This window comes from Pongo pygmaeus, chromosome Y, assembly GCF_028885625.2.
Source record: "Pongo pygmaeus isolate AG05252 chromosome Y, NHGRI_mPonPyg2-v2.0_pri, whole genome shotgun sequence".
NCBI lineage: Eukaryota > Metazoa > Chordata > Mammalia > Primates > Hominidae > Pongo > Pongo pygmaeus.
This window is the reverse complement of record NC_072397.2, coordinates 13233209-13305297: the sequence shown is the minus strand read 5'-3', so window position 1 is coordinate 13305297 and position 72089 is coordinate 13233209. Positions and strand designations below refer to the sequence as shown.

Genomic DNA, 72089 nt, shown 5'->3' with positions numbered 1-72089 from the left:
TACAGAACAGTGCCAGCGAGAGGTGAGTGATGTATCTGTGCACATACAAACCCAGTACCTCACACAAAGGAATATCAGAGACAAATATATTATCAAGGGATCAAGACAGAAGTAGTCTCAGGAACGATTCATGCATGATATTTGTGAAAAGACCAAAAAGTAAAACAGAGCTCATGAGGTAATAAACAACAAGAACGGAAAGAAAAGCAGGCAAAATTGTACAGTCCAGAGTATTTACCTTTCCTTTATAAGATTCTGAAAATCCTTTCCAGAATCCTTTTTCCAATATCTTCCATTCATGGATTCATTCAAGAAATATGTATTGAGCTAGTATGGTTTAAGAATTGGGCAGATGGCATCATATGCACTGTTAGTACTTCTATCACTGATAGAAAGAATGTTTCTTTTTTTCTTACAATGTTTTTCTCCCAAACATTCTTCTTACAGATTGGTATCTTTACAGATGCAGTCATTTGTTCCTGCCCTAAGAAGTTTCCCCCAGCCCCTGTAAACCCAGTTAAGCACTTCCTTCCTCTCCAAATAAGTTCTTAAATTGTATGTATTGTAACACATGTCAGAGTACATTGCAATTATTGCTCTTCTCTTCATTCTGCAATTAAACTATGAATATTTTGAAGGAAAAGTCTATAAACACAATAGGTTGACATTTGTCAATATTTGTTGTATAAAAGGTTATTAGATATTTATATATAATAGTCTAACATATTTATCCTAATTTTTGGAAAACAATATAAACAGTGTTAATTGCCCATTCCCCATGAACTGCTCAACTTTAAACAATGTTTATGCTTTTGGAGCAATTATACAAACTTCCAAAAGACATCTGAAAGAGTTTTTATTTTAATTTTTTGTTGCTGATATATTGAATTAGCTTGTAGAGACAAAGCTTGCCCCGTGGCCCACGCTGAAGCACAGTGTGTGATCACAGCTCACTACAACCTTGAACTCCTGAGTAAACAGGACAACAGACGTGTGCCATCATGCCCAATTTAATTAATTAATTAATTAAATTTGTAGAGACAGGTCTTGCTATGTTGTCTGTGCTGGTCTTGAACTCTGGGCTTGAAGCAATCCTCCCTTCTCAGCCTCCCAAAGAGCTGTGATTCCAGGCATGAACCACCAGACCTCAATGAAAAAAATTTAGATTTTAGAATATTGCAATATGGTAGACTTAATTTCTTCTTTCAATTTTGCATTTTCAGTGGCACTTGAGAATAATTATTTCTTACAGGGAGAGTGTGACTTCTCATATTTGGTCCAAATTTTGAAATCTTTATCCTGTTTACTTAAACCCTAATAACTGGTAGTCAAGTCAGTTGACAGTCAAGTACGTGGGTGTTTTTGTGTTGAGGTTATGAAGACAAATGTAGAGAGATATTAAGAACCAAAGACATTTATTTTTATATATGCTAAAGCTTTACCTCACAGGTGAGGCATCATACATGGCACAGATAGTTTTATAAAATACCCTGAAATACATACTTTAGTAACCAGTTCAGCAATTGCAATTTCCCAACTTTGTTTTCATCAGGAGTTAATGATGTATGGCACTTCAGGTAGGTAAATGAATGTTTGAATTGCTGTGAATTATTTTAGTGATTGCTCAGCTAACCATTTAAGTTATCAAAGATATTTACTTGTACAGTATCATAAATGCTGGACATTAAAAATTAATCAACAGGATTAGCTGCCATCTAATATGATATTTTTCAGTAAAATAACTGCTGTAATTATGCCAAAAGATAGTCATTCCTGTAGTTTTAGCCATTATAGCAGTTTCCACCTGAGGATTTCACAAAGCCCAGATCTGGGCAACAGTGATTAACATAATGGTTATTAATAAGAAGATATTTTTGATACATCTAGGTGTGTTTACATGTCAGTGCCTGGAAGGGATGGGTTTTGCATATTAATAAGAAAGAGTGCATTGGACTGGATACTGAGAAATGTATGGAATTGTTTTTTTTTTTTTTTTTTTTGTCCTTTATAACATGAAAGGTCAATTCAAGATATAGAAACAATGGAACATTTCACAGCAAGGCCTGACATTTCACCGCACTTTTTTTAACTATGTATAAAGTTCATTAAATATGCAAAGGTAGGACTGTTATAAGACGAAAGTGTTGGAGTCAGAGGTCACAATCCACAGCAAGGTGATAGTCTCTTGTGGATGGCACCCTGAGTGATGAATTAGAGTGAGAATCACCTTTTGGGCTGCCAGCAGTGGACAAGGAGAATGAAGCTATCAGCAGTTAACATTATTGGATTAATTGAAATGAATGTTGACAGAGATTTTTTTGGATGTACATCAAATTGAGTGTAGTACTTCAAATTGAGTATTTGATAAGGGTTAACTCTTACCACATTCCCCACATGTAAAATTGAGGATTAATTAGAAGATTACATAACCCATACATTAAGAGTATCTCATATAAATTTATATACACATGTGCAAACTTACAGTGTGCAAATATTTGTCTATATCTAAATATATCCAAATCCATTGATGAACAGTTAGAAATTTTGAAATTATTCTCCCATTTTACCATTCCTTTTCCTAGAATTTTGTCATAAATATAATTTTTCCATCTGTTTGAAGCCTACTTTCTGGAGGCATGTGATGTATGGATACAGTAAAGCAGTGAGATATTACAGGATTTGTATCAGAAAAAACAATAAAACTGGTGTTATAAAAGATCCACTGTGAGGAGAAATTTATACTTCACATGACTACAAATACGGAAGTGTCATTTCATTGAAAGCTGATATCAGTCAATACAATTTGTTTTTAAGTTTTATTTTAAATATTTAATCTCAAAAGGATTGCTTGAGAAGAATAATGTTATTGATAATAAATAATGATTAAGAATTTCCTTTAAATTGTTGATTATTTAAAATTTAAGTAAAATACTAAAAAGTAGTGTATAATGTAGTTTCATGAAGCATTCCCTATGGTTTTTGTAAAATTAATAGTCTCAATGGAATTTTTCACAGATAAATTTCCTTATATCATTTTATCATTGTACTTTTACTTTATTACTTGCTTGCATGTCATAACTCATAGAAATAAAAATATTTTATTTATACATATATAAACATGGATTTTTGTTTATGTTTTCTGGGGAGAGAAAGTCACCAATAATTTTATCTATATAAGAAAATTTGGACAAGCCCAAAGTTCTTAACTTTCTTTTCTTTGGAAGTTTCAGACTTAAGTCTAGGTATGAGATGGAATTGGCTGTGATCATTTTTTGATTTCACTATGACTACTGAGTTTCTGATATAGTGTTACAAGTGTATAGACTTAAAAGCTTGCTTTATTCTTCTTCTTCTCCTTTTGGACCTGTACATGTGATACCTGCAGTAATGTGCACCGTTATCTGAAATGAGGTTGCTGAAACATACGAGCATAAATGGAATTCTTTATTTCTGTGAACCTTTAGGAACAGACAAGTAAAACGATAATTATATGATTAATTTAAGTCTGTAGTTTCTCACAGAAGTACAGTAAGGGTGAAAACACATTTATAAATACTTGACTAATCCAAAACATGTGGTAGGGAAATGAAAAATTTAATTTGACATAAGGAACAGTTTAAAAGTTATGATTATTTATGGTGACAGCAAGTCCCACTAAAAATCCTATTTTCCCTGTTTTAATACATGAAACTATTAATGTATCTTTGTGCTCCAAAAAGAGTTAACTCTAACTTAAGCAACAACTTTATGGCCATTTCAAACAGTGGGTGCATCATCTTAGAATTTCTCCAGGAATCTTTTGGGAGAAATCTAATCTAATCTAGCTGTATAAACAATTGAATTAATAAAATTATTATGACTGTAGCCTCACAATTTCATTGTCCTTCTCTTTTCAGTTTTTACATATTATTTTTAAAATTCAAAAGCCCCTAGGAAGCATATGATAAATAACAATGACTGAAACAGCTGAAAAATAAAAACTGAGCAGCAGACACATTTCAAGATTTCCTTTATGAGAATGCTACATTAACCATGTGATATACACATTAACCATGTGATATACACAGTATAAATCACCATGAGAAAATAATATTTGGGTAGCACTTGACAGTTTATCCAGTAACAGCAAATATTCTCATTTGACCTTCAAAAGATTTTTAAACTTCGTGTTTCATAAATGATGAAAATGTGATTGAGTAATACAAATCAGAGCTGTTACATCTCTTTAGGAACATGTCAGCCAATAAAGCAGAGGCATGAGTTTTCTTCTGGAGGGAGGAAGAAGGCAGCATTTATTAATATAATAAGTCTCATTTTTTTTTACATTTCATCATTTATCAATGTTTTGTTTATCAAAATCATTGCCCTTATTTCCAGTTATATTTCCTTTATTTGCCTGTTACAGCAGTTACAACACTTATTATTCATTTATTGCTGTGCCTGTTACTACTGCACACTCAGAAAAGCAAGGACCATATTTTTCTGAGCTTCTTGCAGACTGCCAGGCTCATTGTGGCATTTAGACACTATCTGATGAATGTTTGTGACATTTTCATTTAAGTTACATTGTAGGCCACTTGATACTAATTTTCTATTTAGTATTTGGGTTTGGAGAGCTATTTTTCCTTTTAAGTTTTTTTTTCTTTTTTTTGTTTTATTATACTTTTAAGTTCTAGGGTACATATGCACAACGTGCAGGTTTGTAACATAGGGATACATGTGCCATGTTGGTTTGCTGCTGCCATCAATTCGTCATTGACATTAGGTATTTCTCCTAATGTTATCCCTCCCCCAAACCCCCACCACACTACTGGCCCCAGTGTGATGTTCCCCACCCTGTGTCCATGTGTTCAACTCCCACCTATGAACAAGAACATGTGGTGTTTGGTTTTCTGTCCTTGTGATAATTTACTTAGTATGGTTTCCTGCTTCATCCATGACCCTGCAACTGCAATGAGATACCATCTCATCCAGTTAGAATGGTGATCATTAAAATGTCAAGAAACAACAGATGTTGGAGAGGATGTGGAGAAATAGGAACGCTTTTAAGTTTTTTTGGTATATTTAAGGATATACATATGTGAACGTGGAATGGACAGTGAAAATCGTGGTCAATGGGACCTCCAAAAGAGGCGCCCTGTTCAAATTGGAGGCTCCTGCAGTAGAAGCCAGCCAGGGCAAGCAGCGCGGAGGCGCCCTTGTGGGAGGAGAAGATGCTGGTGGTGGATGACATCACGGCGGTGGTCCACGTCGTGGTCAAGGAGAAGGCAGACATGGAGAGGCAGGAGGAGGACCAGCAGACACAGCCTCTCCCTGGCCCTATCACGCCCTAGCCAGCGACAGACTCGCTGGAGGTCCTTCACTTGGAGCTGGGCTCCATGAATGCCCCAGGGCACATGGCCTGCCTGCAGCTGAGGCGGAAGCTTTGGAAGAGGCGCCTGCCCAGCCTGGAAGGCACAGGGGCCATCAGCCAGGGCATCTCCGGCTTCTGGGCCATAACCATATCCTTGCAGCTGCCCATTTGGGATGACTGGCAGCAGGGGGGGGCACGACAGGCTTCTGGGGACGAGGAATAGGGGATCCAGTCCAGGGGCACACGGGGTCACCCAGAAGGCAGGGCATGGGGGACAGCGAGGGGAGCAGAGGCCAGGCTCCTGCAGATAGGAGGACAGCCTGCTTGCAGCTGCCCTGAGAGCATGTGGCAGGGACTGGGAGCCAAGTTCAGCACTCACAAGAGAGAAAAGTGGCGCCAAGGACCCTTCATGCACAACCGCAAGTTGAAGGGTACGTTTCCCTGGGAAAGTCCTTGGAGGAAGGGGAGGCTACATGGCCATACCAGCCATTGAACCACTCCCACTCCCCATTTCGGTGTCCAGAAACCTCACCCCAGAAACACAAGGTGCTCAAGACCGGGGTTCACGGTGCATGTGGCTGCTGTCCTCTGCAAGGCAGCCACCAGCTCTCCAGATAGGCTTTCTTCCCTCTACCTGCGTTGCACCCAAAGAGCTGTAGGCCCTAAGCATATATAACCTCCATTGCACAGAAGCCTTCATTGCATACACGTGAGCCCCATGGCGAACGCCAGGCACAACACTGCAGTCCCTTCTACCCACAGCCCTTCCCTCAAGTGGACATGCCCACCCATCAGGGAGACCAGGAAAAAAGGGGACAGCACACCTAGATACCTTCAGCAGAGCCTGTCCAGCAACTGGAATGCAAGAGCCATGTGCAGCTCAGGAACTCTGAAGAAACAGACGCCTCACACCACAGCACCCCATACCAAAATCCCCTGCCTACTTGTGCTCCGGGCTTGTTGTTGGCAGAGGCTTTCTGGGCCACCATCCACTCGCCCACAAGACCACCACACCCACTACCATGTCCCCCACACCGGTCAGAGACAGGACCACCAGTGCAGGGTACCAGACCAAAGGTCTGGGGGAAAGCCCTACCTAACACTCCCAGCTCTTGAAAAGTAGCAGGGTGTTTCCTGGCATGCCCACCCAATCATCTGGAGGCTCCTTGACCAGAGGCAGATAGTGCCGCACACCCAGATGTCAGCCGGTTTCAGAAACCATGAGGAAGTCCTGCTAAGTAAGCTATAGTATGGATTTGCAAATCAGGCTGGGGAGCCTGGGTCTGAGGTAAGGGTCAAAGGTCCTGGTCAGTTTGAGGTCCTCCTGGGGCCCCCGGGGGTGTTTCAGTAGGAGAGCTACAAAGGGGAAATGAATTCTTCACCCAAGCCAGCAGGCCCTAAGCCTAGCTAGATGAAATGGTCCCTTTGAATCTGTTCTCTTCTTCTTGGCCTGGCAGGTGGAAGAACTCAGCTATCCCTGGTATCAGCAGCAGGATGAAGTTTTCCTTTCCTCACAACCATTATTTCTGCAATAAATGATCACTAAGGGGATCGTGTTGGCATCCTTGGTAAGGAGTGCCTCCCAGCATGATAGAGGGGGTGGGAGGCTAAGCCTTGGCATGAGCCTTCTAGACTCATCTTGCCCCAGGATACATAGCTTCTGGCTTTACTGTAGTCCAGTGGTTTTAGAGTTATGCAGGAGAAGCCCCAGCTTCAGGCAGGACACAGCCTAACTGAGCTTCTTCGGCGGGTTGACTGACCATGACCACTCAGGGTCAGCCAGGATTGCTGAGGTGTGGGCTGCTGTGGAGCATCATGGGAAAGGCCATTTCTGGTCTTTCCTTGATGTCTGGGGAACTGGCTTTGAACCATGACCTGGCCAATCACAGACCCCTTTCCCCAGCCCCCCACATCATCAGTCAGGGCCTCTGTCTCAATCCCTGCAGCACTACCAGAAGGATTTAGGCCCTCAGAGAAGAAACAGAGAGGAAACCAGTTAAGCAGCCCAGGGCTGGGGGCTCAGAGGCCTGTGGGTCCTGGAGCTGGGACACACATGGAGAACTCAAGGTTCAGGGAGGAGCATGCAGTGAGAAATCTCAGGCCATCCCTGGGCTGGGGTATAAAGACCCATCAGGGAACTCTAACACTCATATTTCAGAATTGGGGAACCTGAAGTTGCCTAAGAGGCAGAAGTGGCGAAGATCAATGGGTTAGAAGCAAGGCTCAGTGGATAGCTGCCTCATCATCCTTCTCTGGGTCCCTTCTGTGCCTTGAGGCCTGCTACCACCTGGGGCTGAGTTTGGGCTCAACTAGGGCCCTCTTATCCTCCACAGAGAGGTGCACATGAGGCGCGCCTAAATCTATGTCCTTCTAGAATGGCCAGCCCTATCATCATCTGTTTCAATGACCTCAGGCTCCCCTGACATTCTTTCTCCCCTCTGCCATCCTCACTCATGCTGCCCCAGCCCTGAGACATTGCCTATGACATTAAAAAAAAAGACATATTCCTAGGTATTTTATTCTCTTTGAAGCAGTTGTGAATGGGAGTTCACTCATGATTTGGCTCTCTGTTTGTCTGTTATTGGTGTATAAGAATGCTTGTGATTTTTTGTACATTGATTTTGTATCCTGAGACTTTGCTGAAGTTGCTTATCAGCTTAAGGAGATTTTGCACTGAGACAATGGAGTTTTCTAGATATACAATCATGTCATCTGCAGACAGGGACAATTTGACTTCCTCTTTTCCTAATTGAATACCCTTGATTTCCTTCTCCTGCCTAATTGCCCTGGCCAGAACTTCCAACACTATGTTGAATAGGAGTGGTGAGAGAGGGCATCCCTGTCTTCTGCCAGTTTTCAAAGGGAATGCTTCCAGTTTTTGCCCATTCAGTATGATATTGGCTGTGGGTTTGTCATAGATAGCTCTTATTATTTTGAGATACGTCCCATCAATACCTAATTTGTTGAAAGTTTTTAGCATGAAGCATTGTTGAATTTTCAAAGGCCTTTTCTGCATCTATTGAGATAATCATGTGGTTTTTGTCTTTGGTTCTGTTTATATGCTAGATTACATTTATTGATTTGCGTATATTGAACCAGCCTTGCATCCCAGGGATGAAGCCCACTTGATCATGGTGGATAAGCTTTTTGATGTGCTGCTGGATTTGGTTTGCCAGTATTTTATTGAGGATTTTTGCATCAATGTTCATCAAGGATATTGGTCTAAAATTCTCTTTTTTGGTTGTGTCTCTGCCCGGCTTTGGTATCAGGATGATGCTGGCCTCATAAAATGAGTTAGGGAGGATTCCCTCTTTTTCTATTGATTGGAATAGTTTCAGAAGGAATGGTACCAGTTCCTCCTTGTACCTCTGGTAGAATTCAGCTGTGAATCCATCTGGTCCTGGACTCTTTTTGGTTGGTAAGCTATTGATTATTGCCACAATTTCAGCTCCTGTGATTGGTGTATTCAGAGATTCAACTTCTTCCTGGTTTAGTCTTGGGAGAGTGTATGTGTCGAGGAATTTATCCATTTCTTCTAGATTTTCTAGTTTATTTGCGTAGAGGTGTTTGTAGTATTATCTGATGGTAGTTGGTGTTTCTGTGGGATTGGCGGTGATATCCCCTTTATCATTTTTTATTGCATCTATTTGATTCTTCTCTGTTTTTTTCTTTCACAGACAATTCTCAAAAGAAGACATTTATGCAGCCAAAAAACACATGAAAAAATGCTAATCATCACTGGCCATCAGAGAAATGCAAATCAAAACCACAATGATATACCATCTCACACCAGTTAGAATGGCAATCATTAAAAAGTCAGGAAACAACAGGTGCTGGAGAGGATGTGGAGAAATAGGAACACTTTTACACTGTTGGTGGGACCGTAAACTAGTTCAACCTTTGTGGAAGTCAGTGTGGCGATTCCTCAGGGATCTAGAACTAGAAATACCATTTGACCCAGCCATCCCATTACTGGGTATATACCCAAAGGACTATAAATCATGCTGCTATAAAGACACATGCACACGTATGTTTATTGTGGCATTATTCACAATAGCAAAGACTTGGAACCAACCCAAATGTCCAACAATGATAGAGTGGAATAAGAAAATGTAGCACATATACACCATGGAATACTATGCAGCCATAAAAAATGATGAGTTCATGTCCTTTGTAGGGACATGGATGAAATTGGAAATCATCATTCTCAGTAAACTATCGCAAGGACAAAAAACCAAACACCGCATATTCTCACTCATAGGTGGGAATTGAACCATGAGAACACATGGACACAGGAAGGGGAACATCACACTCTGGGGACTGTTGTGGGGTGAGGGGAGGTGGGAGGGATAGCATTAGGAGATATACCTAATGCTAGATGAAGAGTTAGTGGGTGCAGCGCACCAACACGGCACATGTATACATATGTAACTAACTTGCACATTATGCACATGTACCCTAAAACCTAAAGTATAATAATAATAAATAAAATAAATAAATAAAGACATAAAATATTTAAAATGCCTTAATAGTATAGATGCAGATAAAGTATTTTATTATAAAAAATGCTCTTCCTCCTTACTTGTATCAAAGTCTTTTTCATGATGGGGGAAGAAAGCAACATACTTTGATAAGTTAGAAAAGTATAAAAGTAAAAATAAATCCCACTGTAGATGATCAATTAAATGGCATGGGAACTTGTGTGTGTGTCCGGTGAGGGAATGTGGCTGAGCATTAAGGCTCACCTGAGTATTGGTGTAGAGACCCAGTTTCCCTCATGCCAATGTGAGTGTAGGCACATTCCAACCTGTGTGTTTGAGCTGGTGCACGCATGTGCACACCTGTGCCTGTGTACCTTTGTGTACCTTGGTTTTTGGGGGGGCCCACACTCCCGCCCACAGGTGTTATCTCAAACTCAGCTTTTGAGCTGGCAAGCAGAGTTTGGCAATCCAGCTTCAGGATTATGAAGCCTGCATGCTAGGGAAATGTGAAGAGTCCTCATCGTTCTCAAAAATGGCAGAGGAAGGAGGGAAAGGTTGGTTGGTGCAAGCTACCTAGAGGAGATATCATGGACCTGAAATGACACCCAGAGGGAAATAAAACCTAGAAGCTCCTTGTGTCTCCCTGTGTGTTTGGTCGGGGAAGGCGGGCATTCAGGGAAGAAGCAATGGAACCTGTGGGGCTTAGGGATTGGCTGTCCAGGAATCCCTGTGCACCAGAGAGTGTCCAGCCCATGAGACAAGAGGACAGCATGTGAGTCCATAAGGGCCTCTTCAGAGAGGCTGGCATTCTCCCCAAGAGAGCGCGGGTCAGTAGGTGAAGGAGAAACCCAGGCTGCAGGGTGAGGTAGATGAGACACTTATCACTTAGCCAGGTGGGAACTCAGGGGAAGGCCTGGTGAGCAGTGGCCTAACTGGCCGGTGACACCGTGTCCCAGTACTGCATGTGCGCACATGAGCTTCACCCCGCACATCCTCTCCAGGATGCCTCACCTGGGCAGACAGGAAGCAAGGCACACAAAATCCTAAGCTTATGGTCATGAGTCGTCCCAGAGTGGGTTCCCCAGGATCACCGGTCTCAGGAGAGGCTGGCATGCAGGGTCTCTTCAGGACAGAAATAAAAATGCATAAGCCCAGCTCTCCACCCAGTGGGTGTCTTGCCCTGATGATGTCAATCATGGCAGATACAGCTCTTCCATGTAGATTGCAGATCCACAGGCTTACAACTTCCCCCTGGCATTCTTCAGGATGGGTCCCTGGACTCTGGACCAGCCAGTGCCCCATGGGTGTTTCTTCCCAGCCTCCAAGTTCACAGAAGGCTCATTGATGACTCTCCTCCTAGTACATGGACACCCACAGGAACTTTCAAGAACTCAGGACTGTTGTACATTGCAGGGTCCTGCCACCTTACCCAGCAGTGGGATAATGGGAAGAGAAAGAGCTGGAATAGATAGAGCAGAGGCCACAAGCCTCACCCTCCCTCATGGCAAGGGAATGGGAGTATCCTTCCCAGCCCAGGGAACTGCTTCCCAAACATCCCTGGAAGCCCAGCACAAGCTGAGGGATTCACTCAGCCACAGCTGGGCATGGGGGATTTCAATGTGTGCCAGAGACCTGGATCCTAGTCGCCCTGCCAGGTGTACTTCTCCTCCAGGTCACATTATGCTGAAACCCTCCTTAACCCAGATGGACTCCTCATCCTCACCATATGGTGTTGGCTGGAAAGGTTATTCCTGGTGGCCGAGCTGCTGTTTCAAGGTACAGAGAGTGACCGTCAGTCCCCTGATTCCTTGTCCTCCTGTCCAAGTAATATCCACAGAAATACTAAAAGAGTGGCACATTAGACCTCATGACTTTTTGTTTTTTTTTTTTTTTTGAGATGGAGTCTCGCTCTGTCTCGCTTAGTCTCGCGCTGTCGCCCAGGCTGGAGTGCAGTGGTGCAATCTGGGCTCACTGCAAGCTCCGCCTCCTGGGTTCATGCCATTCTCCTGCCTCAGCCTCCTGAGTAGCTGGGACTACAGGCACCTGTCACCGCGCCTGGCTAATTTTTTGTATTTTTAGTAGAGACGGGGTTTCACTGTGTTAGCCAGGATGGTCTTGATCTCCTGACCTCGTGATCCACCCTCCTTGGCCTCCCAAAGTGTTAGGATTATAGGCGTGAGCCACTGCGCCCGGCGACCTCATGACATTTTTAAGGTTGACCTCTTTATAAGCATTTCATCCAGATATTTATGAGTTTATCTCATTTAATTTATTTATTTATGGCTCTCATTTCAAAATCTATTTTTGCTTGAGAGTTATTTCAACATATAACGAAATGCTGAGTGCTATGATACATAGGTTTCAAGCTTAAAAGTCTGTATCTGCTATTATGTTGGGTAAAATCCATCCAGCACTTACAAAAATAAGTAATTATTACGCATGGCCACTGTAGTGGTCTAAAACACACTTTGAAATTCTCCGCAAACCCATTCGAAAACATTCCTGATGTGACTGAATACAGTACTTGCTTCTAATGAATAGAAAACAGTGCAAGCATTTTTTGGATACTGGTCCACTTCTGGCTTAGGTTAGAATAGGTGACATAGCTCTGCCTAAGTCTCCTGCTCTCAGGGGGACAAACCCCTCAGGAGCCCCCGACCAGTACATCACGAAGTCTAACACGGTGATAACACTATGCAGAAGGGACATCCCATGAAGAGACTCACAGAAATAGGAGATGCCTGAGGATCTCAGCAGTCCAGCCCCCACGATTTGAGTTATGCTAGTTATGACACCAGGGAGATGAGAAGACACCTGTCAATGTCCCCATCCTTGGCCATCACTAGATTGCATGCTCATGAGTGCCCCTGAACCACAATCATTTGGCTGAGAGACTGTGGGAGATTGCAGAGACTGACAGTTAGTAAATTATAATTATAGTTTTAAGCCACTAAGTTTTAGATAATTTTAAAAAGCACTTTCAACTCCTAGAAAAACTGAGTTTTCTACTGATTTGAGTAACTGTGGAGAACTTTAAAGGCCAACATCATAAATGCTAATAATCTGGAAAAGTCAAACCATCAAGGCTCTTCTAAATACAACAGATCTTTAATGTCCCTTTGCTGCACCTGGAGAATAATCTAACATGTATCTGAGAGAGTATTTTGAAGGCCTCTGTTCACATCTCTTGGCTGGGTATGGGTCAACTCTGGTCTGCTTTAATTCTAGACAACTGCAGCAACTTATCTTTCATTTTAGGTCCTGGCCTACACTGATCTTTTGATCACTAACTGTGTCTGTGTCTGTGTGTGTATGTTTTGTGTGCTACCATATTTTATCCGAAGGCACTAAATAATAGTACTATAGTTGTTTTGTAAACAAAAAGCATTCCAGGAAGACAATATTGCTTATCAACTGAGCTTTAACACAGATATGAGGCAGGTCAGGGAGGTTCACACCTGCACTCCCAGAAGTTTGGCAGGCTGAGGTTGGCAGATCTCTTCATGTCAGGAGTTTGAGACGAGCCTGGCCAACCTGGCAAGATCCCATGTCTAATATCATACCCAAGCTAGCCAGGCTTGGTGGCCCATGGATGTAACCCCAGCTACTTAAGAGGCTGATGCAGGAGAATCTATTGAACCCCGGGGATGGAGTTTGCAGTAAAGTGAGATCACACTTCTGTGCTCCAGCCAGGACACCAGAGTGAGACTCTGTCTCAAAAATAAAAATAAAATAAAATATTAAAATAGATAGGAGAGATTACTGAGGTGAGAAATGCATAAAACTGGGTGGGCATTGTGGTTCACACCTGGAATCCCAGCATTTTGAGAGGCTGAGGGCAGTGGATCACTTGAGGACAGGAATTCGAGCCCAGTCTGAGCAAACATTGTGAAACCCGGTCTCTAATAAAAATACAAAAAAAAAAAAAAAAGCCAGGATTGATGCCATATGCCTATAGTCACAGCTACTCAGGAGGTTGTGACTGGATAATTGCTTGAACCCGGCATGGGGAGGTTGCAGTGAGCCAAGATCATGCCACTGCACTCCACCCTAGATGACAGAGCAGGATTCTAAAAAAAATTGAAGAGAGAAACAGAGAGAGAGAAAAAAGAAAGGGGTGGGGGGAAGATAGAGAGAGGGAGGGGGGATGGAGGGGTGAGGGAGGGAGAGAGAGGGAGAGAAAATGGAAGAAAAGAAGGAAGGAAGGAAGGGGAGAAAAGATAATGAATGGCATAAAACCAAAAGGAAATGAATAAAAATAAAAACTTGCCATTTTGCCCCTTGTCCACATGAATTTTGAACTATGTTTAATAGTATTTAGGTCTTTAATGGGCTAACTGAAACTTTAAAATAAGCTGGGGTATATTGCCGAAATTACTCATGTAACTATGGTGTTAACTAAGATTCTTGTAGTTTTCAACAATGACATCTAATTGACATTTGTCATCAAATCACATACTACTAAGGGCAGGGTAGTCTGTGTTATGCTGCCTAAACTACTATAAGTTAAAAATGAAATCAAATCTGCAAGAGATTTTATAGTTACTATTACCAGTAAAGGCTCTTTTGTTTCCTGACTTGTGGAGGATTTTATTTCCACAGTTTTGATGGCTGTGGCAGAAAGCCTTCCTGGTCCAAACTCACCCCTTATCATCATAGTATGTATATGTTCAGGAATTAAGGGGAAAGAGCATCAAATCCCACTGCTTTCCTGCACTGGTTCCCATGTACAAGCAAATGTGCTGTGTTAGTGACTATCAAATATTCAAATATTTGATGAAGGAAATTTGTGTTTCCAAGCTATAAAACAAAAATATTACTATCAGTTGTGTTTTCACTATTTATTTACTTAGAGGCAGGGTCTTGCTCTGCCACCAGGCTGAATCACACATCACTGTAATCTCAGACTTTTGGGCTCATAGGATCCTCCAACATCAGCCTCCCAAAGTACTGAGATTACAGACTTGTGCCATTGTACCCAGCCTCAAGTTTAGTGATAAAGTCTAAGGAATATATTATAAACCATATAAATAAACATAATTGCAGGTTCTCTAGAGAGCTGTAAGAAACCACTGAAAAACTGCCATTGTGGACAAGGCTGCTGGCAACAATGTAATGCAAGCAAAGGAGTGGGTCCTTCCCCACTGAGCCTTCAGATAATACCAGAGGCCAACTTGGCATTTCCACTGTAGCTTTTTGAGAGAACATGAAACATAGATATGTGCAGTTTTTTTGGGGGGGGCTTGTTTTTGTTTTTTGTTTTGTGTGTGTGTGCATGTGTGTGTGCGTAAGCATGCATACATAACCAGTTGAACAAAACTAGGATCACCCACACAATGGAATATGATGCAGCTTTTTGTAGATCTTGTAGAATTCATCCTGAATCTATCAGTTCCTGTTTTTTTTTTGTTTTTGTTTTTTGCTGCTGGTTACTTATTACTAATAATTCCATTTCAGAAATTGAAATTGGACAGGCTGGAGCTGAGACTGGATCCACTTAGATCCTGTTGTGGAACAGAGAATGGCATGCTTGTAATTTTGGCTGTGATGGTTACTGGAAGGTCCCTGCACAGATGGGCTAGTTCTGTCTGCAGCAAGAGGGCCTGGGGCTGACAATCAGCTCCCTTGACATCTGCTCTTGAATAGATCATTTAGAGCCTGGTCTCTGCTAAGAAAGTTGCATATTGCCCAGAAAGTTTCTCAAAGATATGGTTCCTTGACTAAAGTGGAAGGGCCAGAACTGAGAGTGGGTCTTCCCCATAGTGGGCAGAGGCTGGACGGTCTAGATCCATTTTCTGCTAGACAGAACCTGGATAGACTACATTCATTGGCTCAGATAGGCATGTTCCCCAGCACCGTAGTTGCTTCCCAGCAGCACTGGGAGGGGCTGGAGATGAGATTGGGATTCTCTGTTTCTCAATAAAGTCGCATGCTCTAGAGATTCTAACGCCCCAGTGATTTCCATTAGATATATCAGAAGTGAACTTCTTTCCAGGTGTACCAAGGATTATTATATAAGCTACTTGCCCACTGGGTCTAGGTAGGGCCAGAAACTTCATCCTTAACCACTAAATTGCTTCTGCTAGTCAGCCTGGGGATGGGTGGAGCATACAGAGCTAGGATGGTCAAAAGTATGACCTAGGTTTGGGTGGGGTAACATGCCTCTTCTGTGTTTAATCACCAAGCTACCTCTTTGTCACAGCTTTGGAAGTTTTGCAGAGAAAACCAAGATGGGATTTGGCAGTTGGCCAGTGATTTGAGCCTGGCATACCCATCAACCATGGTTGGTTACTGCAGAATGATGCTGCTGCCTAGTTTCTCTGATGGTGCACTTCTGCTGGCTGGAATGCAAAGCTACAAGTAAGATCACTGTTACGGTTACTGTGAGCCCCAACCATGTACTTTGTTTCTAACTGACACCAGTTGTCTGATAACCCCAATATTTCCCACAGGGTAAGACTAGAGAGAACATCATGTGAAGAATTGCAAAATGGAAAAGAAAAGGCACCTTCAACTCTCTCCTCTGTGAAGAAACTCTGAGTCCAGGGAAATTTTTTGTATGCAACACTGTGCTTGTCTGGGGAGGAGAAAAAACATCAAATTAAAACTGTTTTTTTATCCTATGTGTGTGGTTATTCTCAGATCCACAGTTGAAAAATGTGTCATAGATCCAATCCCAAGTTATAGAATCATTCACTAAGGTGTCCTTATCTAACAATAGTTGAGTTGAGGTTTTTTTTTTTTTTTTTTTTTTTTTGTGGAGAGGGTGGGAATTGGCAGAATCACAGAATGCCTATTCTGGCACATTGACCCTAGAAACAGGCAAGTTAAAAGACTGGTATAGACCAAGCACAGTGGCTCACGCCTGTAACCCCAGCACTTTGGGAGGCCAAGGCAGGCATATCACGTGGTCAGGAGGTTAAGACCGTCCTGGCTAACACGGTGAAATCCCCTCTCTGCTAAACATACCCAAAAAAATAGTCGGGCCTGGTGGCAAGTGCCTGTAGTCCCAGCTACTTGGAAGGTTGAGGCAGGAGTATCTCCTGAACCTGGGAGATGGAAGTCAAAGTGAGCTGAGATCACGCCACTGCACACCAACCGGGGTGACAGAGTGAGACTCGATCTCAAAATATATATATATATACTGGTCCTAATGGAGGAGTTTAAAAGTTTAGAGTACGTCCCTGGAGAAGCTGAAAGCTAGAGCAAGCCAAGGGCTGGATTTAAGGAAGAGCTCACAGGACCATTGAAAACCACCTCTTTGTTCTCTATGGAATGCAGGAAATAGTGAATGCTGATCTCCACTGCTTAGTGATATAGGCAAGTTATCAGCCAGAGATACATGTCTTAGTCGGTTTGTGTTCCTATAAAAGAATATGAGGCTGGAAAATTTATAAAGAAAAGTGCTTTCATTGTCTTCTGGTTCTTCAGGCTGTAAAAGATATGTGGTGCCAGCATCCACATCTGGTGAGAGCCTTCCGAGGCTTCCACTCAGTACAGAAGGTAAAAGGAAAACAGGCATGTCACATGTAGAGAGAGCAAGAGAGAGAAGGGGAGAAGGTTATCAGGCTTTTTTCAATAACCTGTTTGGATGTAAGCTCCACTGTGGGAACCAATACAGTGGAAGACTCAATTCTTAACCCTGGCGAGGGCACCAAGCCATTTATGAGGGATCCAGCCCCATGACACAAACAAATACCTCCCACTATGTGCCATTTACAGTGTGGAGGACCACATTTAAACCTGACACTTGGAGGGACAAATGTCCAAACTATATCAATACGCTAGTTTAAAAATCATGCAGAGTTATTGTAAAATAATCATTTTTTTCTCTTTAGAATCCTGGGACTACAAAAAACTATGCTTCATTAGCTTCCAGAGATTGGCAAGTTAGTTTTCAAACTCTCAGGCCGCAACCTGAGAAGTCAGGGCCATAGTTGGGTAATTTTGGTACTACCAAAATTTGGTAATTTTACCTCTTGGAAGTAAAATTTAGAAGCTCAGTATATTGCTAGAGTGAGTTATGATGAAGACTGAAGAGAAATGCCTATGTGCATGCTCTCAGAGGACCTTTACAGATCCAAAAGTCAGGAGGATTAGAAGCAAGATACCTGGGCAGAAGCTATGAAAGTCAAGATATGGCCGGGTACAGTGGCTCAGGCCTGTAAACCCTGCACTTTGGGAGGCTGAGACAGATGGATCTCCTGAGGTCAGGAGCTCAAGACCAGCCTGACTAACATGGTGAAACCTTGTCTCTACTAAAAAATACAAAAGTTAGCCTGGTGTGGTGGCAGGTACCTGTAATCCCACCTGCTCAGGAGGCTGAGGCAGGGGAATCACTAGAGCCCCGGGAGACAGAGGTTGCAGTGAGCTGAGATCATGCCATTGCTCTCCAGCCTGGGTGACAGAGCAAGACTCTATCTTAAAAGAAAAAAAGAATAAAGAAGTCAAGGCGTTAGACGTACAATCTAAGTTCTTCGAGGTACAAAGTGGGAGCTGAGCTTTCTTGACTGCTTGAGATCAAGTAAGCCAGGAGGAAACAGTTTCAGAAGTGTTTGAATGTATATTTAAATCACTCTTTTATTTTGGAGGTCCTAGGAGAGTGATGAATGCCAATCTGTGTTAGAATCCAGAGACGGGCAAGTTAGGAATCATTTCATTGTGAAGCAGCTGTTAACAGATGGGGCATTACATATGTGGTTTAGTACTTCAGTCCTCTGAGAAAAGCTGTGAAATAACAGTTCCCTACTGATTCTAGGGCACTGGCTCAGACATAAACTCTAGAACAAGATCAGGATTCAGTTTTTCTTACCTCTTTTTAAGTGAATATTTTCATAATCCTATGTGCAAGAGTATCCCAACTTGTTTCTGAGTTTATCTCATAGGGAATTGATGTGGGTATGGCTTATTTGTTGCATTTGTGGATGAAAGAACAAATTATAGCCTCCTATTTTATCACCTTGTTGGAGACACCCTTTTTATTAATTTTTTACTTATTTTAAAAAAAATGTGTACATAACAATTGTAGATACTTTTGGCATACATGCTATATTTTGATACAAGTAATGTGGACTGGTAAGGAAGGGATCAAAGAGGGGTTGGGGTGGGTTAAATTATGGTTGCTTAGAAGGAATAAGATCTAGTATTCCATAGCACAGGATGAGAACACTTAGTGATGATTTATTATATATCTCAAAACAATTAAAAGAGCAAAAGTGGAATGTCGCTCACACCAAGAAATGACATGCCAGACTCAGAGGCTCACAGCTATAATCACAACACTTTGGGAGGTCAAGGAAGGAGGATTAGTTAAGCCTGGAAGTTTGAGACCAGCCTGAACAATATATCCAAAGCATTGTCCCTACCACATACATACAAACACAAAAGCTGGGCACAGTGGTGTGTGTTAGTAATTCCAGCTACTTGAGAGGCTGAAATGGAAGGCTTGTACATTTGAACCCAGGAGTTCAAGGCTGTAGTGAGCTACGATGGTGCCACTGCAGTCCAGGCTGGGCAACAGAGTGAGACCCTGTCTCTAAAAAAGAAAAAAGAAATGATAAGTGCTTGAACTGAAAAATACTCTAATTTATATATTTGTTGATTTATATAATTATTTTTGAGATGGAGTCTCCCTCTGTCACCCAGGCTAACGCGCATGCTGCAATATCGGCTCACTGCAGCCTCAGGTTCCCAAGTTCAAACGATTCTCCTGCCTAAGCCTCTCAATTAACTGTAACATACTACAGGCATGCACCACCACACCCAGCTATTTTTTGTATTTTTGGTAAAGATAGGGTTTCATGGTGTTGGTCAGCCTGGTTTTCAACTCCTGATCTAAAGTGATCTGCAAACCTCGGCCTCCCCAAGTGTTGGCATTAAAGACCTGAGCCATCACACCTGGACAGTAAGATACCCAAGACCAGGGAGTTTTATCTTTTCACTTCATCCTCACAATCCTATGTTACAGGTAAATGAAAACACAAGGTCATAAATAAGTAACTCACTTGAAAATCAAAGTTTGTAACTTTCCCTTTAAAATTATTTACATCGTTACCCTATAAAAAGTGATGATCTTGTCAAAATTTTCTCAAGAAAATACTCCTTCTTGTGGATTAGTCTGTTAATTATAAGAATTATAGACTGTGAAACTTCTGGAACTTCCTGTATTTCTGGAACTTCATGAAAATACATGAATTAACCAGGAAAATTAATTGGTTTAATTATTTAGGTCCAAATCTTTTTATTTTTATCATTCGATGATTTCTTATGCCTTTAAGCCATCCTATCTGAAACTTTATGCTGTTTTTTATGTTTTATACACTTCACTTTCCCAAAAGTATGAGTTTTAAGCGTTTCCATTCATATCAATTAAATCTGATAGGCTGAGAGTGGTGGCTCATGCCTGTAATCTTAGCACTTTGGGAGTCCAAGGACGTGGATCAGGATTTTAAGAACAGCCTGGCAAACATGGTGAAACACTGTCTGTACTAAAAATACACAAAATTAACCAGCTGTGGTTGCACACATATCTAATACCAGTTACTCAGGATGCTGAGGCAGGAGAATAGCTTAGACTTAGAAGGCAGAGGTTGCAGTAAGCCAAGATGGAGCCACTGCACCCCAGCTTGGGCAACAAAGCTACGCTCCATCTAAAAAAAAAAAAAAAATAGATAAAATCCCAACTATTCTAGATTTTTCCTATTTGTAAGAACTTATTACTAAACCATTACTTACAGCAACCATTGTCAAAACTTTCATGAAAAAATTAACATGAGTACCTCCCAAGACAAAACACTTACTTTCCACTATTTAAACTAGGAACATTTAATTTCATTATGCTATGCGCTTGAGAAACTTACCTGGTTCACTTTTGATTTAGGTAAAAAAGAATTTTCATTACCATTATCCCCCTTCAGTCACAGAATGCTTCAAGTAGAATGTTCCAGATGTCTTAAACTTTAGTATCAACCACATCTAATTATTTCCTTTCACCTATACTATTCCTCTAAAAAATAAAATGTTTAATTGTGAGGTAGATAGTTTTGTAGTCTTTCTGAAAACTTCTCAAACATATTAAGCTTGTAAATTTTTAAAGAGAAACAGCCTAATTAGAAAACTTATGCAGCTTGCAAGAAGACATAACATATGCCTAATTTTGTATTTATTTATGTTCAAAGAAACAAAGGAAAATGTTCAACACCACCATTTACTCTCCTACTGAATTTGTTTTTAAGCATGTACAGCTAAGCAATAACATCAGCCATTTTGCATTACACGTAACATTTCATTCTGAAAATTTTAATGTAGATATTACATCTAAACAGATAGTTTTCAAATAGCATTAACAAGTATGAAATTAATTTTTAAAAAATTCCTTTTCCTTTGAATACTTCAAAAAATTCATGGAGGAAGTTAGCATCTACCTCTCTCCACAAAACCAACATGTTTCTTTTAGTAATATTCAGGTAACAATGCAGAAATAACACGTCAATTTTTGATTTGCAAACAAGGTTTGGTATGCAATAACTATTATTTTGAATACTTGCTTTAACATCTGCTTCAGTCTCCTTTTTCAGATCGACTTTCCCCATCATCTCCTGTAGATGCCACATAACTTAAGCTACCATATGCTTCACGAGGAGCAGGGTGAACCCTGTCCAGAGAAGGTGGATTCCTTTGGTCTTGTCTGCCAACATGCTCATGACCACAAGAATAAAAATCACCACAGCTCCTTGAGTAACTCTCCTGACTTCTGCCATATCTATCTCATGTATTGTTATAATCATGGCAGCTGCTTCCACCATAAGACATCCGAGGCCCTCGTGCAGGTGGTGCACCATGAGAGGTCCCTGAAGGGTTGATAAAATAATATGTTGGACTACATTTAAACATTTTTACTGCTACCACTAAAGCATGAATTAGTTAAAGTACTATTTGGAAATATCTGCTTTCCTCTGCCTTTGTTGACAGGATATTAATTAAGCCTGCAATAGTAGGTTTTATTTAAAAGAAGTGTAAGCATAGTATTTTGAAGCTTGCCAAGTTTAATTCTAAAGTAAACGTTGAGTCACAGTTTCTGAACTTGAAGTCCTCACCTTCATATCGTCTCCTACGTTTTATATTGTTAACAATACTCAATATTTAAGCACATTATATTTATCCTTCATAACTTTCCTTAGAATTTCATTAAAATAACAATCTGGTCTATTAAATATAATTCTATAATTTACAAATCCATCCAGGATCCTTACCATACCTGTGAAATGCATCTCTATAAGAACTTCCACTTAGATGTTCAGAATGATCTCTACCATAGGCCTCACCGTAGCCACCACTATCACTAAACTGAAAAAAAAATTTTCTTAATGTCAGAATGAACAATTTAAGAAATCTATTTAATAAATCCAGATGACGTTATAGTACCTATATCCTCTAGAGCAATGTTCATCCTGACTAGAACGACCATAATCACGATATGCATAGTCTCTAAGTGGTGGAGCATAATCCCTGGTTTCTCAGGAACTTGGATGATTTCTGTGTGCATAAGTTTAAACAACGAATTTTAAACTTTCAGCTTCTAGTATCCAAAACGTCACTAAATTACAACTAAAACCCAATTAAAGGGCCAAACATCTAAATAAATTTTAGTCCAAATAAAATAGGCAAATGCCCAAAAATCACATGGAACAGATACTCATAATCAGTGATGCAGAAAATCCATTTCAAATCCAAAATGAGATACTGAGAGGTGACAGTGTGCTGACAGCCCTTGCAGCCCTCGCTCGCTCTCATTGCCTCCTCGGTCTTGGTGCCCACCCTGGCCACGCTTGAGGAGCCCTTAAGTTCGCCGGCGCACTGTGGGAGCCCCTTTCTGGGCTGGCCAAGGCTGGAGCCGGCTCCCTCAGCTTGCAGGGAGGTGTGGAGGGAGAGGCGCGGGCGGGAACCGGGGCTGCGCGAGGTGCTTGGGGGCCAGAGCGAGTTCCGGGTGGGCGTGGGCTCAGCGGACACCGCACTGGAGGGGCAGGATGGCCCGCAAGCCCTAGGCAGTGAGGGGCTTACCATCTGGGCCAGCAGCTGCTGTGCTCAATTTCTGGCGGGGCCTTAGCTGCCTCCCTGCAGGGTAGGGCTTGGGACCTGCAGCCCGCCATGCCTGAGCCCCCACCCCAGCTCTGCTCCCCTCCCCCCGCCACCCTCCCCCTGCCACCCCCGCCCTTCCCCCGCCACCCCCGCCCTTCCCCCGCCACCCCCGCCCTTCCCCCACCACCCCAGCCATCCTCCCGCCCTCACCCCGCCAGAGACCAGGAACCCACCAGAAGGAAGAAACTCCCAACACATCTGAACATCAGAAGGAACAAACTCCAGACACGCCGCCTTTAAGAACTGTGACACTCACCGCGACGGTTCGCCGCTGCGTTCTTGAAGTCAGTGAGACCAAGAACCTACCAATTCCGGACCCAATAGCATGCTTCACACACGCACCAGAATGGCAATAAATTTTAAAAAGCAGGAAATAGCAAGTGTATGAGAGGATGTAGATAAATTGGAGCCCTGATACAATGTTAGTTGGAATGAACAAGTTAAGAATTCTATTTGACAAATGTAGAAAAAGTTATAGTACCTATATACTCTAGAGGAATGTTCATCCCGACTAGAATGACCATAATCACTGTATGCATAGTCTCTAGGTGGTGGAGCATAATCCCTAGTGTCTCGGGATCTTGGATGATTTCTGTGCGCGTAAGTTTAAGCAACAAATTTTAAATTTTCACCTTCTAGTGTCCAAAACATAACTAACTTAAAATTTAAACAAAATTAAAAAGTCAAACATCTAAACAGATATTTCTCCAAAAAAATAGGCAAATGCCTAAAAAGCACATGGAACAGATACTCATAATGAGAGATTCAGAAAATGAGTCTTAAATCCAAAATGAGATACCATTCTTCATACACACACTGGAATGGCAATAAATTTTAAAAATAAGGAAATAACATGTGTTTGAGAGAATGTAGGTAAATTGCAACCCTGATACAATGCTAGTTGGAATGGAAAATGATACAGCTACTATGGAGAAATGTCGTGGTTTCTCAAGAAAACAAACAGAATTATCATAGGACCAAGCAATTCCACTTACATATACACCCAGAATTGAATAAGTGTACTCAAACAAATATTGGTGCATAGACACACTGTGGTGGAAACAACCCAAATAAAATAATGGGTTAATAGCTTGTGGAAGGAGTGAAGTGCTACAATGTAAATGAACCTTCAGAACATCATGCAAAAGGAAGGGAGACAGATATAAAAAGTGGTGTAATGTGTGAGCCCATTAACATTAAACATGCACAACAGGTAAGTTTAGAGGCAGAAAATAGATTGGTGTCTGTTAGCAGCTGAGGGAAGGGAGAAAATGAAAGGGACTACTTAACCGGTAGTTGGAGTTTTAGTTTGGAGTAAAGAAAATGTCTTGGAACTGGATGGAGGTAGTTGCTGCACAACACAGAATGTATTTAATGCCACTTAACTGTTTACCATGTAATATTTAATTTTGTTATGTGAATTTCATCACCACAACAAAAAAATCAACTTTTTTTTCATTCTTCCTTTACCTATCTTTAGTTGCATAACCATCATCTCTTGGTGACATATGGTTATTTCTCCAGGAAAAGATTGGCTGTCTGTTTGGAGGACCTCCATAATTCTGTCTCCCAAGTGATATGGGACCTTTAAAATTAAAATGATGGAACATTGTGTAAAGAATACCAAATCTGAAATACTATTTTGCTTCTCTCAAACAACTTTTTAAAATTAGTTCGTTTATAACTCAGTTCTTTGTTCCCTAAATTACTAGAAAGTCATGAGACTCTGAATATTTCTTATGGCTTTGGATAATCCCTTGGCTCCCACCAAGGCCAGTTCTTCTAACAAAGCTGAAGGCTGACATGAATTCTCAGGTAAAAGTTCATTTTTAATGCTTAATAATAACTTAGCTATTATTTTCCTTTTCATATGAATTACTGATGACTACTAATGACACAGGAAAAACATATAAAACCAACAAACTCTTCACCGATTTTAAAGTTTACATATGTTATTCTTTCTCAGCTGAAGAAGGTAAATTTTCATTTGTTGTTCGGTTCATCTCACACACACAAATACTGCTACCTTTGAACAACTGCATGCTAAGTTTTTACATAAAAGTTCTCCTTTATCTCTAAGTGGCTGGCTGTATCTTAAATGTTGACAAATTAAAATGTACTAGTGGAGATTTTCTAATGATTGCCAGGATTTACTTTTACTGCAATAAGCAGTACTTTTAAAGGTGTTGTTACAACATTGTTGCTATTTCAAAATAGTAAAGGTTCTCCTTTAGTATACTCTTCACCAGCTATTCCTTAGTGCTCAGTCTTTCACCTATAATATGTTCACTGGCTAATTTTCCAATGGAAATGTGTTGGCTTGTGTATCCTGAAGTCAATAAATACCTAATTTCACTGACACTCTACATATGAAATGTAAAATTAAAAATAGCAGTTTTCAATTTCTTCCATATTAGGATGGAGGACTAAGTAAGAATTTTAATTTATTCTGCTTAGACTTCTTTGTTAAGAAATTTTATTTATTGTCTTACTTTCTTCTTTCAGTCTGGAATCTTACAATTCTTCCTTCTCAAAAATACAACTTCTTTTCAATCCTACTGCTCACTTCATGGGGCTTAGTTCTAAATTCTGTCCTCAAATAATTTCAAATCCTACACTAAGGATTTTGTGTTAACGTTTAAACATCCTGATACAATTGTAATTATTGATTTATATCCCCTTATATTTCACAACTCTGCACTTCTGTGATATCTACTTAACTTAAGAATATTGGACTCCTTAATGTCTACTTTTCAAGCCTTAAATTTATTTTTAAATAATATTTAAGCCCAGTGATTCCTTTTCTGCTAAATGCTCTTGTAGTTCTCTTGGGTCTTCATATAAGCAATAAGAATGCCTTGCACATAAGCATTATTGACGTCTCAGAAGCTAGATGGCCAGGTTTAGCAGCTCACACTGTGAGCCAGTGTGGAAGGCTGAGGCAGCTGGACTGCTTGAGCCCTGGGATGTAATGTCAGTTTTTTTTTTAATTTTTATTTTATTTTATTATTATTATACTTTAAGTTTTAGGTACATGTGCACAATGTGCAGGTTAGTTACACACGTATACATGTGGCATGCTGGTGTGCTGCACTCATTAACTCGTCATTTAGCATTAGGTATATCTCCTAACGCTATCCCTCCCCCCTCCCCCCACCCCACAACAGTCCCCAGAGTGTGATGTTCCCCTTCCTGTGTTCATGTGTTCTCATTGTTCAATTCCCACCAGTGAGTGAGAACATGCGATGTTTGGTTTTTTTGTGCTTGTGATAGTTTACTGAAAATGATGATTTCCAATTTCATCTATGTCCCTACAAAGGACATGAACTCATCGTTTTTTATGGCTGCATAGTATTCCATGGTGTATATGTGCCACATTTTCTTAATCCAGTCTATCATTGTTGGACATTTGGGTTGGTTCCAAGTCCTTGCTATTGTGAATAGTGCAGCAATAAACATACGTGTGCATGTGTCTTTATAGCAGCATGATTTATAGTCTTAGGGTATATACCCAGTATTGGGATGGCTGGGTCAAATGGTATTTCTAGTTCTAGATCCCTGAGGAATCACCACACTGACTTCCACAGTGGTTGAACTAGTTTACAGTCTCACCAACAGTGTAAAAGTGTTCCTATTTCTCCACATCCTCTCCAGCATCTGTTGTTTCCTGACTTTTTAATGATTGCCATTCTAACTGGTGTGAGATGGTATCTCATTGTGGTTTTGATTTGCATTTCTCTGATGGCCAGTGATGGTGAGCGTACTTTCATGTGTTTTTTGGCTGCATAAATGTCTTCTTTTGTGAAGTGTCTGTTCATGTACTTTACCCACTTTTTGATGGGGTTGTTTGTTTTTTTCTTGTAAATTTGTTTGAGTTCATTGTAGATTCTGGATATTAGCCCTTTGTCAGATGAGTGGGTTGCAAAAATTTTCTCCCATTTTGTAGGTTGCCTGTTCAGTCTGATGGCAGTTTCTTTTGCTGTGCAGATGCTCTTTAGTTTAATTAGATCCCATTTGTCAATTTTGGCTTTTGTTGCCATTGCTTTTGGTGTTTTAGACATGAAGTCCTTGCCCATGCCTATGTCCTGAATGGTAATGCCTAGGTTTTCTTCTAGGGTTTTTATGGTTTTAGGTCTCACGTTTAAGTCTTTAATCCATCTTGAATTACTTTTGTATAAGGTGTAAGGAAGGGATCCAGTTTCAGCTTTCTACGTATGGCTAGCCAGTTTTCCCAGCACTGCTTATTAAATAGGGAATCCTTTACCCATTGCTTGTTTTTCTCAGGTTTGTCTAACATCAGATAGTTGTAAATATGCAGTGTTATTTCTGAAGGCTCTGTTCTGTTCCATTGATCTCTATCTTTGTTTTGGTACCAGTACCATGCTGTTTTGGTTACTGTAGCCTGGTAGTATAGTTTGAAATCAGGTAGCGTGATGCCTTCAGCTTTGTTCTTTTGGCTTAGGATTGACTTGGCTATGCGGGCTTTTTTTTTGGTTCCATATGAACTTTAAAGTAGTTTTTTCCAATTCTGTGAAGAAAGTCATTGGTAGCTTGATGGGGATGGCATTGAATCTATAAATTACCTTGGGCAGTATGGCCATTTTCACGATATTAATTCTTCCTACCCATGAGCATGGAATGTTCTTCCGTTTGTTTGTATCCTCTTTTATTTCATTGAGCAGTGGTTTGTAGTTCTCCTTGAAGAGGTCCTTCACGTCCCTTATAAGTTGGATTCCTAGGTATTTTATTCTCTTCGAAGCAATTGTCAGTGGGAGTTCACTCATGATTTGGCTCTCTGTATGTCTGTTATCGGTGTATAAGAATGCTTGTGATTTTTGTACATTGATTTTGTATCCTGAGACTTTGCTGAAGTTGCTTATCAGCTTAAGGAGATGTTGGGCTGAGACAATGGGGTTTTCTAGATATACAATCATGTCATCTGCAAACAGGGACAATTTGACTTCCTCTTTTCCTAATTGAATACCCATTATTTCTTTCTCCTGCCTAATTGCCCTGGCCAGAGCTTCCAACACTATGTTGAATAGGAGTTGTGAGAGAGGGCATCCCTGTCTTGTGCCAGTTTCAAAGGGAATGCTTCCAGTTTTTGCCCATTCAGTATGAAATTGACTATGGGTTTGTAATAAATAGCTCTTATTATTTTGAGATACATCCCATCAATACCTAATTTATTGAGAGTTTTTAGCATGAAGCATTGTTGAATTTTGTCAAAGGCCTTTTCTGCGTCTACTGAGATAATCATGTGGTTTTTGTCTTTGATTCTGTTTATATGCTGGATTACATTTATTGATTTGTGTATATTGAACCAGCCTTGCAACCCAGGGATGAAGCCCACTTTATCATGGTGGATAAGCTTTTTGATGTGCTGCTGGATTCGGTTTGCCAGTATTTTATTGAGGATTTTTGCATCAATGTTCATTAAGGATATTGGTCTAAAATTCTCTTTTTTGGTTGTGTCTCTGCCAGGCTTTGGTATCAGGATGATGCTGGCCTCATAAAATGAGTTAGGGAGGATTCCCTCTTTTTCTATTGATTGGAATAGTTTCAGAAGGAATGGTACCAGTTCCTCCTTGTACCTCTGGTAGAATTTGGCTGTGAATCCATCTGGTCCTGGACTCTTTTTGATTGGTAAGCTATTGATTATTGCCACAATTTCAGAGCCTGTTATTGGTCTATTCATATATTCAACTTCTTCCTGGTTTAGTCTTGGGAGGGTGTATGGCTGAAGGAATTTATCCATTTATTCTAGATTTTCTAGTTTATTTGCGTAGAGGTATTTGTGGTATTTTCTGATGGTAGTTTGTATTTCTGTGGGATCGGTGGTGATATCCCCTTTATCATTTTATATTGCGTCTATTTGATTCTTTTCTCTTTTCTTCTTTGTTAGTCTTGCTAGAGGTCTGTCAATTTTGTTGATCCTTTCAAAAAACCAGCTCCTGGATTCATTAATTTTTTGAAGGGTCTTTTGTGTTTCTATTTCCTTCAGTTCTGCTCTGATCTTAGTTATTTCTTGCTGTCTGCTAGCTTTTGAATGTGTTTGCACTTGCTTTTCTAGTTCTTTTAATTGTGATGTTATGGTGTCAATTTTGGATCTTTCATGCTTTCTTTTGTGGGCATTTATTGCTATAAATTTCCCTCTACACAGTGCTTTGAATGTGTCCCAGAGATTCTGGTATGTTGTGTCTTTGTTCCTATTGGTTTCAAAGAACATCTTTATTTCTGCCTTCGTTTCATTATGTACCCAGTAGTCATTCAGGAACAGGTTGTTCAGTTTCCATGTAGTTGAGCGGTTTTGAGTGAGTTTCTTCATCCTGAGTTCTAGTTTGATTGCACTGTAGCCTGAGAGACAGTTTGTTATAATTTCTGTTCTTTTACATTTGCTGAGGAGAGCTTTACTTCCAACTATGTGGTCAATTTTGGAATAGGTGTGGTGTGGTGCTGAAAAAAATGTATATTCTGTTGATTTGGGGTGGTGAGTTCTGTAGATGTCTATTAGGTCTGCTTGGTGCAGAGCTGAGTTCAATTCCTGGGTATCCTTGTTAACTTTCTGTCTCGTTGATCTGTCTGATGTTGACAGTGGGTGTTAAAGTTTCCCATTATTATTGTGTGGGAGTCTAAGTCTCTTTGTAGGTCACTCAGGACTTGTTTCTGAATCTCAGTGCTCCTGTATTGGGTGTATCTATATTTAGGATAGTTAGCTTCTCTGGTTGAATTGATCCCTTTACCATTATTTAATGGTCTTCTTTGTCTCTTTTGATCTTTGTTGGCTTAAAGTCTGTTTTATCAGAGACTAGGGTTGCAACTCCTGCTTTTTTTGTTTTCCATTTGCTTGATAGATCTTCCCCCATCCCTTTATTTTGAGCCTGTGTGTGTCTCTGCACGTGAGATGGGTTTCCTGAATACAGCACACTAACGGGTCTTGACTCTTTATCCAGTTTGCCAATCTGTGTCTTTTAATTGGAACATTTAGTCCATTTACATTTAAAGTTAATATTGTTATGTGTGAATTTAATCCTGTCATTATGATGTTAGCTAGTTATTTTGCTCATTAATTGATGCAGTTTCTTCCTAGCCTTGATGGTATTTACAATTTGTCATGATTTTGCAGTGGCTGGTACCGGTTTTTCCTTTCCATGTTTAGTGCTTCCTTCAGGAGCTCTTTTAGGACAGGGCTGGTGGCGACAATATCTCTCAGCATTTGCTTGTCTGTAAAGTATTTTATTTCTCCTTCACTTATGAAGCTTAGTTTCTTGGATATGAAATTCTGGGTTGAAATTTCTTTTCTTTAAGAATGTTGAATATTGGCCCCCACTCTCTTCTCTCTTTTAGAGTTTCTTCCAAGAGATCCGCTGTTAGTCTAATGGTCTTCCCTTTGTGGGTAACCCAACCTTTCTCTCTGGCTGCCCTTAACATTTTTTCCTTCATTTCAACTTTGGTGAATCTGACAAATATGTGTCTTGGAGTTGCTCTTCTCGAGGAATATCTTTGTGGCGTTCTCTGTATTTCCTGAATCTGAACGTTGGCCTGCCTTGCTAGATTAGGGATAATATCCTGCAGAGTGTTTTCCAACTTGGTTCCATTCTCCCCGTCGCTTTCAGGTATACCAATCAGACGTAGATTTGGTCTTTTCACATAGTCTCATATTTCTTGGAGGCTTTGTTCATTTCTTTTTATTCTTTTTTCTCTAAACTTCCCTTCTCACTTCATTTCATTCATTTCATCTTCCATCACTGATACCCTTTCTTCCAGTTGATCGCATCGGCTCCTGAGGCTTCTGCATTCTTCACGTAGTTCCCAAGCCTTGCCTTTCAGCTCCATCAGCTCCTTTAAGCACTTCTCTGTATTGGTTATTCTAGTTATACATTTGTCTAAATTTTTTTCAAAGTTTTTAACTTCTTTTCCTTTGGTTTGAATTTCCTCCTGTAGGTCAGAGTAGTTTGACCATCTGAAGCCTTCTTCTCTCAACTCGTCAAAGTCATTCTCCGTCCAGCTTTGTTCCATCGCTGGTGAGGAATTGCGTTCCTTTGGAGAAGGAGAAGCACGCTGCTTTTTAGAGTCTCCAGTTTTTCTTCTCTGTTTTTTCCCCATCTTTGTGGTTTTATCTACTCCAGGCTACAGCTGCCAGTATGAGTGACACAGAAGACAGGTGATTTCTGCATTTCCATATGAGGTACTGGGTTGATCTCACTAGGGAATGCCTGACAATGGGCGCAGGACAGTGGGTGCAGCGCACCGTGCGTGAGCCGAAGCAGGGTGAGGCATTGCCTCACTCTGGAAGTGCAAGGGGTCAGGGAGTTCCCTTTCCTAGTCAAAGAAAGGGGTGATGGAGGGCACCTGGAAAATCGGGTCACTCCCACCCTAATACCGCACTTTTCCAAGGGGCTTAAAAAACGGCACACCAGGAGATTATATCCCGCTCCTGGCTTGGAGTGTCCTACACCCACGGAGTCTTGCTGATTGCTAGCACAGCAGTCTGAGATCAAACTGCAAGGCAGCAGCAAGGCTGGGGGAGGGGCACCCACCATTGCCCAGGCTTGCTTAGGTAAACAAAGTAGCTGGGAAGTTCAAACTGGGTGGAGCCCACCACAGCTCAAGGAGGCCTGCCTGCCTCTGTAGGCTCCATCTCTGGGGGCAGGGCACAGACAAACAAAAAGACAGCAGTAACCTCTGCAGACTTAAATGTCCCTGTCTGACAGCTTTGAAGAGAGCAGTGGTTCTCTCAGCACACAGCTGGAGATCTGAGAACAGGCAGACTGCCTCCTCAAGTGGGTCCCTGATGCCTGACCCCTGAGCAGCCTAACTGGGAGGCACCCCCTAGTAGGGGCAGACTGACACCTCACACAGTCGGGTACTCCTCTGAGACAAAACTTCCAGAGGAACGACCAGACAGCACCATTCGTGGATCACAAAATTCCATGGTTCTGCCGCCGCCGCTGCCGATACCCAGGCAAACAAGGTCTGGTTGGACCACTAGCAAACTCCAACAGACCTGCAGCTGAGGGTCCTGTTTGTTAGAAGGAAAACTAACAAACAGAAAGAACATCCACACCAAAAACCCATCTAATGTCAATTTTGACAATGCAGTGAGATCCTCTCTCTACAAAAATATAGGAAAGAAAGAATTTAGCTAGGTATGGTGGTGCATGTCTATAGTTGCAGAAACTCAGGAAGCTGAAACAGGAGAATTGCTTGAGCCCGGGAATTTGAGGCTGTAGTAAGCCATCATCTCACCAATGCACTCTGACCTGGTAAGAGCAAGACTCCAACCCAACAAAGAAACTCAACAAGCAATTTTTAGCTTGGGACACCAGGGGAACATTACCAGGGAACCTAGGAAATGGAAGAATTCATTAGATGAAGAAGCCTACCATCAAAGAAAACTGCTAGGAACTTTTAGAAAAATTGAGGGGAATCTGCTAGCAACACAGGATGAAAAGGAATGTTGGCCTCACTCCAATCCCTTCTTTGATCTGCAGTGAGAAGCTGGAATATTTCTTCACCATAAATCTAAAATATACCCAGTGAGATAGAAACTATAATAAAAGCTATCGATCAGTAATTTTTCCAATGTATATGTCATTTTTATTTTGTTTGATGAACTTAAAGTTAAGCATCCAGTTAAAATAGCTCATTTTTAGTCATACAAAAAGTAAGTTCTTTCTATCAGGTAGCATTTACCTTGGCCTCCCACCCAACTATTCCTTCTTTCCACAGCAGAAGGAGCAGATTTTTTAGGAGGAGGACCTCCACTTCTTGAAGATGGACCTCTTTTAACTAGAATGGCTCCCCTAGAAGAACTCATGTTGAGATCAAGAGTGTATCCACCATCATCTGTATTTCAAACAATATTTTTTAGTTAACTAACATCACTGTTTCTTAAATGGCTAAGTTTTAGTTGTTTATAAAGACTTTCTACATAGTATAATCTTACAAATTCATATTTGTCTAAACTAATAAAACTAACATTTGTATATGAAATTAGTACAGTTCAAACAATAAAAGTCCATTTAGAAAATCTAGATAGAAATTCAAGAATCATAATATATTGGTGTGAGAGAGAGATGTGGGAAAAGTGAGGAGTGAACAGGGAGCAGATATCAATCAGTAAAATATCTAAGTATAATATACATTAAAATATTAAAAGAAAAATGATAAATGACTGTTTATATCATTCTGTTATGAGGAAACATTTTCAAAGCATATCATAAAGATAAACTAAATTCTATTCAAAGAAACTCAAATATTTACAATATCAAAAAGTGACACATCGCGAAAATACAGTATCTTCAAATTTGTTAACATAATGTAGAATTCTTACAATTCCTTTATGAAACACTAATTTTCAGATTACACTATGTTAAATTTTAATAATTTTCAGAATTGCATATTAATATAACAATATTTTTATATATCTACAAAAAATATAGATATATGCCAATTGCCAGGTGGTGTTACAGGTTAGAATCTTACATTAGAATATGCACATTCTCATACATGGCAGAGTGTTATTGAACCTCACTCTCAAGATCAATGGACACAAAATAGCCATGAAGCTATGCATCTTAAAATAGAGGAAACACTACAATTTCAACTTAAAAAAAAAAAACTCCAATTAATTACACATCTGGTTATTAAAACATCAAGTTAAATGTTATATTTTTGAAGGTTGGTTAATAGATAATACAAGTTAACTGGTAGATTTATTATTTATTTATTTATTTATTTATTGAGATGTACTTTTGCTCAGTCCCCCAGGCTGGAGTGCAATGGTGTGATCTCAGCTCACTGCAGCTTCTGCCTCCCAGATTCCAGTGATTCTCCTGCCACAGCCTCCTGAGTAGCTGGGATTACAGGTGTACACCACCACGCCTCGCTAATATTTTGTATCTTTAGGAGAGACAGTGTTTCACTATGTTGACCAGGCTGGTTTGGAACTCCTGACCTCGTGGTCCACCTGCCCTGTATTCTCCAAGGGCTGAGATGACAGGCATGAGCCACCTTGCCCAGCCCATCCAATAGTTTTTTTTTTTTTTTTTTAAATACATGGTTTGTTTTTCTTTGGTATGTAAAAATTGACCCCTCATTTCTATAGTGTAAATCACTAATAAATATCATTTTCAGTGACTCATCCTCCTGTAAATAAAGATACATACGTATCTGTGAATCAATGGTTTTTAGACCTTTCCAGAGTCACAAACTCTTTTCGGAAATTAAAGTTCTACATTTCTTAAATTGAAAATGCTTTATAGCAGGCCAATGTACAAACCCTCCATATCAAAATTACAAAATATATTTTCATAGATGTTTGCACATGTATACACAAAAAAACAAATATTACAAAATCAATCTTAAGTACTGAGTTACTTTTTTCCTGTTGGAAAGTTTTAAATATTCCATCATATCTTGATAGTACAACTAATATGAAGTTCTGGGCCCCAAATTAGAAAACTCTAAAGTATAATGAATATAAATCAGTTCTGCAGAATACCTGTTGAGTACAAACAGCATTCATAAACTCAATTCAGTTTTAAATTTGTGTTATTTTAATGCAAATTTATTATAACTTTAAAATGAATTTTAGATATTAATTCAATCATTCTCAAAATACACATTTAGTAGTTAGAGATAATTGTGCTTATTATCAATAATTTTCTGTTCATAAAGATAATAAATAAAATTGGGAAATTTCGATATCTTCAAATTTATTTTCTTTCAGTCCTATGGTTCCATCTTTATATTTAAAAACATTACCCAAGTGTCCTTCATCTGAAGGAAGCCACCCTTTTGTTCCTCCACTACTTCCTCTTGCAGATCTCAGACTTCCTGAAGGTCTTCTGTTTCGTGAAGAAGTTGGTGGTCTCCACCTACCACAATTTTGAAAAGATGGTTTCTTGGCTTGTTCTACTTTTATTGCTTTTCCATCCAAAGACTAAAAGTATTAAGGGTACTATCAATAACATTGGCAAATTTAAGCTAAGCACATTTTACAAACGTTTTTACATTAACTATAGCTCAATTCTAGATATTTTCTCCTAAAGCAAACTTTTTTTTCTCTTAAAACGAACACATCTTTCACAATGCCAGATTTGAGACATTTACTGAGCACATGCCTTTCATTAAGGGATCAAACACAAATTCTATTATTCAAAGTCCTTGAAAATATCTCCATTATTTACAAAAAAAAAAAAACCGTCAAATAACAACAACAACAAAAAGATTAACCCATCACTCATTCTATGGAAGAATGTGGCACATCTGTTTTTTACAATATATAACCCACTTCTTCTTTGTGTTCACATCACTGATTTAAAAGTTTCAGTGTCCCAACAAAACTTGTGTCATTTAAAAAAATGAGGTTACTTATTCAAAGTGATTAGTCACATTAGTTATTATGAGTTGTTTCTTGTTTGATCTGCTAGCACTTACATAAAATGTCCCCATATGATTTACAATTCTATATTTACTCTAGAAATGTTTCTGTAAATGTGATCCTTGTTTGATCTCATTAAGTTTTCTTGCCTTACTCATTTCTTATATTGCCTTAGACATGCCCCTAAGAAACAACTATTAATATAGTATTTCATGTAATTTCTCCGAAATGCTTAAATATCCTAATTAATTTCACAATAACACTTTTCAGGATAATCTTTTCTATAGGCCACAGCAATTTTTGAAAACAGTTCAGGTAATAAATTGATTTAAAAATTGCATGGCTTTTGTTATTTGGGGGAAAATCTTAAATCCCTTCCAAGACCTCTTGCAGGCACATTGCCAATTGTTCCTACCTTGAAACTTCTTTTGTTATTTCTGGGCCCAAAATATTTTCCATAGATTTGCACATGGCCGCTTCCTTCCAGTATTCCAAAGTCAGCCAAAATTCCTTAAACTCTTAATTCCCCCTGAAAACTCTGATAATTTATATGCACATATTTTTACATAATAAAATATGTGAGACGAAGTAATTTTTTTTTTTCATTTTCTTTTTTTTTTTTCTTTTATTGTAATTATTATTATTATTATTATTATTATTATACTTTAGGTTTTATGGTACATGTGCCCAATGTGCAGGTAAGTTACATATGTATACGTGTGCCATGCTGGTGCACTGCACCCACCAACTCGTCATCTAGCATTAGGTATATCTCCCAATGTTATCCCTCCCCCCTCCCCCCAACCCACAACAGTCCCTGAAGTGTGATGTTCCCCTTCCTGTGTCCATGTGTTCTCATTGTTCAGTTCCCACCTATGAGTGAGAATATGCGGTGTTTGGTTTTTTGTTCTTGCGATAGTTTACTGAGAATGATGATTTCCAATTTCATCCATGTCCCTACAAAGGACATGAACTCATCATTTCTTATGGCTGCATAGTATTCCATGGTGTAGATGTGCCACATTTTCTTAATCCAGTCTATCATTGTTGGACATTTGGGTTGGTTCCAAGTCTTTGCTATTGTGAATAATGCGGCAATAAACATACGCGTGCATGTGTCTTTATAGCAGCATGATTTATAGTCCTTTGGGTATATACCCAGTAATGGGATGGCTGGGTCAAATGGAATTTCTAGTTCTAGATCCCTGAGGAATCGCCACACTGACTTCCACAAGGGTTGAACTAGTTTACAGTCCCACCAACAGTGTAAAAGTGTTCCTATTTCTCCACATCCTCTCCAGCACCTGTTGTTTCCTGACTTTTTAATGATCGCCATTCTAACTGGTGTGAGATGGTATCTCATTGTGGTTTTGATTTGCATTTCTCTGATGGCCAGTGATGGTGAGCATTTTTTCATGTGTCTTTTGGCTGCATAAATGTCTTCTTTTGAGAAGTGTCTGTTCATGTCCTTCGCCCACTTTTTGATGGGGTTGTTTGTTTTTTTCTTGTAAATTTGTTGGAGTTCATTGTAGATTCTGGATATTAGCCCTTTGTCAGATGAGTAGGTTGCAAAAATTTTCTCTCATTTTGTAGGTTGCCTGTTCACTCTGATGGTAGTTTCCTTTGCTGTGCAGAAGCTCTTCAGTTTAATTAGATCCCATTTGTCAATTTTGGCTTTTGTTGCCATTGCTTTTGGTGTTTTAGACATGAAGTCCTTGCCCATGCCTATGTCCTGAATGGTAATGCCTAGGTTTTCTTCTAGGGTTTTTATGGTTTTACGTCTAACATTTAAGTCTTTAATCCATCTTGAATTGATTTTTGTATAAGGTGTAAGGAAGGGATCCAGTTTCAGCTTTCTACATATGGCTAGCCAGTTTTCCCAGCACCATTTATTAAATAGGGAATCCTTTCCCCATTTCTTGTTTTTCTCAGGTTTGTCAAAGATCAGATGGTTGTAGATATGTGGCATTATTTCTGACGGCTCTGTTCTGTTCCATTGATCTATATCTCTGTTTTGGTACCAGTACCATGCTGTTTTGGTTACTGTAGCCTTGTAGTATAGTTTGAAGTCAGGTAGCGTGATGCCTCCAGCTTTGTTCTTTTGGCTTAGGATTGACTTGGCGATGCGGGCTCTTTTTTGGTTCCATATGAACTTTAAAGTAGTTTTTTCCAATTCTGTGAAGAAAGTCATTGGTAGCTTGATGGGGATGGCATTGAATCTGTAAATTACCTTGGGAAGGATGGCCATTTTCATGATATTGATTCTTCCTACCCATGAGCATGGAATGTTCTTCCATTTGTTTGTATCCTCTTTTATTTCCTTGAGCAGTGGTTTGTAGTTCTCCTTGAAGAGGTCTTTCACATCCCTTGTAAGTTGGATTCCTAGGTATTTTATTCTCTTTGAAGCAATTGTGAATGGGAGTTCACTCATGATTTGGCTCTCTGTTTGTCTGTTATTGATGTATAAGAATGCTTGTGATTTTTGCTCATTGATTTTGTATCCTGAGACTTTGCTGAAGTTGCTTATCAGCTTAAGGAGATTTTGGGCTGAGACAATGGGGTTTTCTAGATATACTATCATGTCATCTGCAAACAGGGACAATTTGACTTCCTCTTTTCCTAATTGAATACCCTTGATTTCCTTCTTCTGCCTAATTGCCCTGGCCAGAACTTCCAACACTATGTTGAATAGAAGTGGCGAGAGAGGGCATCCCTGTCTTGTGCCAGTTTTCAAAGGGAATGCTTTCAGTTTTTGCCCATTCAGTATGATATTGGCTGTGGGTTTGTCATAAATAGCTCTTATTATTTTGAGATACGTCCCATCAATTCCTAATTTATTGAGAGTTTTTAGCATGAAGGGTTGTTGAATTTTGTCAAAGGCCTTTTCTGCATCTATTGAGATAATCATGTGGTTTTTGTCTTTGGTTCTGTTTATATGCTGGATTACATTTATTGATTTGCGTATATTGAACCAGCCTTGCATCCCGGGATGAAGCCCACTTGATCATGGTGGATAAGCTTTTTGATGTGCTGCTGGATTCTGTTTGCCAGTATTTTATTGAGGATTTTTGCATCAATGTTCATCAAGGATATTGGTCTAAAATTCTCTTTTTTGGTTGTGTCTCTGCCCGGCTTTGGTATCAGGATGATGCTGGCCTCATAAAATGAGTTAGGGAGGATTCCCTCTTTTTCTATTGATTGGAATAGTTTCAGAAGGAATGGTACCAGCTCCTCCTTGTACCTCTGGTAGAATTCGGCTGTGAACCCATCTGGTCCTGGACTTTTTTTGGTTGGTAAGCTATTGATTATTGCCATAATTTCAGCTCCTGTTATTGGTCTATTCAGAGATTGAACTTCTTCTTGGTTTAGTCTTGGGAGGGTGTATGTGTTGAGGAATTTATCCATTTCTTCTAGATTTTCTAGTTTATTTGCATAGAGGTGTTTGTAATATTCTCTGATGGTAGTTTGTATTTCTGTGGGATCGGTGGTGATATCCCCTTTATCATTTTTTATTGCATCTATTTGATTCTTCTCTCTTTTTTTCTTTATTAATCTTGCTAGCGGTCTATCAATTTTGTTGATCCTTTCAAAAAACCAGCTCCTGGATTCATTTATTTTTTGAAGGGTTTTTTGTGTCTCTATTTCCTTCAGTTCTGCTCTGATTTTAGTTATTTCTTGCCTTCTGCTAGCTTTTGAATGTGTTTGCTCTTGCTTTTCTAGTTCTTTTAATTGTGATGTTAGGGTGTCAATTTTGGATCTTTCCTGCTTTCTCTTGTGGGCATTTAGTGCTATAAATTTCCCTCTACACACTGCTTTGAATGCATCCCAGAGATTCTGGTATATTGTGTCTTGGTTCTCGTTGGTTTCAAAGAACATCTTTATTTCTGCCTTCATTTCGTTATGTACCCAGTAGTCATTCAGGAGCAGGTTGTTCAGTTTCCACGTAGTTGAGCGGTTTTGAGTGAGATTCTTAATCCTGAGTTCTAGCTTGATTGCACTGTGATCTGAGAGACAGTTTGTTACAATTTCTGTTCTTTTACATTTATTGAGGAGAGCTTTACTTCCAAGGATATGGTCAATTTTGGAATAGGTGTGGTGTGGTGCTGAAAAAAATGTATATTCTGTTGATTTGGGGTGGAGAGTTCTGTAGATGTCTATTAGGTCTGCTTGGTGCAGAGCTGAGTTCAATTCCTGGGTATCCTTGTTGACTTTCTGTCTCGTTGATCTGTCTAATGTTGACAGTGGGGTGTTAAAGTCTCCCATTATTAATGTGTGGGAGTCTAAGTCTCTTTGTAGGTCACTCAGGACTTGCTTTATGAATCTGGGTGCTCCTGTATTGGGTGCATATATATTTAGGATAGTTAGCTCTTCTTGTTGAATTAATCCCTTTACCATTATGTAATGGCCTTCTTTGTCTCTTTTGATCTTTGTTGGTTTAAAGTCTGTTTTATCAGAGACTAGGATTGCAACCCCTGCCTTTTTTTGTTTTCCATTTGCTTGGTAGATCTTCCTCCATCCTTTTATTTTGAACCTATGTGTGTCTCTGCACGTGAGATGGGTTTCCTGAATACAGCACACTGATGGGTCTTGAGTCTTTATCCAATTTGCCAGTCTGTGTCTTTTAATTGGACCATTTAGTCCATTTACATTTAAAGTTAATATTGTTATGTGTGAATTTGATCCTGTCATTATGATGTTAGCTCGATGTTTTGCTCGTTAGTTGATGCAGTCTCTTCCTAGTCTCAATGGTCTTTACATTTCGGTATGATTTTGCAGTGGCTGGTACCGGTTGTGCCTTTCCATGTTTAGCGCTTCCTTCAAGAGCTCTTTTAGGGCAGGCCTGGTGGTGACAAAATCTCTCAGCATTTGCTTGTCTGTAAAGTATTTTATTTCTCCTTCACTTATGAAGCTTAGTTTGGCAGGATATGAAATTCTGGGTTGAAAATTCTTTTCTTTAAGAATGTTGAATATTGGCCCCCACTCTCTTCTGGCTTGTAGGGTTTCTGCCGAGAGATCTGCTGTTAGTCTGATGGGCTTCCCTTTGATGGTAACCCGTCCTTTCTCTCTGGCTGCCCTTAACATTTTTTCCTTCATTTCAACTTTGGTGAATCTGACAATTATGTGTCTTGGAGTTGCTCTTCTCGAAGAGTATCTTTGTGGCGTTCTCTGTATTTCCTGAATCTGAATGTTGGCCTGCCTTGCTAGATTGGGGAAGTTCTCCTGGATAATATCCTGCAGAGTGTTTTCCAACTTGTTTCCATTCTTCCCATCACTTTCAGGTACACCAATCAGAAGTAGATTTGGTCTTTTCACATAGTCCCACATTTCTTGGAGGCTTTGCTCGTTTCTTTTTATTCTTTTTTCTCTAAACTTCCCTTCTCGCTTCATTTCATTCATTTCATCTTCCAGGGCTGATACCCTTTCTTCCATTTGATCGCATCGGCTCCTGAGGCTTCTGCATCCTTCACGTAGTTCTCGAGCCTTGGTTTTCAGCTCCATCAGCTCCTTTAAGCACTTCTCTGTATTGGTTATTCTAGTTATACATTCTTCTAAATTTTTTTCAAAGTTTTCAACTTCTTTGCCTTTGGATTGAATATCCTCCCGTAGCTCGGAGTAATTTGATCGTCTGAAGCGTTCTTCTCTCAGCTCTTCAAAGTCATTCTCCGTCCAGCTTTGTTCCGTTGCTGGTGAGGAACTGCGTTCCTTTGGAGGAGGAGAGGTACTCTGGTTTTTAGAGTTTCCAGTTTTTCTGCTCTGTTTTTTCCCCATCTTTGTGGTTTTATCTACTTTTTGTCTTTGATGATGGTGATGTACAGGTGGGTTTTTGGTGTGGATGTCCTTTCTGTTAGTTTTCCTTCTAACAGACAGAACCCTCAGCTGCAGGTCTGTTGGAGTACCTGGCCGGCCGTGTGAGGTGTCAGTCTGCCCCTGCTGGGGGTTGCCTCCCAGTTAGGCTGCTCGGGGGTCAGGGGTCAGGGACCCACTTGAGGAGGCAGTCAGCCCATTCTCAGATCTCCAGCTGCGTGCTGGGAGAACCACTGCTCTCCTCACAGCTGTCAGACAGGGACATTTAAGTCTGCAGAGGTTACTGCTGTCTTTTTGTTTGTCTGTGCCCTGCCCCCAGAGGTGGAGCCCACAGAGGCAGGCAGGCCTCCTTGAGCTGTGGTGGGCTCCACCCAGTTCAAGCTTCCAGGCTGCTTTGTTTACCTAAGCGAGCCTGGGCAATGGCGGGCGCCCCTCCCCCAGCCTCGCTGCCGACTTGCTGCTTGATCTCAGACTGCTGTGCTAGCGATCAGCGAGACTCCGTGGGCGTAGGACCCTCTGAGCCAGGTGCGGGCTATACTCTCCTGGGGCACCGTTTCCTAAGCCCCTCGGAAAAGCACAGTATTCGGGTGGGAGTGGCCCGATTTTCCAGGTGCAGTCTGTCACCTCTGGAAGGGGAACTCCCTGACCCCTTGCGCTTCCCGAGTGAGGCAATGCCTCGCCCCTGCTTCGGCTGGCGCGCGGTGCGCTCACCCACTGACCTGCGCCCACTGTCTGGCACTCCCTAGTGAGATGAACACGGTACCTCAGATGGAAATGCAGAAATCACCCGTCTTCTGCGTCGCTCGCGCTGGGAGCTGTAGACCGGAGCTGTTCCTATTCGGCCATCTTGGCTCCTCCCGAGACGAAGTAATTTAGAAATAACATTGGCTGCGCACGGTGGCTCACGCCTGTAATACCAACACTTTGGGAGGCCGAGGCAGGCAGATCACGACGTGAAGAGATAGAGACCATCATGACCAACAGGGTGAAAACCCGTCTCTTCTCAAAGTACAAAAATTAGCTGGACGTGGTGGTGTGTGCCTGTAGTCCCTGCTACTTGGAGGCTGAGGGAGAAGAATCGCTTGAACCCAGGAGGTAGAGGTTGCAGTGAGCCAAGATCGACCCACTGCAATCCAGCCTGGCGACACAGCGAGACTCTGTGTTAAAAAACAAATAAGCATACAAACAAGAACTCTACACATATTACCTGCTCTTTTGCTTGAAAACTAGAGAGAAACAAAGAAATTATCATAGATTACTATATATATAAGTCAAGATTATCTCCATACGTAGCACAAAGCCATGAACCAAAAGCTACTCTTAGTTTCTACCACAGCTTAAAATACTAATTTATAAGGGTGAATACAAATGTACTTTCTGCTATGTGCCAGGAAGTGTGCTAGATGTCACAGAAATAAAAGCAACTAGGAAGACTTAAATATGTACTATATACAATTTCACAATCAATAGATTAATACATGGTACAGTGAGTACAACATACCTACGATATGCAATGCAGAAGAAAATATGAAATCTAAGTTGTTTTTGAAGCATAAATTGTTATTTTTGGGACTTACACAGGGAGGGGCAATCCTCAAGAAGTCCAAAAAAGCATTATGGGGATAGCGTAAAGAGGAACAGGAGCTAAAAACAGATTGGGATAATGTTATTTATTATTATTTTTATTTATTATTTTTTTGAGATGGAGTCTTGCTCTGTTGCTAGCCTGAAGTGTCGTGTCATGATCTTGGCCACTGCAACCTCCGCCTCCCGGGTTCAATTTCACCATGTTGGACATGATGGTTTTGTTCTACTGAACTCATGGTCTGCCCGCCTCAGCCTTGCAAAGTGCTGGGATTACAGGTGTGAGCCACCACGCCCGGCCTGATTGGAATAATGTTACACAGCAAAAAAGCTCTAAAGGGCCCATAATGGAATGATCTTGACTACAATGTAAAGGAATTCAATAGATACTTGAATTACATGAAAGTTTAAAGCTTTAGTTAACACGCAATCCCAGATTTAAGACTCAATAGGACAAGAGACCATTGGCTGGATCAAACAAGTCCTTAAACACACTGGGGAAATGAGTAATTACGTATTCATATTACATAAATCACTCTAGTGACAGGAAAAAAAATGTCCTTAGGAGAAAAGAGCAAGGATGGGGCAAAAATGCCAGTTACTTCTTCTATTATCCAACTTCAAAGTTCTCACATTATTTTCTATTTTCAAGTACTTAACACTTCCTTAAATATAAAGGTCTTATTTAAATATACTTTCTTAAGAATGATTTTCAGAAAATGGGAGACAATCTTTCTTTCTTGTGAGTCTGTCTAGATATCTATCCACAGTTTGACTATACTATAGAAGTATTTCCATGAGTTGGAAGTAATTACATTAATAGCATTTAATAAATGTCGACTTATCTCTTTCATTTACATGAGGGCTCCTTATAAGTTTTAAAGCTCTTTGAAACCTGTAAAAATCTATTTACACTCATATTGAAATACAAACATAGAAAAAGATTACCATATATTAATTTATGTAATGTTAATTCCAATACCCTTCCAACTACACTTGCATGTATATAGCACAAAGAAGAGGATGGCTTCATATGGTATTCTACTATCTTCAAAAGTTAGTAATATTAAAAAGACCTAGAAATATTGTTAATTGAAGAACAGAGTTAGAATATTATTAATAAGCGACATTTAACCTTTCCTTTCATATCTATGGCAGCCTTCTTAGCATCTGCAGCATTCTCAAAAGGAACAAACGCAAAGCCTCTGGAGATTTGCTGCTTCAATCCTTCATCAAAAGAACTAAAATATATAAAAACATTTTAAATTCATATAATGGACTCACCAAGGTACTAACCATCTGAAAGTTACATGAAACCAAAAAATAATTGCATTTCACATCACTACTATGATTCTTAATACTAATTCACCCCTATAGTCAGCCTATTTTTTCCAGTTTGTTCTCTAACTCCATAACACATTTACTTTTACTCATTTTCCTTTCTAAGTAGTAGGTGATCTTTACCACATACCCTTCGCCTGCTGCTATAAGAATTTTCCAAAAATCAAATAGATACTTCAAAACAAGAATTTAAAATCGATAAGGCATTTTAATGTATGTATACAATGAACTTTGAAATATATATATTTTCAAAACATATATATATAACATACATATTTTAAATATACATATTGAAATATATATATGAAAATACACACACACACACACACACACACACACAGTTTTAAGAGTTACCATCTGATACCAGACCATGTTTCGCAAATACTGTTTTAAGCATCTTTTCATTGGTTTCTCTATTTAGGCCACCAGTGAAAAGCTTACCAGGATGATCTGCTTCTACCATTGTGGTGTAAAAGGTAAAAAAATTATCTATACTTAGATAAAAATAAATAAGCTAAAAAGATAAAATTTTATTACACACTGTGTTGAAAACTCAAGTAAAATTCTCTTCCAAAGGCTGACATCTTTTTAATATTTCTTAATTTCAATATGTAAAATTTGTAACACACAGAGCACAAGGAGCACTGACTTCGTGGACAAATGCTGCATTTTAATATGTACCTGACAAAATCTTGTTTCTAAAAATTAGATAATAAAAGCTATTATAATTTTCCTAAGTTACAATATGAATGATGCCCCCATTTAAACAATTTTATTTTAAAACTGTATATTTATGAGGTACAGTTTGATGTTTTGTGTATTTTCTTTCTTGAGATGTATATCTCCTATTGCCAAAGTGCACTGAGCACTGCAGCCTCCTCCACCCAGCCTCAACTGATCATCCCACGTCTCAGCTTCCCAAGTAGCTGGTACTACAGGGACTTTCTACCAGAGCTGGGCAATATTTTTGTGTTTTTTTAATAGACACAAGTTTCCTCATATTGCCCAAGCTGGTCACCAAATCCTGGGCTCAAGTGATCTGTCCGCTTGGGACTACCAAAGTGATGGTATTTCAAGGGTGAAACACCATGCCCAGCATAAGATTTTGATAAAAGATTAAATCAAGCTAATTAAAATATTATTGGGGAAGAACATTTTAAATATTTTACCATATTTTAGTGATCTGAAATATACAATAGGTCAAGGATCCCTAAACCCTGGCCTTCAACCTGTATCTATCTGTGGCCTGAATGTAATGTCTGAGGATGACCTGTAATACCTGTCTATGGATAATGTAATGTCTGAGGATGAGCTGAGTGGTACAGTTTTATCTGGAAACCATCCTCTCTATTCCCCTGCTGACCCACCCTGCCCCCATGGCAGCCCCGCTGCCCCACCTGTCCTCTGTCACACTGCTCCCACAGGAAGCCCCGCCCCACCACGTGCCCCTCTGGGCCCTGCAGCCAGCCCCCACTGCCAAACGTGTCCATCTCGACACCTTCTTCCCCTGCACAACCCTTGTCTAGGGAAAAATTGCCTTCCACTAAACCGGTCCCTGATGCGAAAATGGCAATAGATTAAAGGAGTCCATTATGTTACCCAGGCTGGTCTCCAACTCCTGAACTAAAGCCATCCTCCTACCTCCACTTCCCAAAATGCTAGAATTACAAGAGTAAGTCCGTGTGCCAGGTTAATGGATAGTTAAGCGCATCTATTTTGTTCCTGTTTTAGGCTAACTCCATTTATCTAGATTACGCCCACTTATTCAGTTTAAATTATTTACTGTGCCAGAGATACATGAATCTTGTTTCAAATACTGTCATACAAGGAAGGAGACAATTACAGGCTTTACAGAGGCAAATTTAAACTGAGATTATTTATGACCCCAGACTTCTATATACACTAAAGAAACACAATTCATGTCAAAATTTGATAATTCCTGACAAGCAAATCAGACATGTGACATGTACTGACTAAAAGTATAAGTTTTTAATCGCAGTGGTTAAGTTTATTGCCCGTATTTTGAATTATGACCACATTTACAGAGAAAAACTGCTTTAATAAAAAGTGCACATGAAAACAATGTTGCCTTAGCACCATCTCCCACAACTTGCCCACATATCGGACATGTCCGACAGTTAAAGGTAGAATCCTCAAGAAAAATCAATGAGTTTAACAAAAATGAGTTTCTTAATAGCACTTAGATGTTCTCTCCCCACTGTATCCTCCCATAATTCAACACCCATACATAGAAAACCCATCCCCTTTTATAGATAAAATCCCAAACCTTTGCTTTCTATTCTTGCCGAGAGCCAACCTGTCCAGAGAAACAGAAATTACAGGTTCTTTTCTGCAGGACAAAAAACCTCAGGGTCACCCGGCCCTCAGGTCGTATGCATCTGGCTTTGGGTCACCACAGGGCCAACTGCGGGAAGGACATCTGGAGCTGGCCTGAGCTGGAAGGACACCAGAAGCCATGCCCAGAAATCCCACCTACTTCCAGCGGCCAATCATTGCCAGGGCGGTGGGCTTCAGCCAGTTATTGCAAGAGTGGTAGGCACCTCCCGAGATGCCCCACCCCTGGCTGGCCTGCAGCTCCATCCTTCCGTGGTAATAAGTTGCAGCTTGTGCCGGGCGGCGGTGGATTCGGGCACACGCGGACTGTGAGACCTTTGGAAATGTGGGCATGGAAGACTTACACCCTAAACGGCATCCTGAATGTGGCACAACATTGACCCACACGGAACGCATGAAACATCTCACTTCGTTAGACAGGCTATGCCGATAGTACTGAATATTGCCGATCCAGAAGGGAGAAAGAGGGACCAGCGCTGCCTGCTTGGGCAAGGTGGCGATGGCTTGGAGGGAGTGGGGCAGGGCAGGTCCATGGGAAGAAAGTCGACTGGTACGTTGCTGGGGTGGAATTCCTCTGCACCAGAAGCTGAAACCCCACAACGACTCTTTCATGTCTAGGCAAATACAGACTCCGAGTTCCATGCTTCCTCCCTGAGGATGGCATACTCACAGAGGCATTCCAAAGGACCTCTTATCCTGTGCCCTGGGCACACGGGAATCCAGCCACCATGCTTGCTAATCCAATGACCGTTTGCAGTGCCTTGCTGATGCAGAGGGTCCCTCAAGCACAGCAGTAGCCTTGGTGCCTGCTAGCGGGGCTCTGGAAGCACAGAGCCTCAGCTTCCCACTCCAGGGCTACTGTGCACAGCCAATCCTGCTGGGTATCTGGGCCCCATGGTGAGTGTGTGGCAGGCTTGCAGGCCCTGCGGGGCTCCCCAGGAACCCTGCATTCACGTAGGTGTTCTCAGTAGCGCAAGCCCCGTGGGCCTCTCCGGGAGCTGACCCAAGAGTAGAGGGGTTCTGGGGGTGTGGGGTGGGTGGCACAGTCCTTGGTCTGTGGGAGCCTCGAGGAGAGCACCATGTTAAGGCGGAGGCTCTGCAGGAGAGGCCTGTGCGCAAAGCAGGGAGGCAACCCTAGGGGAAGAAGTATGCTACTGGGGGATGACATCAGAGATGGAGGTGGTGGCCAAGGAGGAGGCCAATGTGGAGCAGCAGCAGGAGGACCCGCAGGCACAGCCTGGCCCTGGCCCCAGTACGCCCTGGCTGGCAATGGACTTGCTGGACATCCTTCACTTGGAGCTGGGCTCCGTGAATGCCCCAGGCCATAGGGCATCCCCTGCTTCTGGGCCAGAGCCATATCCTTGAAGCTGCCAATTCGGGATGGCTGGCAGCAGTGGGTGGGCACCAAGCTCCCGGGAGCAGGGTTGAGGGAAACAAGCTGGTGAGTACCGGAAGTCAGCCAGGATTCAGGACATGAGGACAATGAGGGGAACAAAGGACAGGCTCATGCAGATAGAAGGGCAGCTTGATTGCAGGTGCCTTCAGGGCACATGGTAGGGACAGGAAGCCAAGCACAGCACACACAAAGGAGAAGAGCAGCGCAAAGGACTGTTCATAAACAGCAGAAAGTTGAAGGACACATTTCACTGGGAAAGTCCCTGGAGGAAAGGGAATCTGCATGCCCATGCCAGTCATGGAACTACCCCTGCACCCCGTGCCTGTGTCCAGCAGACTCACCCCAGAAACACAAGGTGCTCAAGACTCAGGTTCACAATGTACTGGGTTGCCATTTCTTCTGCAAGGCAGTCATCAGCTCCCCAGACATGATTTCTTCCCTATGCCGGCACTGTTCCCAAAGATGTTTAGGCCCTGAGCATACATAACCTCTGATGAAAACACTTGAGCTACATGGGGAGAGCCAGGCACAGCCCTGCAGCCACTTCTACATACAGCTGTTCCATCAGGTGGACATATCCATCCCTCAGGGAGACCAGGAGAAGGGCAGACCACACACCCAGACAGCAGAGCCTGTCCAGCACCCAGCACATGAGGGCCTCCTGCAGCTCAGGAGCCCTGAGAAAGTAGCCACCTCACCCCACAACACCCCACCTCTGACCCCCTGGCCACTTCTTCTGTTCCTGCCCCTGGTAACAGCAAGCTGTTTGGGCCTGCCTCCAGTTGCCGCCAAGACCACCACAGCCGTGACAGTGCCCCGCACACCAGACAGAGACAGAGGACCTGGAAGGGAAGGTGCCAGGCCAAAGTCCTGGGGAATACCCTGCCCCACACTCTCCATGCTCTTGCAAAGTTGCAGGGTGTTTCCTTACACACCCACCCAATCATCTGGTGGCTCCTTGACCAGATGCAGATTGTGCGGCACACCCAAGTTGTCTGTGATCACAAATGATGATGAAGTCCTGCTAAGCTACATGATGGATTTGCAGGTCAGGATAAGGAAACTGGGTCTGCAGGAGGGGTCCGATGTCTGGGTCATGTTGAGGTTCCCTTGGGGCCCAGAGGTGTCTCAGCAGGATTGCTGGGAAGGGGAAATGCATGCTTCACCCCAGCTAGCAGGTCACCTCAGCCCAGCTACATGAAATGATCCTTTAAGTCCATGCTTTTTCTCCTTCTTGGCCAGGTAGGGGAAGGAACTCAGCCATCCCGGGTACCAGCAGCAGGATGAAGTTTTCTTTTCATCACAACCTATATTTCCACAATGACGTGATCATTCAGGAGTTGGCATCCTTGGTAAGGAGTGTCCCCCAGCATGGTAGGGGAGGTTGTGTGTGGGAGGGTAGGTCTGGCATGAGCCTTTCTGACTCCCCTCTCTCCAGGATACAGGGTGTCTCATTCCACTGCAGTCCAGGGGTTGTGGGATCATGAAGGTCAAGCCTCCAGCTGCAGGCAGTACACCTCCTACCTGAGCTTTTGCATCTGGTTGGCTGACCATGACTGCCCAGGTTCTGGCAGGATTGCTGAGGTGGGTGCTGTGGTGGGGCATCATGGTAAGGGACCTTGCTGGTCATTCCTTGGCATCTGGGGAATTGGCTTTGAGCCATGACCTGACCTGTCTTGTACCCACTTCTGCAGTCCCCTAGATCATCAGCCAGGGCCTGTGGCTCAATTTCCTGCAGCACTTCCCAAGGGAGGGAGGCCATTAGAGAGTGAACAGAGAGGAGGCCAGGTGAGCAGTCTAGGGCTGGGGACTGAGAGAAGCCTTTGGTTCCTGGAGTTGTGCCCCACAGGGAGAACCCAAGCCTCAGGAAGGTGACTGCAGTGAGCAATCCCAGGCCATCCATGGGCTGGCAGAGAAATGGCCATCAGGGAACTGTAACACCCACATTTCAGGATTAGGGATCCTTAAGCTGCCTAAGAGGCATAAGTGTCCAAGGTCAGTGGGTGAGAAGCGAGGCTCAAGGGGTAGCTGTCTCATCATCCCTTGCTGACTCCCCCTCTCTGTCCTGAGGCCAGCTACCACTTAGGGCTCAGCTTGCACTCAGCGAGGGCCTTCTGACCCTCCATGCAGATGTCCTGCAGAGGCCTGCATCTATGTTCTCCAAGACTGGCTCTCCCAAGCCCATCATTTTCTGTTACGATGACCCCAGGTTTCCCTGACATGCTTTCTCCCCTCTGCCATCCTCATTCACTCAGGCCCTGCCCACTCCCAGAAAAGACATGCCAATGCACAGGGAATCTGGAGGACCACACAGGGCTCATAGGGGAGGAAATGTGAACAGATGGTAAAATGGAAGGGGACCTTCTGTGTGTGTCCAGGAAGGCCATCTGGCTGGGCATTAAGGCCCACCTCACTATTGGTGAGGACACCCAGTGTCCCTTTGTCCTGAGAATGTGCACACAAACACACATATTGTCTAAATGGCATTGACATCAGTACTACCTAGGGATCTACAGATTCCATACAATGCCTGTAAAAATATCAATGACCCACTCTTCATAGAAAAACAATCTGAGAATCCTAAATTTTCTATGAAATGGCAGAAGATCCTGAAGACACAGAGCAATCCAGTAAAAAGCACAAAGCTGCAGGCATCACACTACCTAACTTCACAATCTACTACAAAGTTTTATGTACCAAAATAGAACAGCACTGGCAGAAAAGCAGAGACTTGAGCTAACGAAAAACAATAGGGGCCCAGAACTAAGTCACTGCATTTGTAGCTCATGACCTTTTCCCAAAGAAGCAATAACACACAACGCAAAATCAAATATCTTCTATAAACTACGTTGGGGAAAACCTGAATATCCACATGAAGGATCTTAAAAGTAGATTATTTCTCACCAAACTCCATTATCAGACCTGAAATGATAGAAATACCAGAAGAAATCACAAAGAAGAAGCTCCATGACATGAGTGTGGGCAATGATGGTCTCAAAGTCACTGCAAGAGCACAGTAAATACCATCAAAAATAGAGAATGTGGTTATATCATACTAAAGTGCTTCAGCACTCCACAGGAAACTAAACAGAGGGAAGGGATATCCTACAAGATGGGTGAAATTATTGGGTCACCATAGATCTGTTAATGGGTGAATATTTACCATACATAAGGAACTCCAACGACTCAATAGCATGAAAACAAATGGACTAAGGATGTGAATACGTTTTGTGAAACAAAGACATATAGTTGCCCAGAAGACATATTAAAACGCACTCATTGTCCCTAATCCATTAGGAAAAAGCAAATCAAAACCACAATGAGATTTCATCTCACTTCAGTCAGAATGCCTATTATCCAAAAGATTTTAAAAAAAATTCATTTCTGGTGAGGATGCAGAGAAAAGGAAATTCTTGCACACTTTTGGTGAGAATGTAATTTATGGCAGGCATGACAAGAAGTCTCATGGCTTTTATTTAAGTAGAAAGAGGCTTCAGAAATCTACAAGTAGAACCACCCACCATATGATCCAGCAAATCAGAATACTGGGGAACACCCATAAGTACACAAAACAGTATGTTGAAGTGGTGCGTGCACCCATGCAATTATTGCTGCACTCTTTACATTTTTGCTATAGCCAAAATACGGAAGCAATCTCAGTATCACTCAGTTGATGAGTGGATAAAAAATGGGGCATATATGCACAATGGAAAAATGGGCTGCAATAACAAAGAAGGAAATCCAGCCAGTTATGACAATGCGTGTGAATCTGGTGAATGCGTGCATGCCATTTTGCTAAGTGACATAAGCCAAGTATCAGAAAGGCAAATAGCACATGACCTCATTCCTATATGAAATTTAAAAAGCAGACCTCACAGAGGTAGTGACTCCAATGGTTGAGGTGGTGTTTAGTGAAGAGGGTGCACTGAGGAGATGTTGGATCAAGAATACATATTTCTAGTTAGAAAGGAGGAATAGGTTAAAAACCTTTTCTAAAGCATGCTGACTATAACTAGTGAAAACACATTCTTTCTCTAAAAAATTCTAAGAGAGTGCATGTGAAGTTTTATCACCACAAAAATGACAAGTATGTGAGGTCATGTATGTGTTGATTAGCTGGGTGTATCCAGTGCATAACATACATGAACTTTTGAACATCGCCTTGTAAGTTATAAATATGTATCATTTCACGTCAATTTAAAAAATAAACATACAATTTTTAAAATGCCTTAAGAGAATCAATGTTGATAAAATATTTTATTATAAAGAAGTGCTTTTATTTTCCACCTGTATCAATGTCTTTTTCATGACACAGGACAGAATGCAACGTAGTTTGTTAAGTTAAAAAATATATATAAAAATAAAAATAAATCCCAATGTAGATGATCAATGAAAGATAGAAATCACAGGCCCATAGACTATAGTCCATGAATGGAAACCTTAACTGCATGTTTCAAACGAAGACGTGAGCGGGCAGAAGGAGAAAGCAAAAAATTCAAAAAGCCATTCCAGGGCCCTGGGTCACACCTGTAATCCCAACACTTTCAGAGGCTGAGGTGGGAGGATTGCCTACACTCAGGCATTCCAACCCAGCCTGGGGCAACATGGGTCCATGTCTAAAAAGTAATTAATTAGTTAATTAATATGTAGCTGGGAGGGGTGGCATGCATCTGTAGTGCCAGCTATGTGGGAGTCTGAGTTGAGAGGATCACATGGGAGTGGGGTGTCCAGGCTGCAGTGGGCTGAGATCCTGGTGCTGCTCTCCAACCTAGGAGACAGAGTAAGACCCATTCTCAGAAAACAAACAAACAAAAATAAGAGGTACATTATGCAAATTAAAACAATATAGTGTGAGGAGAATCAAAATAAACAAAACATCATCAGAGCCTATATGATCCGATGAAAGGAACCAGCTTTCACATAACAGCCACAGATGGGGAGAACAATGAGAAAGGGCAGAGAGAACATGTAAATAATAATTCACCAAACTCCCCAAATGAGTTAAAAGACATGAATGTACAAAGAGTACTTCCTTTGGCTTCAAAACCCTTAGTAATAAGTGTCTTTTCCTGAATCCCTGACATGCATTCACCTCACCTGAACCTCTTGGTGAGGTTCTGAGATCATAATCTGCCCTTTTTTCTGTACACTCTCATTTTGTTATTTCACATCACTTATCTGTAGCAGGTCATAACGAATCATGATTCTTTGACATTGTTGACACAATGAAGAACTCAGATATGAGTTCAATAAACAATAGTTTATGATATGTCATGAAAAAATGCTGTATACACAATGTTTGTTAAAAGGATAATACAAAATAAAAATGTAGGAAGAAGTACATTTTCTTCATTTCATCACTGAGCTTGTGTTTACATAACACTTTATCTGTGATCTATAGCTGCCTCCTAGAAAATGATCTGACAGAGTCATTTGAAAGTTCTCATTCCACTTTGGAGAACACAGGCATAACCCACTTTTTCACTTTTCTACCTATTGGATATACTTAGTGGGATGAGTGAGATCCATGTGACTTTTGGCTTTGCTGTAATACCCAGTTATTTTTTTTAACACTGTCTTTGCTAGATAAGCCTGAAATAAATGGTTAATTATGGCTTACAAAAAGAATTCCTCTCTTTCAGCTGAGATTCTTTATAACAGGAATTTCATCCAGCCATGCAAACAATAATCTGATGCCACTGCTGACAGATTCAGAATTACAAACTAAATTCAGACAGAGGATTGGAAGATAGATGATGCAGATGGAGAGAGGGGGGTTGGGGAAGGAAGGGAAGGATGAAAGGAGGGGTGTAAGGGAAGGAAAGGAAATAAGGAAGGGAGAGAGAGTGATAGGTGTTCAAAGACACAGATACAAAGTCTAGTACGGTTGTAGAGATAGGTGTGTACAAATTAACACAGGCAGTGTGGAAACATATTGGACAGACAGAGACATAGGTGGAGTCAGAGAAAAGATACAAACCCACACAGAGAAATAAACATACAAAATAAATAAACATAAACATACATAGAAATCACAGAGACACCCTTGGCAGTTTAAACATTAAAAAACACCAAGACCCTGAAACTAGAAATAACGAGGTGTTTCAGAGTTACTGAGACAGAATGCAAATTTGTCAGTGACCTTAGCATCTGTGCCCCATGTGCATGGATATTCAGTGGAAGAAGCATTAGACAGACCGTACAATTCAGCATGATCTCTGATAATACCTAAACAATGAAGCTTATGTTAAATCACTAGACTGAACTGCATGTAGGATTTGAGGAAGAAGCCCAGTCAGCCATGTTCACTCGGTGGGGTGGACAATATGGCTGAGCCACCAGTCCATGGCATGCCAATCCACTGTAGACAGTTGCTGGTTTGCTGCCTGCCTTGGGAAAAGCTCTTCCCATACTACCACTTTAAAACAGGCTAGCTCCAAAACTAGCCCTGTCATTGACTTACAGTCTTTTCCTTATCATTTGTCTCCTAGAAAAATTATTGCAAGATCCTTTCCTCAACTTTTTCCTATGCATTAAATTTGGGGCAAGACCTTTTCAGATGACCTGATTACAGGCAAGTACCCAGACATTTCCCAATCTGAGTAGCCCTGAGTGCAGACACCAATCTGCTGCCCCAGTCAGACTCTTTACATTATTAACCTTATGCAAAGTATGCTGAAAAGGCCACAGAAAATAAAAGGGCCCTGGGCTCCAGAAACAGTCTGCAATTCCAATCATTGGGGAGAATAGATCCTCATGAAGGTTTACATGAGCACAAAATGCACTCGTAATGCTGTTAGCTACATACGTTATTAGCTCCTCACCTAATAAGAAACTTGGAGAAAAGTTTAACCCAACTAAAGATGTAAACATCAACAACAGTGTCCATATCATGTGTCATCAAGTGACAGAGAGTCCATGTGTCATTCCCCCTGCAATCTTATATTCCACAAATCCACCCCTTTTCCCTTCACTTCTGCATGTCTGTGTTTTCCCTTAATCACCTATGCCAGAAAAAAAAGAGGTGTATACTGAAAGCCTTCCCACATGCCTCTGTAAGCTTTCCCACAGTCCCTCCATAAACCTTACATGCCCATTTCTTCTCACATTGATGGAATCCCTTGTACTGAGAGGCTGGTTGTCCCAGAAAAGGATTATGCATTCATCTTTAAAAGGAGAACATGTGAGAAAGTGAACTTTAAGATTTCCATCATCCTGTGCTATCTTAATGTGTCTGATGATACCTAAAATGATTTTGGAGTTACCTTATCCCAGCAAACTGGGCCCTGGATATCTTAGTGCCCATTAACCCCTTTTCTTCAACTATCTCTGCTTCCACAGGATGAAGTAGCCTCCAAATAAACTCTCTTCTCTTTTTTTACCTTCCCAACTCTGTCCTGTAGGAAGAATCCCAAAACATTCCACACTCATTCACTCTGGAGACTAGGATAAGAGGCCACCACACACCTAGACATCCACAGAGCATGTCCAGCACCCAGCACACAAGGGCCTCCTGCAGCTCCTGAACCCTGAGAAGCAGCTGCCTCACACCACAGCACACCCCGCCCCTTCAGCTGCAACCACCTGCCCACTTTTTCTGCCTCCCCTCTCTGGTCAGCCCAGGCCATCTTGGCCGGGGTCCACCTACCCCAAAAACCACCACAGTTGTGGCGTTGCCTCCTCGCCAGACAGAGACAGAGGACCAACAAGGCAGGGTGACAGGCCAAATATCTGGGAGATAACCCATCTCCACATTCTCTGTGCTCTTTCAAAGTTGCAGGGTGTCATGAGGCTTGCCCACCCAATCATCTGGAGACTCTTTGACCAAAGGTATATTGTTTGGCACACCCAAATCCTGTGTGAGAAACCATGATGAAGTCCTGCTTTGCTACATGATGGATTTGCAGGTCAGGCTGGGGAGCCTGGGTCTGTGGGAGGGGTCCAGTATCTGAATCAGTTTGAGGTCCCCTGGGGCCCTGTGATGTCTCAGTGGCAGAGCTGCGAAGGGGAAACTCATGCTTCACTCCAGCTAGCAGGCCACCTCAGCCCAGCTAGATGAAATGGTCCCATTGAGTCTGTCTTCTTTATCCTTCTTAGTCAGGCAGGTGACGGAACTCAGCCATCCCAGTTACCAGCAGCAGGATGAAGATTTCCTTTTGTCACAACCTTTGCTTCCACAATGAAGTAATAATTAAGGAGTACTACTATTGGTATCCTCGGTAAGGAGTACCTCCCAGCATGGTAGGGGAGCTGGTGTGTGGGAAGGTAGGCCTAGAATGAACCTTCCTGACTCCTCTCCCTCCAGGGTACAGGGTGTCTCATTCCACAGCAGTCCAGTGGTTCTGGGATCATGAGGGTCAAGCCTCTAGCTGCAGGCAGAACATTGCCTACCTGAGCTTGTTCAGCTGGTTGACTGAACATGACTGCCTGGGTTTTGGCAGGATTGCTGAGGTGGGGGCCGTGGTGGGGCATCATGGGAAAGGACCCCGCTGGTCATTCCTTGGCCTTTGGGGAATTGGCTTTGAACCATGACCTGACCTGTCCTGGATGACCTTCTGCAGTCCCCCTGATCATCAGATAGGGCCTATGGCTCAATCTGTTGCAATACTGCCCCAGGGAGAGAGGTATGGCATTAGAGAGGTAACAGAGAGGAGGCCAGGTGAGCAGCCTAGGGCTAAGATCTGAGAGGCCTTTTGAGTCCTCGATCTGTGCCCCACATAGAGAATCCAAGGGTCATGGAGGAGACTGCAGTGAGCAATCCCAGGCCATTCATGGGTTGGGAGAGAAAGGACCATTAGGGAACTGTAACACCCACATTTCAGGATTGGGGAACCCTAAACTACCTACGATACATATGTGGCTAAGGTCAGTGGGTGAGAAGCAAGGCTTAAGGGATAGCTGTCTCATCATCCCTTGCCAGCTCCTTCTCCTGCCCTGAGGCTTGCTACCACCTGGGGCTCAGATTGAGCTCAACCAGGGAGCTCTCTCTCTCCATATAGATGTCCACATGAGGCCCATCTAGGTCTATGTCCTTTCAGAATGTTTCTCCCAGGCCTGTCATGTTCTGTTTCAATGAAGCCAGGCTTCCCTGACATGCATTCTCCTCTCTGCCATCCTCACTCCCACTGCCCTGCCTTCCCAGATGAGATAGGCCACTGCACAGGGAATCTGGAGGACCACACGGGGCTCCAGTGTGAGGAAATGTTCTATTTTCTTCATGTACATGTATTTTAGAATTTCCTCCAGGGGAGGAAATGTGAAGAGATTGCAAAATGGCTATGGACCTTCAGTGTGTGTCCAGGGAGGGAACCTGGCTGGGAATTAAGGCCCACCTGTGGAATGGTATGGACATCCAGTGTCAGTTATCTTGATAAAGACCTGCTTTGTTACATCACCTACTATTAGTATAAAAGTTAATTTCTTAGAATATTGAAGAAACAAATTTAAGTGTGAATAATTATAATTTGTTCATAATTGTATGGAAAAACTGCATACAGATCCATTTTCCATTAAAATTCTTATGTGAGACTTGAAGAGTTTACCAAGTTTTAAAAAGCAGTTTTATTGTTCTACTACTGGCAATTTTTATGATCATTTTTTCAATACAGGGACATAGATTCTAGAAAGTTTTTGAGGGACTTTCAGCTTCTTTAGAGTACTTACTTGTAAATTTTGATTTTTTTCCCTGTGGTTCTTTTCAATTTACTATTTATACTTTATATGTGAGGTGTTAAATTTGTTTTCTTATTTGCCCCTTCTGGAACTTTTAAAGGATTTTTTTTTTTTTTCTGTTAGATATGTGCGTTTTTCTGTGAGTACTTTTTCTACTACAGATTTTTTTGTTGCTGTTCGTTAGTTTTTGGGGTGTGTGTTTGTTTGTTTACTGGTTTTGAGATGGAGTCTCACTCTGTCACCCAGGCTGACATGAAATGGCACAATCTTGGCTCACTGCCACCTCTATCTCCGAGTTTCAAGAAATTCCTCTGCCTCAGATTTCTGAGGAGCTGGGATTATAGGCACATGCCACCATGTCCAGCTAATTTTTGTATTTTTAATTGAGACTAGGTTTCATCGTATTTGCCTGGCTGGTCTCATACTCCTGACCTCAAGTGGTCTACTCGCATTGGCATCCCAAAATGCTGGGATTACAGGTGTGAGCCACCACACCCGGCCTCATTTGTTTGTTTATGTATTTTAATCATTGTTCTATTTTCTTCATGTACACGTATTTTAGAATTATTGAAATAAAATATTTTATTTAGTTACTCAATACTTTAGTAGGTTTTTAAAACTAATTTTTCATTCACTAAATATGGTATTGTGTATAGGTTAACCTTATATAGTATTGTCATCCCGTCTTTTACTCAAGAACTCTGATACTGTTTTTTGCCCCACCTGAGGAGAACGTGCAGATAGTTAGAAAAAATTGTGTGAGTGAGTAGGTATGAAAATATAATTTGAAAGAATAGTAAAGTTCACAAATACAATTTCATATTTGTATTTTGCATCATTTTGAAAATTTTAGTTGCTGACACATGAAATTCTGTATTCACTTTTATGTTAAATGTACACTTTTGAATCAATTTCAACAATGAAAACAATCCAAGGCCAAGCATTAGTTCAGGAAGTAGAAAGCAGTTGTTCTGTAGAAAAAACATGTTTATTGAAGGTATATTTAGAGAGATTTTAGAAGGCTTCAGTCAATATTTTTGTTTCTGTTGCTCTGGTGTTTTATCATACTGTGACCAGACTGTAGCGTCAGTAGTTATAGTTACTAGGCTACCAAAGTCTCAGGGCTGCAGTAATTATTGAGGAAAGTGGCAGTGTGGTTGGCTGTTTAAGGAGACTAGAGGACTTAGGAGTTTCCACCGAAAGCACAAGGGCCTGGTTTAGTGGGTAGCCTTCTTTTGCTGAAGTAGGTAAGATCCAGGAGAAGTGTGGACTCATTGTAGTAGCTAGGGCTTTGAGATTGGTGAAGCATGTTAGTCTCCAACTGCCATTGCCAGTATTGGTCTGCACATAATGTCACTTCCTGGACATGCTGACTCCTGTAAATTAAAACATATAGTTTGGATTTAAATCCCTATTCCAACTTCTTAAACTTGGATCTAATAAGTGTGTAATAAAATATGTATACAGAACAAAGGGAGACATCAGATAAGTACATAAGTAAAGCATCCTGATCAAATATCTTCAAAAATATTACTACAAAAAATCACTGAAGATTAAACCTTAAAAAGTTATTTTAATTGGGGAAATAGAGAAAGGTTGGACTTGTTTAAAACTCTGAGGTGTAAAAATACTATTATTAGAATATGGAAATTATATAAAATGTCTAATTTGTTTGAAGAGCAGCATACTAGCTATTTAGTATGGCTAGAGATTAATAACTCATGTAAGAAAACTCAGAGATTAACAACAATTTTTTTCAGAGATTTTGTTCTGTAATTAAAGACTTTTAAAATGGTTTCCTACTGATGAGTGATTCACATATATTTATCACTTAGTCATATGCTGTATATCCTTTGATATAGGAACAAATTTATAGTTTCTATCATGTAGAAAGAGAAAAAATGATTGTGTACCACATTTGCATTAGTCTTTGGCCTGAGTAATGAAGCAAACAATGGAACTGCCTATGTCAGCGTACAGGTGGGCACAGCTGGAAGCTTCCATCACTTGCACTTTAACATTTCTGCATTCTCATCAGTCTCTCCTAGAAAGAAAATGGACTATAACTATCCTAAAGAACATATGTTACATTTAAACACCAAGTATCGAGATAAGATCATGATCTGTCTTATCAATGTCTTGTCATTACTTTAAAGTTATATGTATAACTTATACAAAGAAATTCAGTTTACCACCATTAACATTTTACACCACACATATATCTATTTCATTCTCTTTCTAGTGAATTTTTTTTTAGATGTATTTTTACTCTGTCACTCAGTCTGGAATGCAGTGGCCTGATTTCGGCTCACTGCAACCTCCGCCTCTTGGGTTCAAGCAATTCTCCTGCCTCAGCCTCCTGAATAGCTGGGGTTACAGGCACATGCCACCACTCCTGGTTAATTTTGTATTTTTAGTAGAGATGGGGTTTCCCTAGGTTGGTCACACTGGTCTCAAACTTCTGAGTTCAGGTGATTCACCAGCCTCAGCCTCCCAAAGTGCTGAGATTACAGATGTTAGCCACCATGCCTGGCCCCCCCTTTTTTTTGAGACAAGTTCTTGCTTGGTCACCCAGACTGGAGTGCATTGGCACAATCTTCACACACTGAAGCCTCAACCTCCCAGGCTCAAGCTATTTTCCTGTCTCAGCCTCCCATATAGCTGGGACTACATGTGTGCAACACCACACCAGGCTATTTGTTGTTGTTGTTTAGTGATGAAATCTTGCTATATTGCCCGAGTGGGTATCACATTCCTGGGCCCAAAGGGTTCTCCTAGTTCAAGCTCCCAAAGTGCTGAAAGTACAGGAGTGAGCCACTGAGGACAGCATCGCCGCTCTTTAATCACTTTTTAAATGCCACTCTTCAAAATTAACAAGTAAATTTTTACTTATGAAATTCCAAATTAAAGTCAAGTTCAGCCTCACTTTTATAAAGAGGTAAAAACACAACAAAACGTAAAAACCTTCTTTTTCCTTTGCTTTGAATTTAGCAAACAGTTAGAAAGCAACTCATCTCTACTTTGGTTTACAAAATTGACTACAGAGAAAGATCCTCATCTAATTGTTTTCAGAACAAAAATCCTGTGAAGTTATCATCAGAACCATCATCTTATAAAACAAAAACAAATCTCCTAGTGGGTCTTTTAGGTAGATTAAATATGTTATAATTAGTCATGTACACAATTGTGATTATAGTTATTCCTTAAACCATAGTGTTAAAAATATGAACCTCATTTTTTTAGAACTGCTACCCTAATAAGAAAACTAACTACTGATGTGGTATAATAATTTGTGGCCCAGAGAGCCAGCATTCTGAACTATTCAGGTTCTTCAGAGAGCGCAAGGGTGCTAAGAGCTGAATGGGAGTCTGGACATCTTGGAGGAGTAGCAATGCCCGATCATTTCTTGCTGCCCCCATCACCAACCAGAATCTCTCATGCAGTAGAATGGTAGACATCTTCACAATTCTCAGTGGTGTCCCAGGGTGCCTCAGGCCCAGAATCACAGCAGTGTCTTCAGGATTCCCATGTGCATAGGCAAAGATTTATTATAGTACATTCATTAGAAAACCTGAATCTTAAACCTACATCAGGCTTTCCAGCATATTTTTTTAGTCATGATACACAAGGTCCCTAGCTCATCTTCAGAGAAATCAGAAATCTATGAATAAAGAGTCCACAGACAATGGGATTGTAGAGGAATTAACTAACAGAGGTACTAATAAGCCAAACACCGTGAGACAATTTCTTTTTAGTCTAAAACAAAAATGTTATCTGTATAAGTGAGATGGTCATGGATTACAGAAGTGAATGTGGACAGAGAAACCTTCAGCAATGTAATTATGGGATAATAAATCATAGGGTGAGGGAAGAGGCAGGCACAAACGTATATGTTCCTGACACAGTGGGCAGCTGTGAGAACCCACAAGCTGCTAACTATGGAACAACTGCAGACCTGACTGCCACAGCTGATGATGCCAGCCTGCCAAGGCATGGCATATCACAGAGAAATCTGATCTGCTAAATCTGAGGAGAAAAATAAGCTAATTGTGCTAATTTGAATATAATTGCCATCTGTAGACCATATTTTTTTAAGTTTTAAATCCGTCCTATTTGTGCTAACCAAGTTAGCATCGTTAAATATGACTAGCAAAAACAAACTTCTACCTCTATTGTGTTTATGCATTTTTCTGGAAAAAAAAAAAGTGTTCGTCTTAATATCTTTCCAAGTTCATAGTTTCTTTATGTCCTAGCTTAAGCTTCTTTAATCAAAATATTAGGAGGCATTCCAGCTTTCTCCCCCATTGCAACATTTATATAGCTATGATTTTAGCTACTTAGAAGTCATTGAAGTAGACAGGCAACAAAAAATACAATGATTTGAAAATATTAAGTAAATAATGTAAAATTTGGAGATAAGGCACCTGTCTCTAAATTGGAGGGGCTTATCTTCCTAAACTTATAATCTTAGTGAGATATCAAACCAATAGTTTAAATAGAAAATTCAAATTTGAGGTTCAGGAAAGAGCTCATATTTTTAAAATTATTTTAGAATTCCTCAGAAAACTGAGTTGAAGCAATGCTCATTAATATATGTAGAGAGAGAGATAAAAATGGTGAAGATAACCTGTCTATAGAAGGGGTAAGGAAATATAGATAAAATTAGAAGCATAAATGTGTTATTAAATTTAGTTGTCTTTGAATTAATCTTTAGAGGATGTGAGCAAATAATTGTGGCCTCCTTTATGTTCTAAATGTAGCTATGGCAATAGGTGGTAGCTATAAAAATAGCTGTGGTTAAGTGCACATTTAATAGATGAGACCAAAAGAGATCCCTCAATTTTCAAGGAAATAAGTGGAAATACAGTAATGTGAAATAGCCATTGCTAATATTGTGATAGGTTTTCTGATAGCCAAAGGAAGGGGGAAACTGATAATCTCAATGTAATACAGTCTAGTATACCAGCACCTAAAACGCATTACTTACCAACTACTATGCTGTTTCCAAACATCATAATATATTTAACTTAAAATATACTTAATTTGAAATAAATCTATTACAAATATAAGGTGCTGTGTGGTAGTAAAGAAATGTTTTTGTGTTAGGAGAATGTGTCTTAATGTTAGCCCTATTCATCTTTTGCCATGAGAACTTGATCAATCCATTCTACCTATATAGTATCAGAATATGCATTTAAGATAACTATAATAATCATGTTATATAATCTACATCATAGAGTAATCTATAGGGATACTATGGAAATTGAATCATATATCAAGTATGACATGCCTTTGTAAGCCATAAGGAAAATAATTTCTTTGATTTGGTAGATTAAAAACTCATGCATTTCTCAGGAAGAGCTTTCTCTCCCCTCTCCTTCCCTCTATTCTTTTCTATTTCCATTCTCTTCTTCCTTTACTTCTCCTACCAAGTTTTTGAGCCTTACTCTTAGGCTGTGGCAGAGAGATGTAGTGTGGCCGAATGGAATTGGAAGTGGAGGTAAAAGCTGAGGCATTTGTAGAGGTAGAGACTGAAAGGGACATGGAAGCAGGAGTAGTCATGGGCCCTTGGTGGTGCCAGAGTGAATGGCTAGGCCATGTCACTTCCTGGAACCAGAAAAGGACAGGGTGCACTTGGCTGAAGACATAGGACTTTGTGCAATGCTCCTCAAAGTGACTCAAGATTCCCACTTGCACCCAAGTGTCGTTTTGCTGTAGATGGCATAACAAAGGTGCTCCCAGGTCACCCTGCAAGAAACAAGAGACAAGATATGATCAGTATTTTGAAAGAGGGCCAGAAGTAACTTTTGGTGTTCAAGATATTCTTTTTCTCCCCGGCATTCACACCCCATGAATTTGTAACCTTACAGCCAGCCTCCCGCATAGCTTTCTTGGCCTCCATGGACAAAGTGAATTCACTCAGCTTGGGGCCAAATTGGGCACAAGTGCTGACTGGTAGGATGCTCAAGTTGCCTTTTTTTTTTTTTGCAGAATTCCAGGACTTCCTGATGGAAAACAGAGAAGAAGCCGGGCGCGATGTCTCACGCCTGTAATCCCAGCACTTTGGGAAGCTGAGGCAGGCGGATCACGAGGTCAAGAGATCGAGGCCATCCTGGCTAACACGGTGAAACCCCGTCTCTACTAAAAATACAAAAAAATTAGATGGGTGTGGTGGCGGGCACCTGTAGTCCCAGCTACTCCAGAGGGTGAGGCAGGAGAATGGCGTGAACCCGGGAGGTGGAGCTTGCAGTGAGCAGAGGGAGGAGTTCGTGCCACCGCACTCCAGCCTGGACAACAGAGCAAGACTCAGTCTCAAAAAAAAAAAAAAAAAAAAAAAAAAAAGAAGTGTTTGTGTTTGTTTGTTTTCAAATCAAATTTAGCCTAGATTAGAGAGAGAAGTATGGTGAAGAGAAAGACAATTTTTCAGTATTCAAGAGAAGATACTGTTCTCTTTCCAAATATACTTCTGTTCCATCCCAGTGTCTTCTTCATTACTCCCCCCTCATAAGGGACCAAATAGGTAGCCAACAGTCATATAGTTGTATAAATTTCTCCTGTTTGAGACTTTCCTAAGGGCATAGAAGAAGGACCAGGGTTTGAAAATGTAGTGGCTGCTTCAGGAAGATCAACCCAAGTCCTAGGGGTGCCTTCGGACCTAGGTAGGGTATGGCATGTTCATTGCTGACAGTCTGAGCTTGGGCAGAATCTAGAAGATAATTAAGCCCCAGTTGGACCAGGGACAGGGCTCCTGAAATTTTTCTGGGGAACAAAAATCAAGGAAAAGTCTATTATTTCCACATTTCAATTTGAATAAACCCTGGAGGTGAATCAGATGAAGACCAGGTAAGCGCTAAAGTACTAATACTACTTTAGAAACTATTTTCGAGGATCATTTGAGACCAGGTGGGCAACAAGGTAGGACTTCATTTCTGTGGAAAATAATAAAAAAATTAGCCAGATGCAGTGGTGTATGCCTGTGGTCCCATGTACTCAGGAGGCATAGGTGGGAGAATCCCTTAATCTTGGGAGTTTGAGGCTACTGTGAATCACACTACTGCACTCCAGCCTGGGCAATAGAGCAAGACCCTGTCTCTATCTCTCTTTCTCTCTGTCTCTCTCTCACTCACAGACACACACGCACACGCACACAAAGGAAAGATATTCATTAACAACATCAATGTTGTAATTGCTTTATAATGATCATCATTTTGAAATGAATTACTCAGACTTACATAAAATTGGCACATCTGGCTGTGGTAAGGATCCACTGTTCATTTAGTATGGAGCCAGCACAGAAATGGGAGAAAGACAGCTGCACAGAAACTATACAAGGGAATTCACCAATTTCTGACTCCCAGCAGCTGGGACAGAGGAGGACATGGCCAGGGCATAATCCACACTCTGCAGAAGGAATACACATGTGGAATAGAGTGAGATTAGTGTTACTACTCTCCCATTTCTGAAATCTAATTTTAGGTTTTTAGAAATAGGCTTGGAAATTCAGTATCTTCAATTCTGAGAAAATCCATGGAAATATACATCATTCATCCTACAATTTTAGATATACTAAAGAGGTTATCTACATATTTACCCCTCAAATAATAATATATATATGTATATATACACTTATGATATATATCTTATTATTTATATCCAAGATAATATACTATTATGCAATAGTGTGTGTATATATTCATATACCTCAAGTGGAACAATAAACTATTTCTAAGAAGTAAGACTATCTTTAAAATACTGTTCTCTGAATAGAATTGTGTTTATAAAACATAGCTCATAAATCCTATTTGGCAAAAATAAGATATTCTTCAATATTTAGACATCTCTGCTGATTCATACAATAACCTAAATTTCAGTCTTCTGAAGTTCTGAGAACATAACCTCTGATGTTACAAATTCTGGTTTTAGGGTTCAACAAGAGTCTTCGTACCAAGTATATTAACTCAAACATATGACTAGAGTAAGGGTGCCTGTGGTTTCATGAGAAATAGCAGCTGTCTTGAAGAGCTAGAAAGCCTTGAAACTTTCTTTCCAGATCACAGATAGTTGACACTCAACCAGGGAATCATTGAGTTCTGAATGCCTAGGAGGTTGTTGTCCAGGCTTGGGTCCAGATTGAGATCCAGGCATCAGGAGAGGCTGTTTTGTTAAAAGTGTGGCTGTAACAGCATGCAAGGATGAAAAAGAATGAGAAAGAATGGACTCTTCAGTAAATGTTGAGGAAGACATTTTCTGAAGAGAATTAGCAGAAGAGGCTATGGATAGGAGAATAGAAGAGGAGACCAGAGGAGAAAATAATAAAACAAGATGGGAAAATGCAGAATGAAGGGAAGGTACAAAAGAAAAGACTGAACAAGAAGGGTACAGTGTACATGGAGATGGAAGAGAACAAGAAAGAAAGAAAAAGGAGAAAGAAAGAGAGATAAGAGAGGTGCATGGGGCATCAGGGTTTTCTTTTATCTGGATTTTTAATTTCCTGCCATAGTGCTGGTAAACAACTCTTCCAGGAAGCCAAATGCTTGTAAGCTTGCTTGGTTGGACAGAATTGATTTTATCTTTGCTTTCTGTGGCACTTATCTCAGTTAACAAAGCTATAATATACTGATCTGTGAAAGGCACAGTTTTTACTGGCAAAAAAGGGTACACATTTGGACAAGGAGCCAAAATGACTCATTAATAGTGTTTCTCCATTAGGCTCAATTTCAGGAGGAGAAAATGATCCAATTATATCAGCCTTATAATGGGTTCTGGGTCTGGCTGTTTCAGGCTGGATGCAGGTTCTCACTTTGTCAGCTTCAAAAACAGCAAAGGATTCAATAATATCAGCTTCAGACTGGATACAGTGTCTGTCTGCTTGGGTTACAGGCAGTATCCAAGATATGAGTGTTCTTCCTTTAAGCGAGGTCCATGATTTGACTACTGGAGATAGACTCTTGGGCCAGAATCTTAGCAGCAAGGTTTCAGACTGGATAAAAGGGTGAATTATGTCAACTTCTGGCTGGATCCAGGGACTGACTATTTGAGATTTTGAATAAGCTCATGATCTGCCTTTATTCATCGTAATGTAAAACAAAGATCTGACTATATCAGTTTTCTGCTTGATTCAGGGTCTCACTACTTGGGTTTCAGGGTGGGTCCAGGTTTGAAATGTAGCAGCTCTTTGCTGAGTCCACGGCCAAAATATACCAATTTCAGTCTGGGCCAGGGAGAGAGTGGCTGATTTTCAGGATGAATCCGGGGTCTAACTGTATCACATTGAGTCTGTAAGCAACATGTGACTCTATCAATTTCAGTCATGTTTCAGGGTTTTATTCCTTTGCTTACAGTCCAAGTTTGGAATACTTCAGTTTCAGGTTGTTTCCAAACTAACATCATCAAATAGGTTAAAGCATAAAAATAACAGGCCAAGAGGAAAAAGGTTTAAATCTCTGAGAAATAAATAAAGCTCACAAACCTACTGGAAACCAATCTGCATATCAAGGAAAAGGTTCTGAATAAACGCTCATCTTTCCTGTACTAGCTTGTTAACCCATAAAATTGAGCTTTTTTGAATTAAAAAGAGAACTGTGTCCTTATTTTAGTTTGTAACCTTGTCTTCCCCTGCAAACACTTTATATAGTATCCATTCACTTCATTTCCACATCAAGATCACAGTTAGCTTCAAAGGCTGAAGAAGGACACCTCATTGGGGTACTTTTGCCTTCACCCATGTCATTCAATCACATATGACCACAGACAACTGGTGAGAGTGGCATCTATACTGTGGTTCTTAAAATGGAGTGAGCCTCAGAATCTCCCACAGGGTTGGCTAAAATGCAGACTGCCAGGCCCCACCCTCAGAGGGTTCAGCAGATTTGGAGCTGGCCCCAAGAATCTGCATTTCTAACAACTTCCCACATAATGGTGATGCTACCAGTCCTGGAGTCATACTAATTTTCAAGAACCATTTTATAGATGATTTTGGATCACTGCCATCACATCATCTGTTTTGAGGAACCACAGAGCCCTACCTTAACAGCTATTTTAATATACAGACAGCATGAATTTTACACACATCCCCATGGCCTGCCAATCACTTGGCACAGGCACATGTTTTGCGTGCAGCCATGCATTGCTACAGTTAAAGCCAAATGTTACAGAGAAAACTGAATGCTGGATGCTCAGTCCTTCAGATCCTCGACTCTTGGCATTTCATATTTCACCACCACCTGGAGCTTTCACTCCACCACACATGATGGGGCACGTGACTTGCTAGGCTTACAGTTGAGGAAGGGCACGGTCCTAAGAAATGACAGGAACTGCCCACGCTTGCTTGGTATCTTAGACAGAGCCTTATTTCCTCTGCATCCCATTTCTAGTTAGGAGCATGGATGCTGGAGAGACCAGGGGCACCACGGTGACACAGGAGTAACTGGTGGAGCTGACCTCACACCAGGTCATCACCTCATTCCTTACTTCCCTCAGGACTTGTAGCCCCTATGCTAACCAGCCCTGGATGCTGTGATTTTCCAACTCCTGCTTCTGACTCCTCCAGTTCCTCTGGGTACTCAATTGCTAACACACTTGCAATCAGTTATTTCCCATCCCTGTTCAGATGCAGGCATGCCCCAAACAGCCTGACTCCCCAGTTCACGCATACTATGAACCACTGCAGCTTCAAAGCTGAGTATTAGTGTCCTGTGGGGGCATCCAACTTACCCCTAACCTCATCTCCACCTCAAAAAACAGGCAAGGGACTGCCTCAAGGCTGCAGATCTAGCAGGCACAAAGGTGTGTCAAGCACTGACTGTCTAGAGGATCCCAGTGCCTCACACTCCTCACAAGGCTGTATCCACCTCTGACTGGCCTCAGCCTGGAGAGCCTGGTGTGGCAGAGACCCTCACAGCAATGCCAATCCTGTGTTCTTCCAAGGTGTTCGGAAATCAGTTGTCTATATCCATGGCAGGGTGCAGTGGCTCACACCTATAATCCCAACACTTTGAGAGGCCAAGGCAGGCAGATAATTTGAGGTCAGGAGTTTGAGACCAGCTTGGACAAAATGATGAAACACTGTCTTTACGAAAAATACAAAAATTAGCCAGGTGTGCTGGTGGGTGCCTGTAGTCCCAGCTACTCTGGAGGCTGAAGCAGGAGAATCACTTGAAGCTGGGAGGCAGAGGTTGCAGTAAGCCAAGAATGCACCACTGCACTTCAGCCTGGGCAACAGAGTGAGACAAGATCTCCAAAAAAAAAAAAAAAAAGAAAAAGAAAAAGAAATTACATTTAACATTAGGTATATCTCCTAATGCTATCCATCCCCCCTCCCCCTACCACACAACAGGCCCCAGGGTATGATGTTCCCCTTCCTGTGTCCATGTGTTTTCATTATTCAATTCCCACCTATGAGTGAAAACATGTGGTTTTTGGTTTTTTGTCCTTGCAATAGTTTGCTGAGAATGATGGTTTCCAGCTTCATCCATGTCCCTACAAAGGACACGAACTCCTCATTTTTCATGGCTGCATAGTACTCCATGGTGTATATGTGCCATATTTTCTTCATCCAGTCTACCATAGTTGGATATTTGGGTTGGTTCCAAGTCTTTGCTATTGTGAATAGTGCCGCAATAAACATACATGTGCATGTGTTTTTCTAGTAGCATGATTTATAATCCTCTGGGTATGTACCCAGTAATGGGATGGCTGGGTCAAATGGTATTTCTAGTTCTAGATCCCTGAGGAATCGCCACACTGACTTCCACAATGGTTGAACTAGTTTACCATCCCACCAACAGTGTAAAAGTTTTACTATTTCTCCACATCCTCTCCAGCACCTGTTGTTTCCTGACTTTTTAATGATCGCCATTCTAACTGGTGTGATATGGTATCTCATTGTGGATTTGATTTGCATTTCTCTGATGGCCAATGATGACTAGCATTTTTTCCTGTGTCTTTTGGATGCATAAATGTCTTCTTTTGAGAAATGTCTGTTCATATCCTTTGCCCACTTTTTGATGGGGTTGTTTGTTTTTTTTCTTGTAAATTTGTTGGAGTTCATTGTAGATTCTGGATATTAGCCCTTTGTCAGATAAGTAGATTGCAAAATTTTTCTCCCATTCTGTAGGTTGCCTGTTCACTCTGATGGTAGTTTCTTTTGCTGTGCAGGAGATCTTTAGTTTAATTAGATCCCATTTGTCAATCTTGGCTTTCGTTGCCATTGCTTTTGGTGTTGTAGACATGAAGTCCTTGCCCATGCCTATGTCCTGAATGATATTGCCTAGGTTTTCTCCTAGGGTTTTTATGGTTTCAGGTCTAACATTTAAATCTTTAATCCATCTTGAATTAATTTTAGTATAAGATGTAAGGAAGGGATCCATTTTCAGCTTTCTACATATAGCTAGCCAGTTTTCCCAGCACCATTTATTAAATAGGGAATCCTTTCCCCATTGCTTGTTTTTTTCAGGTTTGTCAAAGATCAGATAGTTGTAGATATGTGGCATTATTTCTAAGGGCTCTGTTCTACTTCATTGGTCTATATCTCTTTTTTGGTGCCAGTATCATGCTGTTTTGGTTATTGTAGCCTTGTAGTATAGTTTTAAGTCAGGTAGCATGATGCCTCCAGCTTTGTTCTTTTGGCTTAGGATTGACTTGGCAGTGTGGGCTCTTTTTTGGTTCCATATGAACTTTAAAGTAGCTTTTTCCAATTCTGTGAAGAAACTCATTGGTAGCTTGTTGGGGATGGCATTGAATCTATAAATTACCTTGGGCAGTATGGCCATTTTCATGATATTGATTCTTCCTACCCACAAGCATGGAATGTTCTTCCATTTGTTTGTATCCTCTTTCATTTCATTGAGCAGTGGTTTGTAGTTCTCCTTGAAGAGGTCCTTCACATCCCTTGTAAGTTGGAATGCTAGGTATATTATTCTCTTTGAAGCAATTGTGAATGGGAGTTCACTCATGATTTTGCTCTCTGTATGTCTGTTATTGGTGTATAAGAATGCTTGTGCTTTTTGCACATTGATTTTGTATCCTGAGACTTTGCTGAAGTTGCCTATCAGCTTAAGGAGATTTTGGGCTGAGATGATGGGGTTTTCTAGATATACAATCATGTCATCTGCAAAGAGGGACAATTTGACTTTCTCTTTTCCTAACTGAATATGCTTTATTTCTTTCTCCTGCCTGATTTCCCTGGCCAGAACTTCCAACACTATGTTGAACAGGAGTGGTGAGCGAGGGCATCCCTGTCCTGTGCCAGTTTTCAAAGGTAATGCTACCAGTATTTGCCCATTCAGTATGATATTGTCTGTGGGTTTGTCATAAATAGCTCTTATTATTTTGAGATACATCCCATCAATGCCTAATTTATTGAGAGTTTTTAGCATGAAGCGTTGTTGAATTTTGTCAAAGGCCTTTACTGCATCTATTGAGATAATCATGTGGTTTTTGTCTTTGGTTGTTTATATGCTGGATTAAATTTATTGATTTACATATGTTCAACCAGCCTTGCATCCCATGGATGAAGCCCACTTGATCATGGTGGATAAGCTTTTTAATGTGCTGCTGGATTTTGTTTGCCAGTATTTTATTGAGGATTTTTGCATTGATGTTCAACAGGGATATTGGTCTAAAATTCACTTTTTTTGTTGTTTCTCTGCTAGGCTTTGGTATCAGGATGACAGGATGATGCTGGCCTCATAAAATGAGTTAAGGAGGATTCCCTCTTTTTCCATTGATTGGAATAGTTTCAGAAGGAATGGTACCAGCTCCTCTTTGTACCTCTGGTAGAATTTGGCTGTGAATCCATCTGGTCCTGGAGTTTTTTTTGGTTGGTAAGCTATTGATTATTGCCTCAATTTCAGATCCTGCTGTTGGTCTATTCAGAGAGTCAACTTCTTCCTGGTTTAGTCTTGGGAGGATGTATGTGTTGAGGAATTTATCCATTTCTTCTAGATTTTCTAGTTTATTTGCATAGACATGTTTATAGCATTCTCTGATGGTAGTTTGTATTTCTGTGGGATCGGTGGTGATATCCCCTTTATCGTTTTTTATTGTGTCTATTTGATTCTTCTCTCTTTTCTTCTTTATTAGTCTTGCTAGTGTTCTATCAATTTTGTTGTTCTTTTCAAAAAACCATCTCCTAGATCATTAATTTTTTGAGGGGTTTTTTGTGTCTCTATTTCCATCAGTTCTGCTCTGATTTTAGTTATTTCTTGCCTTCTGCTAGCTTTTGAATGTGTTTGCTCTTGCTTTTCTAGTTCTTTTAATTGTGATGTTAGTGTGTCAATTTTAGATCTTTCCTGCTTTCTCTTGTGGGCATTTAGTGCTATAAATTTCCCTCTACACACTGCTTTGAATGTGTTCCAGAGATTCTGGTATGTTTTGTCTTTGTTCTTGTTGGTGTGAAAGAACGTCTTTATTTCTGCCTTCATTTCATTATTTACCCAGTAGTCATTCAGGAGCAGGTTGTTCAGTTTCCATGTAGTTGAGTGGTTTTGAGTGAGTTTCTTAATCCTCAGTTCTAGTTTGATTGGACTGTGGTCTGAGAGACAGTTGGTTATAATTTCTGTTCTTTTACATTTGCTG

The 72089-nt window shown here is 41.0% G+C and overlaps 1 pseudogene; it reads right to left on the bottom strand.

Annotated features, from left to right (window-relative positions):
* Positions 1–16108: 16108 nt before the first annotated feature.
* LOC129025832 (RNA-binding motif protein, Y chromosome, family 1 member B-like) lies at positions 16109–44552 on the bottom strand (annotated as a pseudogene).
* Positions 44553–72089: the final 27537 nt, after the last annotated feature.